We start from the raw sequence: 71897 nt of genomic DNA on the forward strand, positions 1-71897 counted from the left end.
TAAAGCACTACTGACGTACATCCATAGTAAGCAAAACAAACCTTTTATATTAATATTTCGAGTACATTAGAAAGAGAGGTCCTTACAAAAGAATGAAAAAATAGGACGACTCTCATAAAAAAAAAAAAAAGAGAAAAGATTACAAAGATCAAAAGCCTAAAAGGCTAAGCCTTAGCGGAAGGATCTTCTTTATGCTCGGGCTGAGGAGGAGGAACCTCAATGGTAGAGTCTATGGCAGGATCCTTCGCCATATCAGGCACGAGGACGGCATCAGGCACCGCCAGGTCTTGCTCTGAAGCGACTTGGGCTTCATCAGGATTAGCTCGAATCTCCTGAGGATAGAAGATGCTCTCGGGCAGTCTTAGTGCCGAATCCGCAGGAACTCCCGCAGCATCGAGAGCATGAGCCCATGAAATACTGCAGTAATCCCTGCACACCTCGAGGATCTCCTCGGATAGCCTGGCTTCCGTCTCTTCAGCCCCGAGCTGGCGAGCAGCATTCTTCTCGGCCTCAGTAGCCTCTCGGATCAGCTGGGCCTCCTCTTTGGCCTGCCTCAGCTTATCCTCAACTTTTTGCAGGGCAGTCTTGAGATCCTGCACTGCCCGCCTCTCAGTGGCGAGGTTAATCTGTGCCAAGTACAACTCTTTGCGCTGGTCCTCCGCCTGGGTCTCGGCACTCTTTAAACCAGCCTCTGCACTTTTGCGCCGGTTCTCCGACACCTTGAACTCGTCCGTAAGTTTAAGATGCTCGTGCTTGAGGGACCCCAAGGCTTTCTCCATCTCCGCCCGAGCCTAGGTCTCAGCCTCAACCCGACTACGGCTATCACGGCAAAACTCATCAGCCACGAACACCTGCTGAGTAATCTACGAACGAAACAGGATTGTTTTGAAAAAGAAATCTAACAGGGGTAAACAAATTAATAAAACAGTAAAAGGATTACTTACCAGCGCAAGATCCCTTTTTAGGGATAGGAAGAGCTCGGGCTGAGAGAACCGCCTATAGGCTTCCATGTCCCGAGGAAGGAGTAGGGGTTGCTCTAAGGCATCAGCCACGTGCCCTGCCCGGCCTCGGTTATACTCTCGGACCGAAGCATTGGAAAGGATGGCAACCCCATCCAGTTCCAACTTGGGATTCCATGCACGAGGGGAAGCGCGCACTTCAGCAACGTTCTCCTCATCCCGGCTCTCCGAGGAGTTACCCCTTCTGCTCCTTGGCGCCCGTGTGGTCTTTTGCTGCTTGGTCGGCTGGGCAGTCACCTCACCTTCCTCAGGAGTGTCAACCGGCCTCTTCTTCTTCAGGTCCGGATTAACCTTAAGACCAGGGTCCGAGACGCCCTGAGGGACCACAGGGGGAAGGGTTTTGACCTGTGATGGAATTGGTCCCTTCGATGACTGACCCTTCGATGACTGACATTTCCCTCGGGAGGACATCAGCTCCTTTAGAGATTTTCCTTTTCCTGCCATGGGCTCTACCTCTTCGTCCGAAGTATCGTCCGAGCAGATAACGATTGAGGGAATACCAACTGCGGAATGTTGGTCCTGTTCTGCCTCGGGATTAGAAAGCTCCACCAAGGGGTTTGGCTGAATTTCCTCCTCGAAGTAAAACTTATCTATCTCTTCCTCAAGGGAAAGACGAGACGATTCAGCCCCTTCTTCAACCAAAACGGCAGCGCCAGGCTCGTTTACTGGGGGTAGCTGCTCTGCTAAGTAGGGATTTCTGACACCAGGCAACACAACTGGTGGCAGATCGTGGTCAGCTACAAACCCGTCCTTGGACACATCAATTCTAGCCAGCCTCGGACTGCCCGCCCTTATAGCGTGACCAACCGCCTGAAAAGCGCTGCTCAGAGGTTGATAGCCCAGAACCAGATGGGCCGCACGCAACTGTCCGTCCTCGGCGACTTAAATCTCCGACCTAAGGAGATAGTTCAACGCTGGCACGTTCACAAAGTTTATCCGAGGAGCAACGTGAATTTTGTCTACAAACAAACCAGGAAAAGTGAGGTTAGACCATGAAATTTTCCAATTACAAAGAAAGCAAGAAAAATAACCCCTCAACACTAAATCCTTTCCCAAAAAGGACCAATCCTAAAAGCGCCGCACCTGGGTTTCCTGCCCGAGTTGGACAATGAATACCGTCGAACCACTCCCCAGAAGCAATGAGTAAGTCATTCTTCACGGTCTTATTGGATACTGGAAGACAAGAGATCAACCTAACGTCCTCGTTCCGGGATTTAAGATAATACCCATCATCCCCGAGGCGGTGACATTCGTACAGATAAGCCACATCGTGCCAAGTAAGGCCTAGATTCATCCGCTCGTCTAAGACATCTACACAGCCTAATATCTTGAACATATTCGGGGCACACTGGTACGGCGTCAACCTATGGTTGAACATGTATTCCCTTGTGATCCTACGCATGGGAAGTGTCATCCCTCCCTCTATGAAAGCAATCATGGGGATAACGACTTCTCCCTCAACTCTATCTGTCAATACTCCTTCCAGAGGACAGTACCGCAGCCCAACCCCAGGGGGAATGTGGTATTTAGCCCTAAAGGCCTCCATAGCGGCTGGAGTTTTTACTAATTTTTCGAATCTACCCATCTGAACTGAAATGGGGAAATGAAAGTAGAGACCAAGAAGAAAAGTAAATTCCGAGGAGGGAATTGAAACGGCGAAAAGAACGAAATGTACTGGTACCTGCACAGAACGCTCAATGGGACGCCTGGAAATCTCTCTTGGACGAAACGCTTCACAAGGGATGGCTACGGTGGCGCAACGGACGCAAGTGTTCGTATATCTCTGGGATTCGATGGAGTTCTCTGGAGTCCTTTGAGGTTTACGAAATACAGATAAGAATAAGGAACTGAATCTCTCTGACGTCTTATATAGCCAGGAGGAGAGAGAAAAGATCGCTCCTGCCTAAAAATATGAGAAAAAACGAGGGCCGTTCGATCCCCGCCACGCCGTTGGATGAAGGAAACATAACGTCTCCAGAAGTTAATGGCCGCGCCTCGTAAATTGCAGCGCGTCAAAAGTAACCGTCCGCACGCGCGCCACACGATCTCCTTACTTCCATCCTCTCATCAACTCCAAAACCCCGCTTTTCTCCTCGGAATGAGATAAAACCGGAGTTTTGAGGGGCTATTGTGGGGCCCGGCCCAAAAATAATGGGCTATTCCAAATTCAGGCCTGTCCGAGGAGCGTCCTGTTCGAAGGAAAACCACATATGAAGCCCTACTCAATTCCAATAACGTCAGGGAAACCTGTCCGAGGAGTAACTCCTCCTCGGACATCACGAATCCCAGACGAGGAACTCTCTCCAACTATTTCAATTCACTCTCCCAACATATAAAATGAATAAAATCCAAAATATCTCATGGAAAGCTACCACCACATTAATTGCGCCCCAACCACCCCCTTGACCGCATTAATGAGGAAAAGACACCTGAACAGTACCGTCTTGGCCTCTGCAACTCACAAAGGGACTGATGAGGGCGTCTGATGGGACAGGTGTTCAAGTAGATGCTTAGATGATCAACAGGTGTAAGGTTGAGATGAGAGGAAGAGAACTATATAATGTAGTGGAGTCCCTCAAAGGAGGGACGAAGAAATCTGTACTGAAAACTGAAGAAATAGAATCAGAAGAAAAAGATCCATTCTAGTGTTTTTATTTCTCTTTGCAAATTACACTGTCCATGCATTAGACCGAATAGGTTCACTGAAGCTAAGTTCTTTGACCCATCCTCTACAAATATATATTGTGTGTTGCGCTTTGGGCCAAGGCTTAATCAACAGAAATTGGGCCAGAAAAATCGTGCAACTACAGTATAATTAATAGCATGTTTAAGGTAAAATATAACATTTAAACTAAAATTTGTAATGTATGTGACAATATGAGCAACGAAGTCCAGGAGTATAAATCATTAGCAGAAAAAGACAATTAAAAGAAAGAAACATCCTTGCCGAAAAGAAATGAAACTCCTTTTCACTTGAGAATGAAACCAATACTCATTCAACCCAAAAAAGAAAAAAAAAATCAATATTTAATTTTATGTGATTTTTCAGTTTTCCAATTTTCAGGAGTAGAAGTGTGAAATAGATAGAGTCAGCAACTAAATTGTTTAATCCAAATGGATGGTTTTGTGTGTGTGTGTGTATAAATCATAAAAATTAGCCCTTGTTAACTCAAGTTACTCAACACAGTTTGGATTTCAAGCTTCAACCAGATTTTTTAATCAACTTCAAAGCTATCAAGATTCGATTTGTCTTTAGAGTTAGAGAATACTATTAAGTATTACAACATTTACCAGTTTATCAAAAAAAGAGTATTAACATTTACCAAATGTTGCTGACATTCACATGGGTAGGCTCAGAAAGTCAGACCTCACTTGTTTCAAGCAATGAAAATCTGATGTCTATGTTTATGTTCTAAGTTTTCACAATAAATCGAGGTAGGTGTTGGCTCATTCCTTAAGTCACAAACTCACAATACTAATTTATAAATTACACACTATCTTTGTTAAAATTCAATTCAGTCTTATAAATTCTAATGCATTCATTTCAGTGCTATAATTTTGATCTTTATATATTCAATGTAGTCCCTTTTATTACGGTCTATCCAATAAATTGCTCTGTTAAATGCGTTAGAAAAAGTTTTGTTTTCTCAGGGTATAGTGAGAATGAAAATGGAAGGAAAAATGAATTAATTTTCCTTTTTTTTTTAGCCATAAAACAACTAAAAAACTCATTTTTTTGAAATAATTGATTGAATAATATATATTTTTTTATAAAAATATCATAATATATTCTCTCTTTCCTTATTAAACGGCATGGCTATACCAAAGCAACAAAAGACAACAATATTGCAGGAACAGTAAAATGGAGATAAAGTCATAAAATATGCCGTTGAATCCAAACGACATGCATGGACATCAAAACGTACAGCTAAAAAATCAAATATCATTAGTCAATGAGCAGTAGGGGAACAAAATTCACGTTCAATGAACTAGCATAAATTGAGAATCAAATAGCTGTCAGATTCTACTATTCCCTTATTAAAAAATTAACACTTGCCTTAATGTATAACAAAACAAAACAAAACAAATAATTACATAAATGACAATGGTAGATCTCAATTAAAATTGGTGAAAGAAGGATGGTCGGCTTATTCTAACCTTTTCATAGTCAAACATGACCCACACTCTTATATTTGTATAAAAGTTTATGCGCAAAATTTAACGGAAAGAAAGACCATACTAGTTTGGTGTCTCTTCTACTCTTCCTCTCTCCAGATCAATCCAAGCTCCTCTCTCTCACATCTCTCTTTAGTTCACGGTGGTGGCTATATTCTGGTGTGGGCGTATGTTCGGCGTGGATCAGGTGACAACGTGGGTCATGGGTATGGCGGCGTGAGCTAGGTCGTGGGTTTGGCGGCGTGGACGTGGGTCGTGGCAAGGTCGTGCATGGCGAGATGGATTGTGGCGAGGTGTGCAGTGGTGGAGATGGGCGTAGTCATGGACTCACAGCATGGCGAGATTGGGTGGGTCGTGGCAGAGGTGAGTGGGTTTTGATTTTGGGTGGGTTCTGATGGGGTTTGGGGTGGATTCCGATTTTGATGGGGTTTGGATTTTTGTTTTTTGGACTTTGGATTCCGATGGGGTTTGGGTTTAGCACGGATTGGTTGGTTTGGTTTGGCGTGGTGGTGGTGTGGTGGTGGCGTGGTGGTGACTGTGGTGGGTGGTGTTTGGTCGTCGTTGGTCTTGGTGGGTCTGTTATTGTTATGTTCTTTGCTCACTGTGTTGGTTTGATTTAAAATAATTCTTGGTGGTGGGTGGTGTGAATGTTGCTCAGCAGAAGTGGGTGGGTGAGAGAGAATAAGAGAAATAAATTTTTTTTGGTAGAAACCGGATGTGAATGCACTATGATTGCTACTTGCACAACATGTCTAGACTTTCACATTTAAAAAGGCCTTGCAATAAAATGTTTTGTTCCTGTTTTTGCTCACTCTGAATGGCACTAAAATTATAGCCTGTAACTTGTTGAGAGAGATGGCTTTCGGCTGTGAACAGCACGGTTATTATACACATCCTAGAACCACCACTCAGGACTTGACATTGGCAATAGTTTTAAGCAACCTGGTTCTATCTATGAATCTCAAACGATTGGGAAATATAATCTTGACCTTTAATTAATTGTAACAATCCCTTGGCAGCTTTAAGATTTGTAATTGAATTGCGAATTTTCGACAAGAAATAAAAAAGGCACCAATTAGGAAGGAACCCATAAGGTTTAATGGTAAGCTAAGGCTTCTAATTCTTTTTAGTTGCTTCGGTAAGCTAAAGCATTTTAGACAACATTTAATATGTTAAAGAGGCTTGATGTAGCACTGGTAACTTCTCAAGTGAACATACGTGGCACTCAACTCTGCTTTTTTTTTTTTTTTGAATGGGAGGAACTTCACTCATGAAATAAAATTGTTACTATACTTTTCTGCGCATTTGTAAAAGATGAAAGTGCACTTGTTTGTCACAATAGTAATGAAACAGAGTAGGGTTGAAATTTCTGTTTCAAATTATAACCTTAGGCTTTTTAAGTTTTACTCTTATGTTCTATAGAATTTTGCCACTTCCGTGAAGCTATATCATGGCATGAGGCATAAGATGCATAACAATCAAAAAACCAATTGCTTTAACCTCAGATATTGTTTTGGTGCACTTAGTTTATGTTTGAATGTTGGAAATTCTTGTTGCAAATGTAATAATATAAATTTTCTATGATCTTTTCTAGGGACTTAAAAGTTCGTGGTGCTTGCTGAGGTTATGAATTTCTTCGGATCACAGCTGACAGTTATGTTGATCACTACAAATCCTTTGAGTTTCCCTGGAGTCGCTGGAAGTTGATTTCTCTCATCGTTAAAGTATCATTGCTTTGGAAACTGTAAGTTTCGGAATTCTTATTTTAGTATCAATCATTATATTTCTTCAGGAAGAAATTCTCTCTCACTGTTGTTGGGGATTGCAGCTAGGCATGTTGCATGAACAGATGGATTATCATGTTCTTTTTATTCCCATTCATACTGACATATCGAGAAAGAAACAATGGGGAACTGAAATCATTTTGTAGCAGATTAGAGCCTTTTGTAATTGCAATTTTGTTTTGATCGAACTTACTTCACTCTGTTTTTATATATTTATTTATTTATTATTATTATTTTATTTTTAAAATTTTAAGCAGGGTATTAGGTGTTAAATTGTTTACTGCTTATAGACTACAAATACTTACTGCTTTCCTCCTTCTTGCTTATGACCTAAAGTTATGGAGCTGTATTACGGTTTTGTGTAGTTAGATGCTTTGAATAGTCATCGACACCCATAACTTGAGCTTTCGAATCACCTCGTGAAAAAATTTGTCTGTTTTAACATAAAAAGCTATTTTTAAAATTTTTTATTTTACATATTCACTTTTCAAAACATTCCATATCAGATTATCTATTTTACATTAGATTCAATTAAAACATCAATTCTTTCTCAAAAAAAAAAAAAAAAAAAAACATCAAATATTATTGATTTTTTTTAATAGTTTCTCTTTCTTCACACACAACCACTATTCACTATCTTCCTTCATTCTTGAGATACGTAAAAAAAGAATAAACAACTAAATGTAAAATAAATAGTGTCAGCATAAGTTTATACCATTAGTGTAGCAAATGTGTAAATTTAGTCTTCTTTATTTTATAGGTAATAACCAAATTTGTAAATTTACATAATTATACACAAATTGATACAGATCATTTTTAGGTAAACTATGTATATTTTACACATCTTTTTTCTATTATACATGGACTGATGTTAATGTTCTTACTTTGAAGTATTTGTGCCAAAAACAAAAAAAATTAGAGCACAAAAAGAAGAAGCCTAGATAAGAATCTGCTAAAATAATTCATACTTGGAAATAGCTTTTATTTTTTATTTTTTGCTTAATAATACTTGGAAATAGCTTATTGTTAGAGCATTAGTTTGAAGAATCTGCTAAAAGTTCATACTTTCAAATATTGATACAGATTACAAACTAATAGCATCTAAACCTATATTCTGACCAGGTCTGATTGGGACCGGACTAGTTGAGACTGGAGGCCTGTCCAGTTAGGTTTGGTCCAGGGTTTTAACAGACCGAACATTCTAGTCCGATCCTAAAAATGCAAAAGACCAATGCAAATCACAAGTTGGACTAGAATCTTTAAGATTGAGCCATTTCTGAGCCCAAATAAAAAAAGCCCAGTAGTAGTGCATAAACCACTATTTTAAGCCCAATATAATAAACAGTAGTAGGCTATAAAGTAAAAATAAAGAACAAAGTGAACAAACATCATTAATTTTCGCAAAAAATCCAAACCGAATATCAACCGAGTTTTATCGAGTCAACACCGATTCATTCACTTCCAAATTCAATGGCCTCCACAATTCTGAAGCGAACAAGCTTCCTGACTTCCTATGGTGCACCACTTTATTGCCCTTGCCACCATTAAGCACATAGTTAATTTCATATCATTACCTTTAGGCAAGTCGTTTAGACCAAGGCGGCCAAATTACTAGATCCAAAATAGCAGCATTGGTTACATCGAATGGAAAAAGCAACAAATTTCCACTTCGCAAACTTCACACAGCTAGCTAACACATTCTCATGAACAATGCAACGATAAATCACATACAGATCAAAGTCAAACACATCACCACCGTTGCTTTCAATTAGCTTTTCTCACCAACTCCATCATCAATGTCAAACTCCAACTTCTTTCTCCTTCTCCTCCTCCCTCTACTTCTCCTCCTTATTCTCTACCTCCTAGTCCGCCCCTGCTCGATCAAAATCCCAATCAAGAACCGCCACGTGTTCATCACCACTCCCTTTGGCCCACCAGGCCGTGCCGAAGGGCGTGTGCGTCTCCATCCTCTTCCAATCCCCTGACAAGCTCGAGGAGGTGAAGCAGGTGATCTGCCTCTCCACCGGCATCGATGTGGCGGTCTTCGCCGCCGACGTCAGAGACTACGACGTCGTTTCCAAGGCCATCAGCGAGGTCAACCCTATCGACGTGTAGATAGTCAACCAAGGTGTGTTTGTTCCGCAAGAACTAGAGAAGCAAGAATTGGATAAGGTCAGGTTCACGATAGACGTCAATCTCATGGGCAGTTTTCACATGATCAAAGCCGCTTTACCGTCCATCAAAAACAACCATACTGATCGTGGGCCCACCTTAATTGCTCTCATGTCATTTCAAGCCTGTTAGGAACAATAATAATAACTAGCACCATTGCACGCGTTACGCATTTATCAAACTCGAAGTGTATTCGACCATGGAAACGTTTTGATGTGATTAATTTTTCATAAGGATATTGAATAGTTACAGGTAAACGATTTGCATGGGATAGGGCAATCATGAAACTTTGACCAATATATCTTGCAACTAGTACTGTTTGTTGACCATAATCCATAACCCTGGTTACCATAGGGAACATATCGTAAATATTTATGAAAATCTTTATGTTTGTTTCTTTCTCTTGTTTGAGGCAAGCCATAAATATAGAATAAAGTATTCCCTTACAGTGAACTGAGTTGGAAAGAGGTTGTTAATAATAGATTGCCGAGAGAAATAGGTAAAAGAAATTTCCATCTCAGATTTAATAGTTGGTCCATTCTTAGCCTAGGTAAAGTCCATCTTGTTGTGATAGGAATGAACAGGAACAAATAAGTTTTGGCTAATGTAATAAAGATACCAATTGTCATTCCAAAGACCTCATGTGCTTTATTTATTTCAAAAAGCTCAGCAACGAATATGTATGGAATAGAGATATTCCAACCACCCAAGTACAAAATTGTTACAAATAATGAAGAAATTAATAGGTTTAGATAGGAAGCAACATAAAATAAACCAAATTTGATACCCGAATATTCGGTTTGATTACCTGCTACTAATTCTTCTTCTGCTTCCGGTAAATCAAAAGGTAATCTCTCACATTCTGCTAGGGAAGAGATTAGAAAAATGATAAACCCTATAGGTTGACGCCACAAATTCCAACCCCAAAAACCATATTTTGATTGAGCCTCAACAATATCAACTGTACTTAAACTATTAGATAATCATAGTCGGCGATAACTTCACTGTTATCGTCACTATTACAAAACCATACATGAGATTTTTGCTTCATACAGCTCCTTTACGGCCATAAATAAATCTAAGGACCGTGTCCATATTATTTATTTTGATTTATAAGATAAATGGGTTCAAAATTGAGTAAACGACCTTGAATTCGACCACTTAAATTCTATATATTCTATAATAACTAAAAAAACGACGTCTGAATTGATCTTATCCTTTATTTAATTAATAATTAAGAAATAATTATTTGCTGAGTAATAACTTTGAGTCTTTAATAAAATACTGCTTGTAGAAATATCAATAACCTGTCGTTTTCATTTTTGAAAAAAATAAAATAAAATAAGAAATTGTATTTTTTTTTTCGTTCCTATTCTTCTTTCTTTTCTGAAAAAAGGGGGGGGGGGGGGGGCTTACTAAATAAAGGATTATTTCATTTCTGACAGTTATTTATTTAATCGGTGGATAGGAGTATACTTTGGATAGGAATCGTGGGGAGTACGGCTTGATCATTTCTACTAACTTAAAGCCCCAATCCGTATTCTTTTTATATTATGTGTAAATATCCTTGGGGATAAAAGACATAATCTCTATTACTAATCCTTTGCGTAATTTGGCATTTCTAACCATCCACTCATTTTTGCTAACCGCCCGCTTTACGGTAACAAACACTAGTGAAAACGTAATACAGTTGATTCTTTGAACCTGCTTCAAGCTAGGATGACATGACTAATCAACCAATCTTGGGGTAAATGGGTTCTTCTTCTTCTGTTTATTTACGCTCAAACTTTTTTTAATTCTTCTTATACATTGAAGACGAGACTCAAGAATTTTACTGCGAATATATAATATATTATAATTATATAGCTGTTTTCTTTCACTCATATAACTATCTAATTTAATTCTTTAATCTGAATAATGAATAAAAAGATGAGGATATCTATTCAATTCATTCTAACCCTTTTTCTATAAAGACTAGAAAGAAATAAATAGGGAAAAATTTATCTTTCAATGAATCGCATGTAGAGATATTGCTAATACACATAGAGTTAATGGTATTTCATAACTAATCGATTGAGCAGCAACTCGTAGACCACCTAAAAAAGAATATTTATTGTTTGAGCCATATCTTGAGATAAGAAGTCCAATGGGAGCAATACTTGAAACCGCAATCCACAAAAAAACCCCAAAATTGAGATCGGCTAAAACAAGGTGATAGTCAAAAGGAATTACTGAATAACTTAGTAGAATTGCTATAATTGCTATGGATGGTCCGATACTAAATAACTGAGTATCTCCTCTAGATGGAAGAAGATTTTCTTTGAAAAGTAATTTTGTCCCATCTGCTAGAGCTTGAAGAACTCCTAAGGGACCGAAATATTCGGGTCCAATACGTTGTTGTAGCCCTGCGGATATTTCTCTTTCTAACCATACAATTACTAGTACGCCTATTGTGATTCCTAATACAGGAGTCAAAATAGGGACAAGCACCCATATAATTCCATAGACCCCTTTTAAAGATTCCACTTTGTAAAAAGAATTGATATCTTGTACTTCCCTTATATCAATTATCATTTCAACGATCAACTTCTCCCATAATGATATCTATGCTACCTAGTATTGTCATAATATCAGCCAATTTCATTCTTTTAACTAACTGAGGAAGAATTTGCAAATTGATAAAACTAGGTGGTCGAATTTTCCATCTCCAAGGAAAACCACTATGATCCCCTATTAGAAAAATTTCCAATTCCCCTTTAGGGGCTTCGACTCTCACATAAAGTTCTTGTTTTGGCAATTTAAAAGTGGGGGAGGGTTTTTTTACTAATGAATCAATATTCAAAATCATGTCATTCTGGATACCTTTTTCTATCAAAGTATCGTATTTCTAAATTCTCGTAGGGCCCCCCCGGAATTCCTTCCAGCACCTGTTGAATAATTTTGATGGAATCTACCATTTCGCCAATTCGGACTAAATAACGAGCTAATGAATCCCCTTCTTTTTGCCATTGTACTTCCCAATCAAATTCGTCGTAACACTCATAATGATCAATTTTACGAAGATCCCATTGTATTTCGGACACTCGCAGCATTGGTCCTGATAAACCCCAATTTATTACTTCATCTTTACCAATAATGCCTATGCCCTCAACTCGTTCTAAAAAAATAGGATTTCTTGTAATAAGTTTTTGATATTCAGTAGCTCCTGTTAAAAAATAATCGCAGAAATCCAAACATTTATCTCTCCATCCATAAGGTAGATCAATCACCACTTCTTCAATACGGAAATAATTATGCATCATTCTCATGCCCGTAGCAACTTTGAATAGATCATATACTAATTCTCTTTCTCTGAAAATATAGAAGAAAGGAGTTTGTGCACCAATATCTACCATGAAAGGGTCGAGCCATAACAAATGAGAAGCTATATGACTCAATTCCAACATAATTACTCTGATATAACTAGCTCTTTTCGGTACTTGAATATTTCCTAGTCGTTCTGGCCCATTTATAGTTATTGCTTCTGTGAACATAGTAGCTAAATAATTCCAACGGGTTACATAAGGCAGATATTGTATAATAGTTCGGTTTTCCGCAATTTTTTCCATCCCTCTATGTAAATAACCCAATATTGGTTCATAGTCAATAACATCTTCGTCGTCCAGAGTAATGACGAGTCGAAGAACACCATGCATTGACTAGTGGTGGGGGCCCATATTGACTATCATGAGATCCTTTCTTGTAACTAGTATATTCATAAGTTTTTCCCCAATTCGTTCTTCTACGAATTGCATAAAACGAAAAACAGTTTATCAAAATTCAAGATCTAATAAAGCAAATTGATAGGCCTAAAATGAATTGACCCCTTGTGATAAATTAACCAATTAATTTAGCCAATTGAATTAATTAAGTTAATTAACATGCGAACACGTGGTAGCACAAACAAATCACCAAATTACTAAATATGCAATGGAAAATAAATGACACGGTGATTTTTTTACGAATGGGGAAAATCTAACTGCAAAAACCCCACCGGGTGATTTTTAGGTCACCACTCTCGAAATTCCACTATTATCACAACAAGCGGTTACAAGTAAAGGAATCCCAGTACCTTATACCAACCTACAGTTGAACCCTTACCCCAATACCCAATTGGACTTGTTCTATAGTGACAATTTCTCTTTTCGATGCACGGCTCCCAAGTACGTGACTAACTAATGCGCAGATCTCAGTACGCGACTTCAATCACCAACTAGAGAAGGTTGTTGGCTGCAAAGTTCTTCAGTTTATCCCAACGATGAAGATCAAGAAGATGCTTGGTCACAAAACCCTACGGTGCACATACACAGCAACTTCTTCACAAGAATGATGAACTAGGGTAAAACTTTGTCTCTGGTTACAAATTGCTTGAACAAACTTTGCTCAACATTTGTGCAACTTGTATACACTTTGACGGCCTTTAAAATAATCCTTTTATATGTCTAGGGTTAGAAGAAAAGAAGGCCCAAACACATAATCATAGATTAGAGTCAAAACAGAACTGGAATTCGGTTTTTCATAAAGCTCGACAGATAGCTGTCTGTCGAGGTGCTGTCGAGCCACAAGGCTGGAACAGCTTCTTAAGCTCGATGGATAGCTAGCTGTCAAGTTTTAATGAACATCACTTCTTCAGTTTGAATCTTGGACAAACTTGCATGTTTTCAACACTTGATCTTGAAACACAGTTTCTTGAAGTATTAAATACATCCTAGATCTACCCAAATACAAGTAAAGTGCATTTTGTCAAAGGATAAGCCAATTACATAGAATAGTGACATATGTTCCTAACAAGTGAATCACATATGTCCTAACACAAATAGGACGATGGACCTCATATTCAAAACCCTATGTGATCGGGATGCCATGTGTCATGCTAAATCATTGACAAACACAGAGTGGTTCTTAGTGTTCACGTGCTTAGCAATACTTATAGCCCAACTATCAAACCTGAACTCTGTAGCTTGGGTGTCTTTAATTAGGGCTATCATAATCGTTCTATATTCTACTTTGATTTGAGCTCTCTCAATTACCAAAGATAGGCCCATAGGCATATCCTATAGTCAATCTGACAAATTGAAATCTAACATGGAAAAATTCAGTGATGTATTGAATGCGCTTGGAATCATTGCCCTTGCATTCAAACGACATAATGTTATCCTCGAGATACAGGTTAGAATCTCTAACATCCTTTCTACTTTTTTCTTTTCAGGTTCCATTGATAGTTTAATGTTGTTCATGTTAGTGATTTGAACTCTACCTCTTCCTCTCTCAATATTTATCTAAAAAAAAAATCCTTTTACTTTTCAAAAAGTTTAGAATTAAACTTTTTTTTTTTTTTTTTTTTTTTTTAGTTTTAGGGTAAACAATGGTTTACGAATACATTATTCGCATAGAATTCCATAACTAGATGAAAGCCTTACTACGTACTCTCCTCACTTCTAATACATGTTAACTTTCCCCCAAACCATTAATTTTTTGCGTTTGAGAAATTGAGATTAATACATAAATATGAAATTATATACATAGTAGCTCGCATAACTTCACAATCCACATTCATCCCTCCCTTTTTTTCCCCTAAAATTGAATTCAAAATGTTTTACACATGCAATTAGCGTTATTTCATTTCAAAGAAAAATCCTTATTCATATGCAAGTAACCACAAAAATTATAAAATAACATTTAATAATTAAAACACAACTTATATAAATAACAAGACAGAGATTCGAGTTTAGGAATCTAAATTGATTCATCCATAATATCATTATACAAGCCATATTTCCACTATTTAAAATAAATCTACCAACATATTTTCTTCATAACATAATTATCAGTATTATACAGTCGTTGATTACCCACTACGGCAGCATCATAACTCGTCATCATAGAACCTGAAATAAATTAAAACTTATGTTAATAGATAATAAATATATGCACCTTTAAAACAAAATCACAATTCAACTTGTTTACTTCAAATCTCAATAAAATAAATAAATAAATATTGTAAACAAATTTGTTAAAGAGAAAAAAAGATGGACAAGCCTTACCCGATTTTTCTACATAAAATACCTCACTTTTGGGCTTACTTGATTGTATCGGCTAACCTCTATATAGATGTCAATTAAAAAAGTTACTGTGAGTAAATTTTCTTTTTAAGGGTATCAAATAATGAGCATTCACATCCTACCCTTTGTATCATCTTTTAGAGAAATTATTGATTAAACAAATTAAAAACACTATCTAAGTAAAACATCCTTCCCCTCTCTCTCTCTCTCACACAAAACACAACCAGTTAGGGATATTTACTGCTTTCCATCTCAAATCCTCACTCTCCTCTTCAAACATACACAAGAAATTTGTCCGTGTTTTCGAAATAGGATCAATTTACACTCTAATTGTATTTGATGAGACATTGCATAATTGTAGAAAATTGGTTCCTAGACTCAATGGCATATATGTGGTCCAAATATTGATATGCAACAAAAATTGGATTTTTTTCAAATCCCAAAAATATGTTGTGGGGGTATGCCTGTGTTTGCCCCATTTTTTTTTTTTTTAGCATAAGCTGGAATTTTGGAATTGTGGATTTAGCCCAAGCTCAAAAATATTACTGGAAAGACAGATTAAATAAATATTTTAATGAAGTAGAAAAGCATGGATAGTGAGATTTACTCAAAACAATTAAAGCATAGAGAGTGAGATACGAGGTGTATTTTAAAAGGTGGTTAGAGTATTGTATAGTAAGAGGATTAGAAGCAAAAACACAAGCACAGGGGCAAAACCACATTAAAGCATGCCCCCTAACCGCTCCACCAAAAAAAAAAAAAAAAGGAAAAAAAAAAGTTCAAATACAAAAGCAATCAGTTTCTATAATAAGTAATCATTTCTCATAAATAACGCCCTTAAAACAAAACTAAAGAGAAACAAGGAGAAAATACAAAAGCAAAACTTTCTTAAAAAAAAATACAAAAGCAAAATACTTTAATGTAAATTATATAATTTAGAACTCTAACCTCTATGTCATGGCACAACGAAAAACCCAAATGGTTCCTGGATCAGATAATATTCAAAGGTCTTTGGAAGACGAGACCATCTATAGTGGAAGCTTCTAATGATTGCGTCCAACATCTTTGCACAATATCTTGGATACCACGAGTATATGTGTTGATCCGCAACTGCATGACTATAATATCCAGGTCTCTATTATTCAAAACAACAAAATTTAGTGGTTATCAAATCTGTATAATAATAGGCAATTTAAATAAAAAATAAAAATAAAAAAGCAAGTTCATAGAAAAGAAAAAAAAGTTTACCCGTTGTTGCAAAAAATGATGATGGGCAAATCTAATGTAATGGGGTAATCCATTAGCATCGTCAAACCTAGTATGAACCTCAGTCCCATTGGTATAGACCTTATAAAGTGGCCCATAATTAATTCTCTCCCACCATTCTCGAAAACCATAGATTTCACCGCTTCAAGTATAAAATAGGAATAGAAGGCTAACTCTTTTGACGATTTATAGTTTTCCAATGTGTGGATAAATTTAACGCGGGCTTTAGCACTGTAAAATATAGGATGAAAAAATTGAAACACTGAATAACAGCAAGAGTCAACAGTGAAGATGGGAGAAAAGAAAAAAAAAAAAAAGGTTGAAAGGCATCGATAGCAAAGCATCAGCATTTGCGGTTGGAAAGCATCTCATAACTAGCAATGCCACCATTCTCCTAAAATGACTGACATCACATATGATGCCTTCACGTAGCATCTGGGGATTATTGTTGGACTGGATAGGTTCAAAGGGAAATTTTGCCAGGAGTTGGCCACCTGGATTTAGATGAATTTTGACTTGGCCTAGCAGGTCCCCCACAAACCTTTTGCGCAGGTGGTAACTGACAATCGCGCAGGCAAGATCTAAGAACATCCGGCCCACATAGAAACTAAAACCTAAGAGCTGTCCTTGTTCAGTTATTTCCCATAATCCAGCGTTGGAATGGTCCATTTCTAGATACTGGGAAAAAGCCTGAAAAAAAAAAAAAAAAAAAAAAAAAAAAAAAAAATCTACATCAGAGACTAATAATAATTTGTTAAATTAAAACAATTATATTATATCACTTACCCATCCCGCAACATGTACGAGTTTAGAGAATGCATATCGAGAACAAGGTGGGTTTCTACTGAAATCGTTGTTAAATTCTTAGAGTCTGCTCAGGTTCGTCAAAATAGGAATATTAGGTAATCGATTGACTTGCATTGTATTGTATTAGTAAGATCGATTAGTGGGTTTGCTCTTATGGATGCAGTGGGTTGCTCTTGAAAAATTTTGTAAAGCTTGAGCTGAGCACAACAATGGCGGAATAACAAAAATCAAGAAAGAGTGAGAGAAAGAGAGAGACTGAATGAAATTGGTATATTGCTCAACTCACTAATACATTACTCTGTTTGAGTATTTATACACATATTCAAGAAAGGTCCAAACTAATAAAAAATTCATTTTAGTGAACACGACTCCATCAACGTTCACCTTATAGCATCTTGCCTGTGGAGGGACCCACTTAGTGACCTGGTGGGGGTGGGTGTGGTTGTATGGGATGGCGTAGGACAAGTAAACTTTCTTGTATGGCTTGAGGAATGCCCTGGGTGCATTGAACAAGCGTCCATGCATGATATACTATCCACGTCCATTTCTGAATAAAAATATTATGAGCTTTCCTATCAAAAAATAAAAAGTAAAAAATTCATTTTGAAAGACCCAATCAATGTGGTTGGGAGGACTAGTAAAACTCTTTCAATTCCAAGAAGGCAAAGCGGACTGAAGAAAATTAATGTGATCTTCAGAGATAGTGGCTTTAATTGAGAGAATATGGGGCTTGTGAGAAATTTTCAACGATGCATTGATGGCAGAAAAAGTATCTAAAAATGTGAAAAAGCTTTGAAACTCATGTAAAGGGTATTGAATGCCGTATCAAAATGTGAGATCACCCACGACGGAGTTATGTACAGAGAGTGGGAATGTGGATGAGGATGAAAACGAGTGGTTGTGGGAGCCTGGCCTGGTTTAATAATACAACGGAGAAGAAAAGTAGAGATGCTTTGCCAAAAATGTGAAAGGTTTTGAGGAGATGCTTTCTTCAATGAAATGAAAACAGACCCAAAATAATGAAAAAATGCTTTCACGCACTCATTGCCTCTGAAAAACATATCTCTTTTATCTGTACTGCAATATCAAACTATGAATGTAGAGAAATCTCAACCTTGCAAATGCAAAAGAGACAGAATCAATCACATGTCGAAGATGAGTATGAGAGAGAGCTTGCAGAACATGCAGGTGGCGTGTTTCAATGAGTTTGGAGGTACTCAAAAGTAAAGTTGTTAATTTGGGCTGGCTATTATTATTCACGAGGAACATGATACATGGGAAAGATTAACACAGATTAGGTACAAAGCCATGAGAATAATTAGATTTAGTGAAAAAAGTATTATGCTTTGCCCAAGTTTTTAACATCCCTATTTTGTTACCATAGTCATGGGTTAACCAAAAATTGACTTGTTAAGAAGAAGATAACAATTCATCAAAAATATATATAAACGGTGCAGGGGTAGCCCTCGTCATTTTGGGGCCTAAGGCGAGAACTAAAAATGTATGTGTATGTGTATGTGTGTTTATGTATGTGTATGTGTATGTGTATGTGTATATTTATGTGTATGTATATATTTGTTTATGTTTATGTGTATGTGTGTTTATGTTTATATATGTTTATGTATGTGTGTATGTTTATGTATGTATATGTGTATGAGTGTGTATGTGTATGTGTATGTGTATGCTTATGTGTGTTTATATTTGTTTGTTTTTATGTATGTTTGTTTGTGTTTGTGTTCATGTATGTTTATGTGTATGTGTGTTTATGTTTATATTTATGTTTATAAATATAAACATACATAAACATACACACATACATAAACATAAACACACATGCACATACACATAAACATAAACATACACATACACACTCATACACATACACATATATAAACATACACACATACAGAAGACAAGGGATATAGCTTTGTTTTTAAAACGTAGCTATAGACCCTAAAAACGCGGCTATAGACCAAATAACGCGGCTATAGCCCCATTTGGTCTATAGCCGCGTTTTCTATAGCCACGTTTGTACGTGTAGCCTATATGCCGCAACAATTGGTCCTATAGGTCTATAGCCGCGTTTTTAAAAACGCGTCTATAGACGATGTTTTGGTCGCGTTTTAAAAACACGACTATAGGAGACTTTGACCTCGTTTCTAAAATGCGACTATAGACCTATTTTGGTAGCATTCTAAAAACACAACTAAAGCGTCCTATAGTTGCGTTTAGTAAATGCGACTATAGGGGTTTTTTTTTTTTTTTTTTTTTTTTTCCCCTAGCTAAGAAAAAAAATCTATAGCTAGGAAAAGTTGACAAAAGAAAAAGAACCCTATAGCATGTTTGTCAAATGCAACTATAGTACGCTTTAGATGCGTTTTTAAAATATGGCCAAAACAAGACCTATAGCCGCGTTTGGAAAAACGCGACCAGAATTGATTTATAGCCGCATTTTAGAAACACGGCCAAAGCCTCCTATAGTCGCGTTTTTAAAACGCGGCCAAAACATCATTTATAGCCGCATTTTTTATAGACTTACAAGACCTATAGTCGAGGCATATAGGCCGTGCGTACAAACGCGGCTATAAGAAACATGGCTATAGACCAAATGGGGCTATAGCCGCCTTTTTGGGGTCTATAGCTACATTTTAAAAACGCAGTTATAGCCCTTATCTTTTGTAGTGAGAAGTCCAGGCTAATATTTCAGTCTAAGAATTTCAATGTCAACATTAGCTATGCTACCAAAATACCCTTGAAATCAGTTTCCCTTGCCCTCAGAGGAGCTAATGTTGATGTAAATGTAAATGCTAATGCTAATGCTTAGGATGCTTTGAGAATCCTTAATATACTAAGGCAGCAAGCTGCTAATAGGTACCTCTGTCTACTTTTTTTTTGGTAGCATATCTTTTTATTTTATGTTATTTTGGAGCATATTCATATGCCATTATCTTAATTTTCTCTGTAGTCTGGAATTTTTTTTTTTCTTGTTTCCATTGATGTCTTTTTTTTTTTTTTTTTTTTTTTTTGGAGATGGTTGGCCAAAAATAATATTTTGTTCTATTTCTTCCTTGTTCTTTGCCTATTTTTATTTCTTTGCCTTTTCATTCTTCTCCATTGTCTGAATGTAGCATATATATATATATATATATATATAATTTATTTATTAAAATTATGAGCTATGAACTTGTTGACTGTGCTTTTTACTGTAGTATTTTGCTTCTTTAGATGCTTTAAAAAAAAAATGAATAGTATCTCATGTTGTTGATTCATGCCTGTGGTTTAGCTCACTAGCCTTCTAAAATGAGAAAACATTGGGTCAGGCTGTGGCGTAAAACATTGGTTTTATGCCACCCAATAGAATCTTGCCATGTCACCCTTTTGTATTTATCACTTAAGTCCCTAATCAAAACAGGGAAAAAAAAATGCTCACCACCACATAGCTGCTTCCTCAGACTTCTGAAAGCTCCCTCTTCCATCCTTTGCTTGCCCGAACCTCCACCATACCACACATCGAAGTTCATAGCCACATAGGTCGCCAGAGCTGTGCGTGGAGCTTGTAAACATACCGGAGCCGTCGTGAGCCACGATCCAAAGGTTTGTTTTTCATGATTTGCCCTTTTCCCCAATTTGGATTTTGAATTATTGATGGGTTTTTCTGGGTTTATGGGTTTTTTTTGGAGCCTCATGAATTATTTATGGTTTTTTTTTCTTCTGTATTTTGGTATCTTGATGGGTTTTGACTAGTTTCCTAAGTGTTAGGGATCAACCCGTAAATGAATCTAATTGTAGTTCTTGGAGGATTGTAGTTCTTATAATTTCTAATTTAGTTCCAAGAGTATTAGTTGAAATGTATAAGTTCCAAGAGTATAAGTTCTAATTGCAGGAATTTTGTGAATTTAGGCATATGATGTAGGACAAAAGTTGACTTTTTAAAAAGTGATCAACAATTGTAGAATTCGTGATTAAGAAGATGTTGAAGTAATTGAAGTATTACATTCCTTATATCCACTTCATATACCTATTGTGGTGCATTACTTGACGGACAGCTTGTCCTAAAGTATCATACGAAGTAGCTTGGAGATGGGAATGGCTGTGGTGTGCATTAGAGTAATTGGAGAAGGAGAGCATGCATTTAACCTGTATACCGTTGGACGTTACATGCATTCAGCTGCACCTGGATACATGCATGGATTCGCTTTAGGGTAGAAGTTAGGACCATTTTTTAAGCTTTAAGCTTTTCATAGGCTGTACCTGGATTTATACATGGATTTGTTTTTGTTGGGCTATACTTGAAGAGATAATAGTACTGGACAGTAACCTTTGTACTTAGTTTCTAATAAATTGGTCTTCATACAGATATAATTTATTGCAAATGAAATGCATACATGAGATATGCAGAATTGCAATATGAAGTTTTCTACAGAATTGCATGGAATGTTTCTTTACCAAAACCATCAATATACATATGAAATGTTTCTTTTGTTATGAATTCAAATCTTTTTTTGACAACTAATATTTTCTATTCTAGAGTTTATGTAGAATAATGTGAGCACCATATTGTGGTTGAAGGGTTATAATTGGGAGCAGAGCATGAGCATAGGATGAGGATAGCTTAAAGGAGTAGCGTAGTAGATTCATTGACAAAGCCATTTTCGCTTCTATCATAGAAAAATGTTGTCCAATGCATATCCAAGGACCCCATCCGAACGGGAAAAATGAAACTTGACCCCTTGTAGCTTTTGAAACTCCTTCAGCAAACCTATCTGGATTGAAGTCCTTTGCATCATCACCCCAAATTTATGCGTTTTTTAAGCTTTAATGTATTTTATGGTCCTGGATGGCCTTTGCATTGGGTTGAAATCCTTGGTTTTTTATTTGTTAATTATGTATATAATGTGACATGTCTTGTACATTTTTTATATTTGTTAAGCACTATTTTTTATAATGATTGCAATAGCTTATTGTTACGTTTGTGTGAACAGATCTTCAATAATCAAGATGATTTAAATTCATTGTCAATTTTATTTTCAACTAGATAGACTTTGTATCACTAATTGTGCACTTACTGTAACCAAAATTTGCTAAAATAAGCAAAATAAAAGACATTTTAACAATTCTTTTATAGAATCAAAATTTCATGGATACTTGTTTAAATTCATAGATAGGTCATGAATTTTCAAATAATACAAGCCAACTAACACTTCTGTACCATACAAACTAAAATTTGACATAAGAACAAATCAATTTAGAATAAAAACTTAAATAAAACTTGTCACAATTTTATTTAGAATAAAACCTGTCATGATTTAGAATACAAAAAGAGGATCAGAGGATTACACAGACATTTGAAATAAAACTTGTCATAATTTAATTTTTTTTATAAAAGTTTCTAATTGAGAATACATTTCACCTAAAATAAAACCTGTCATAATTTTTTTTTTTTATAAAAGTTTCTAATTGAGAATATATTTACCTGAAATAAAACCAATCACAATTTTTTTATAAGAGTTTCTAATTGAGAATACATTCACCTGAAATAAAACCTATCACAATTTTTTTTATAATATTTTCTAATTGAGAATACATTCACCTGAAATAAAATCTGTTACAATTCAATTTACAAAAAGATCATATGATTGACCATACATCTTGAAATAAAATTTGTCACAATTCTTTTGGGAAATTTCTAATTGAGAATACATTCATCTAGAATAAAACCTATCATAGTTCAATATACAAAAAAGAGGACTGTACCTTGGGAATACAAAAAAGAAGATGGTTCTATCTACCACAATTTAAATATTATATAACCAAAAAATATTTGCTTCCCAATCCATTCTCCAAAACAAACACTATCCCTACCTATCCCAAAACATAGCAAATCTCAAATTAGTTTGGTATCAAAGATTTTGTCCTGCATCAGATGCCTAAATTCACAAAATGGCAAAGGAGGAGAGTCAAGCACCTATAAGGGGGAAAAAAAATCGTAAAATGCTTGACTCCACTACTAAATGCTTGACTGACTTCGTTCCTAATACAACTCGCCTTCCTTTGCATGACTTGTAGATATACTTAGGTTGCGGGGAAAAAAAAATTAACTGGTATTAAATACTTAGAAAAACCATGAACTATTTATCTCTAATATAACAAACTAGTAAAAAAAAAAAAACAATAAGGATATAAATATATAATATAGTAAACTTTGAACCAACCATCATACATAATCAACACAAATGGAGGTGAAGAAACCACTTAATATCAATGCCTAATAAAGTCACTGAGATTCATGTATAGTACACTGGCATCAACTTCACCTGCAGATGAGCCCCACATCAACTTCACCTGCAATTAGCACGTCTAGTCATCCAGTATGAGAAGGCTAAAAAAATTATTTCTAAAATTGTTGATCACTTTTTAAAAAGTCAGATTTTGTCAAATGCCTAAATTCACAAAATTCCTGCAATTAGAACTTATATTCCTGGAACTTATACATTTCAACTAATACTCCTAAAACTAAATTAGAACTTATAAGAACTACAATCCTCCAAAAACTACAATCAGATTCATTTACAAGTTGAACCCTAACACTTAGGAATCTAATCAAAACCCAACAAGATACCAAAAAAAAAAAAAAAACCCATAAATAATTCATGAGGCTCCAGAAAAAACCCATTAATAATTCGAAATCCAAATTGGAGAAAAGGGCAAATCATGAAAAACAAACCTTTGGATCATGGCTCATGGCGGCTCCGGTATGTTTACAAGCTCCACGCACAGCTCCGGCAACCTGTATGGTGGTGAGCTTCGGTGTGTGATGTGGTGGAGGTTCAGGCAATCAAAGGATGGAAAATGGAGCTTTTAGAAGTCTGAGGAAGCAGATGAAGCAGCTGTGTGGTGGTGAGCCTTTTTTTTTCCTTAATTCGTTTTGTTTTGATTAAGGACTTAAGTGATAAGTACAAAAGGGTGACGTGACAAGATTCTATTGGGTGGCGTAAAACACTGGTCTTACGCCACATCCTGACCCAATGTTTTCTCTTCTAAAATATACTTAGTGTGAGTTTGGGTAGCAAACACGGCCGGCGTTTGCGTTTTTCCCTTGGTCCCATGCACTATTCATAGGACCCGCAAGTACGAAATTCAGCAAAAAAAAACTTTAAAACTAGGTCCCGCGGGCACTATTCATAATTTAAAAATTATTTTACTACAGTATTTTTAGTAATAAGCGGTATCCAAATAAACTAAGGGTCTATTTGGTGCTTTATTTATAGGCTGTATTAGATGTAAGCTTAAATCACGGTACATAGAATGTAGTTAAGTGTACTTTAGTGCACTGCTATTCTACCACAGATTGATTATGATACTCTAAACCGTATTCTCATCCAGGTTATAGATTCTCCTTTTTTTTTCTTTTTTTTTATAGTGTAGCATATTTCTTAGTTTTTCTGTTTACTTTCTTTCTAGTGCTAGAAAATGTTTTTCTTGTCTCTATTGTTATTGTTTATCAGGTGGTTGGCTGAAACTAATATTTTATTATTCTTCTTTGTTCTTTTTCTCTTTATTCTGAATGTAGCATATATTTTTTATATTATTATTTTTTAAAATTTTGGGTAATGAACTTGTTGACTATGCGTTTTAGTTTAGTATTTGGCTTTTTAAAAAATATAAAAAATAAAATAAAAATCTTAAATCCCTTTATATGCTCATTAAAAAAAAAAAAAAAAAAAAAAAAAAAAAAAAAAAGGAGAATAGTGTTTCATGTTGATTCATGCCTGTGGTTCAGCTCACTGGCCTTGTAAAATATACTTGATTTATTTGGTACTTTATTTGTAAGTTGAATTGGATGCACGCTTATGTGATCCTCTCAGAGTTTTAATGTTTTAGAATTAACTAATGGTGTAGGAAAAAGATAGGTGCCAATTATGAGCTTATTAATGTTGGGAAAAAAAAGGCACCTATAGAAATGGTTTTATGTGCATGTTGGGTTTTGAATCTTTTGATTTTACAATGCCATCAGATATAGGGTCTTTTGGATCATATACTTTCTGCCAATAGCCCTTGGGGGGCGATTTTGGCCCATTAGCATTTATTTTTAAAATATTTAGGCCCGAAACACTATTTGGGAAATATATAGCAATATACCACTTTTTTAGGTACTCGAGCTTGGCAAGCTCGAGTACCATGTTTTTTTAATCCACTATCGCCCCATATTCAAGGAACCCTATAGTGGCGTTTTTAAGCCCTATAGTGACGATTTCGGACCAAAAAAACGCCACTATAGGGCCCCTTGAACCTGTTATGGGACTTATAAAAAAAATTTGCAGAAAAACGCCGCTATAGGGACCAAAAACGTCACTATAGGGCTTAAAAACGCCACTATAGGGCCCCTTGAACCTGTTATGGCGACTCATAAAAAAAATTTTGCAGGAAAACACCGCTATAGGGACCAAAAACGTCACTATAGGGCTTAAAAACGCCACTATAGGGCCCCTTGAACCTGTTATGGGGACTTAAAAAAAAATTTTGCAGGAAAACGCCGCTATAGGGCCTGAAAACGTCACTATAGGGCTTAAAAACGCCACTATAGGGCTCCTTGAATATGGGGCGATAGTGGATTAAAAAAACATGGTACTCGAGCTTGCCAAGCTCGAGTACCTAAAAAAGTGGTATATTGCTATATATTTCCCAAACAGTGTTTCAAGCCTAAATATTTTAAAAATCAATGCTAATGGGCCAAAATCGCCGCCCTTGGGGGCTCTAAAAATGACCATTGTTATTATGATTTTTCCCCTTTTCACTTGATTGTTATGGTCAACCGGCCTTGGATAAAGGAAGATATATGGTCAATATTAAGAAAAGTAGTGAATGAAGCTGTTGAAATTTGTTATACTGAAAACTCAAACCTTTTCATTTCTTCTTTATTGTGGTCTTTGTTCAGCTAATTATTGTAAGTGCGATTGTTTGAAAGAACATGGAATTTTCTGGTTATAACTGATATTGATTTTTTTTTTTTTGAACTTCGGCTATTGAATGAATGTACAGGGGCCGTCTTTTGGTAAGGCAGCCCGTTCATGACAACCCTTGGGACATCAAAGATGTTAGAGGTGTCATTGGTGTTCATGGCTTCCATTCCAGTTTCTGTGATCTGTCTAACGAAGGGTGGCTTGTCTCTTAATATGGTTATAACTTCTTTTTCTTGGTTATTGTAAGCTTCAAGTTCATATTATTTTGCTATCATGGGTTAAACATTGCTTCCGTTATTTATTTCTGCAGTTGTGTCTACAACTATGATCCAAAAACCTGAACCTGTGATTAATTTTATATTAGCTAACCAGGATATAAGAGCATAAGTGCATTGACTTGGTAAAGGTAAGAATCGGCTAAACGTTGTGCAAAAGATTCCAGCTTTAGTGTTTAATCCAAAATTTCAATCTTTTTGTTCATGTACAGGCTAAGAGAATGCTGAAAAATTTGCAGGATTAAGACAAAGCACCAAAGCATAGAATATAAAATAATTGGCCTGAGTGATTCTCGATGCAAGGACCAGTTGTGTGTGCTTTGTACCGAAAATATTTCCCCATCCTAATGTCCTCAGCCTATTACTACTTGAGACAATATCAGCATTCCTTGATGGAAGGGCAATTCTATATATCACTCAAATGCCCATTGGTTCTCCTTCCGAACCTCTGCTTCTTCTTCTGGAGTGTAATCATTCTTGATGTGGAATGTCTCGCGAATCTCTTCTGGAGTCTTTCCCTTCATCATGTCTGCCACAGTCTTGCAAGTCAAGTCCAACAGCCCCTTAATGTTCAAATAGTTGGCCGCCTAAAAATTGGAACAATAGGAACACCAATCCTCCGAGTAAGACAATGAATACAGAATTAGAAAAAATTATAATAATGTCTTATAAACGAGTGAACGTAAATGAAACCGGTCAATACAACGTCCTACTAAGGGCATGCACACCACAAATACCAAAAGTTGCTAAAGCAAAACCTGCATCACAGCATAAAAAATACAAGAAATTCTAGGTTATAATCCTATAGTAGCCCTTTTTATAAAACCAGGCATCATACATTGCTTGCTCAGTTTTTTACAACATGGATGCATGACTACATAGCAAGTAGCAATGAAAGTAAAGTGTAATCAGTTTAGCTTCAAGGTTCTAAATACAATTTGTCAACAATCAAGAGCTGAGAGAACATATTTTCTCATCATAAAACTAAATTCCTTTGATACCCAAGAAGTAATCATACAAATTAAAAGTTTAAAACCAAAAGCAAATAGCACTGCTTTCACCATCAAACTGCTACCCATTGTAGCAAACAATCTTTTGGATTTAAAATGACATCTAGGAACAACAATTTACAGAACTTCTACCTCTCAATCAATGTTCATTTGATTCACTATTTATAACAAAATAACCATGAGCTGAACAACACCTAAACCAACAAACCCAACTATATTGAATCTTCACAACCAAGCAAACAATTCATGAAACCACCATAACACAACAAAATCATTTACAACAGGACTGACAACATAATCCCATAACATATATATGCAGAACACAACTTAATAACATAGAATAAAGATGGAAGAGGTAGAGGCAGAGCTCAAGATAATCAACGTATCAACAAACAGAACATTCACCTTTTTAACTTGTTTTCTCAGCATCAAAACAGATAAAATAACCCATCTTTTTCCTTCTCACCTCTTATTTTCTCAGCATCAAAACACATTATTAGTGATTAAAAAAAATCTATTACTATAGTAAAAAAAAAAAAAAAAAAAATCCATTCAATGCATAACCCCACAAAAAAAGACACATACTAATCAAAGAAAAACAGTAAAAAAAATTAAGGGCAATATATCAATCAGCCCATTGAAAACCCAAAACAAAAACCCTTTTCATTTGAAAAGTATAACATAACAGGACTCTAATTTCCTGTCTTTTTCTATTTCACCCTCCTGCTTTCTCAGCATCCAAACAGAGATCCGGAACAAAAATCTTTTTTATTTTTTAAACAACAACTAGAACAAAAATTGCTTAACAAGACCAAGGACTAAAGCATAATGAAGGGCAAAAGAAAAATTCTGCTCATTGAAAACCCCAAAACAAAAAACTAAACATATCTGTACTTAAAGTTCCAATCTTTTTTTCTTCCTTGCTGATGGGTAAAAGAGCTAGTAATGGGTAAAGTTCCAATCTTTTTTCCTTGTCACCCTCTTGTTTTCTCAAGATCCAAACCGAAACTCAAAGAAACTTTTTTTAAAAAATATTAAACTATTAACAAACCAAAAAAAAAAAAAATCACAACACAAACAAATCAATGAAAGCAGTAAAATAAAGCAGAAAGAATCGCCAAAAGGGTACTTTGAAAAAGGAACGAAAGGTGTAGGTCGGACCAGAATGAGCTCGAAGAGAGTGTTCTGATCAACCTTGACGAACTCAGTGTCCCATTCAGCGAGTGGGTCGGTGGTACTGTTGGAAGTGTAAGGGGTCACAGAGGGCTCAGACTCGCCAGCAGCCTCTTTGTGCTTCTTGCAGTACTCGATGACCCGTGAAAGAATGCCACTCGTGACGTTTGGCAATGGTATCTCATTGTCGGCGCAGCCATCTTCGATTATGTGCTTTATGGTCTGTGACTCCGTAGCCACGCTCTCGTCCACCTCAAAGGACTCGCCGTCTGAGCTTTTCAGGATCACCTTCTTCGTGTTCTCCTTCTCCTTGTTACTCACCACCACGCTTGTTGAAGACGACGCCATTGTTGTTTTCACACAGAGAGAGAGAGAGACAGCTAGAGAGCTGTAGTGTTGGGATGAGAAGGTGAAAGAGTGAAGGACAGAGTATTTATAAAGGAGGCGTGGGGCTTAAGAAACTGAGGCGGCGTGTTGTTTGCGGTGTACTTCTGTTTTTGAGAAAGGTGTTGTGTAACTTTTTTTTTTTAAGCCAAAGGTGTTGTGAACTCTTTTATTTTATTTTATTTTAGAATAGTGTTAAGTTAATATTAATCCTTTGTCCTCTTGGGTTTGGATTTTTTTTTTCCTTTGTAGCATAGGATTTTTAAAAACTGTATTATTTTAGGGTTCTTAAGGTGAGTTTGGTTCGACTTTTTGAAAAAGTTGTGGTTTTAAAAAGTACTTTATGAAATTGGAATTTTTTTTTTTAAGCATAACATTTAATAAAAACTGGCAAACGGTGCTTTTTGAAAAAATTGAGTATTTGACAATATTTATCAAAATTTTTGCTTGAAGTATAAATTACTAAAAAGGAAAAAATAATTTCACAACATTTTACAATAATTTTTTTTTTTTTGAGAAATAAAAACACACACAAGAGAGAGTGAAAGAAGATTTCACAATAATTTTATAAAAAAATTTTGGATAGCAAGTTGTTATTGGTAGGTGAAAATTTTATGTTAGTAGTAACCTAAATTATAATCAATAATAATTTACCACCTAAAATTTATAGAAAAAATATTGTGAATGTAGCATTATTCAAATATAAATTATTCTATTTTTTAATATATTTATTCACACCCTTGCCCCCACACCCAACCCAACAAGTTGGGTCGGTTTTTAGGGGTGGTGGGTTGGGGTGGGTCGGGTCATGAATTTTTTTACAGTGGGTCAGGTTGGGTTTGGGTCATGAGATTTACAAACCCGCCTAACTTGACCCGACCTACTTATATTTAATATATGTTTAAATATAAAAATATATATTAAAAAATATATTATATAATTTTATTTATTTATTTTTCCCTGTTTCCTAATTAAAACTCAAATCCTAAGTTTTTCTCATATAGTTTGTGTTTGTTTGGCATTATGCTCATGATTATTTGATTATAAATTTGCTTTTACTTGTAGTGGTGTTGTTCTGATTCTCAATTTAATAATAATAATAGTAATTTAAAAAAAAATTGTCTAACCCAACCAAATCCACATATTGAGTTGGGTTGGATTTTTTTTTAACCCACTATGGTAGGTTGGGTTGAAAAAACTTTTCTACCCGACCCATACACACCTCTAATCACAAGAAACAACCCTTCACCTTTTGAGAAGAGTTGTTAATTGTAATTTTCTCTATAAAAATATTACCATACTAAAGAAATTAAAGTGCTAGTTATACCTATATAGTATATACTATTGTGAGAGACCGCGCCCTCGGCCCGTTTTATGGGATGTTAGGCCAAACCCATGTGAATGGGTGGAGTCGTGTTATTACCTCTCAAAATGGAGGTTCGACTAGTTATATTTTTCCCTTTAGATCAAGGTTTTTACAATGGAGTCACCACTTATTTAATTATTGGAAAAATAAGAAAACCATAATTGAAAAATTCATCATTTTATTAATTTGAAATTGAATTTACATTGATCATAGGAAAATCACAAGGCTTTGGTCCTAGATACAATCTAAGATAAAGTACATGGCTTTGTTTCCTAGTTACAATCTAAAAATCAAAAATTACATGGATAAGGATTTGATCTACTAACCCTTGATCTAAACTCGGAGGCTATGTTACAAGGTGGGAAGGTATTAGGCACCCACCTTGCCCGGTGAAACTGGTCTTCTAGACTATGATGGCTAACATTCATATCATATCATCCAATATGTTAATCAATTTATATGTTGAATTTAATGTGTGTGCATGTGATAAACCCTAATTCAATTTATTAAGCATTGCATTTGGATTGAAAAATAAATTCTAGTGAATGTATGTGGATGGTGATAACCTAGATTCAAGGATTTGAAAGAATTATTAAACAAACATATTTTTCATATTTTTGATGTGGATTTAAGATTAAATCTAGTAATATGTATGAACATGTGATGAACAATCAAGAACATGTGAATAACACATAAGAACAATTAAGAACATTTAAACATATTCAAGGGAATTATCATGCTTTAATCTTAAATTCTCATCATAGTAACATAAACAAACAGTTAGGGAAGAGGATTATACCTTCATGCAAGATCCATATGATGGAGGAGGGGACTCTTGATAAAGGTCCTAAGAGTGGGAGGAAAGAAGAGCTAGGAGAGGGAGAGTGAGTCTCACTCAATACCTTGAGTCTCAAGAAGACCAAGATATGATAAGACTACTTAACTTCACTAGAACTCAAGAGAAGAGAAGAGAGGGTTTTTTTTTTTTTTTGGAATGAAGGAGAGGGGGGGTTTATATAATAGTGATGGAGGAAATATGAATGGAAGGCCATTTAATGAGGGTTGACAAAGAATCATGAACCTAGACCTTATTTTAGCCTTTGGGGAAATCTGGTGCATTAAATGTGGAGATTGATGAGAGTGAAGAGCAAGCAAAGTTCGGTTTTCCCATAGCTGCTGTAACAGCCTGTAGAGTCAACTTTGAAAAATCATATCTGTCTCAATTCTGATCGGAATTGTCTCATTCTTGTGCTCAAATTGAAGCTCCGGATGTCTAGTTTCTGGGAAAATTAACCTCATTCACAAATCAGATTCAAAATATTCTAAGAGATATCGATGAAATGGTGAGCAGAGGTCATTTGTTAGAAAATGATTTCAACACAATTAACATTAATAGGTCCCAAATTAGCTCCCAATTAACATTAAATGGCTTTAATCACTCCCATTTCAGACTTAATTGGTTCCAAATTTACTCTAATTAAAAGATAATTACACAAATTACTCATTGAATAATTAATGTTTAACTATCTAGTTAATTAGGTGTATGCAACCCTACCATAAAATGTAGTCCTAACCAATCAAATTATGACACATCATCAATCTCAAATTGATTATACTTATAACCAATTGAAATCAATTGTTCATAATCACATATAGTCGGACTCAAGTTGTGATAGTGCATCTCAGCCATTAAAACTTGATTTGATGATAACTTTCAATCTAATGGTTCGATTAGGGCTCATGACCAGTCAATTTGATCGTTACAACATCAAGATCATTTTGGTGAAATGAGATTAAGGATCTAATGACCAGAATCAAGATGCATATTTTCAATGTGAAATTACCCTTTTATCCTCCATGTGAGGTTAAATACGGGTTGCAAAATATGGTGTCAACAGAATGCCCCTCATTGGCAGAGCTTGAAAAGCGAATGCCAATGTATGAAAGAGACACCTAACTTTGCAATCAGTATTTAACCGTGGTGAATGTATGATGCATGTAAAAAAAATGCAGACGGTCATGTTTTGGATCAAAATGTGGACCGAATCTCGAGGGAGATTGCCTACATACCTCTTAGTGGGAGGATTAAGTCTAAACGTAGTTCATGCATGCAGCCCCCCCCCCCCCCTTTTTTTTTTTTGAAAAAAATGAGTACAAGATATATTTACCAGTGGTCTGATGGATTTGAAGTTTTGGACGTGCTTCCCAGAGGTCCGATTGTTTGAATTTGGACGTGCTTCCCAGAGGTCCAGAGGTCCGATGGATTGAAGTTTTGGACGTGCTTCCTAGAGGTTCGATGGTTTGAAATTTGGACGTGCTTCCTATAGGTCCATTGAAATTGAATTTTGGACGTGCTTCCCAGAGGTCCGATGGATTGAATTTGGACGTGCTTCCTAGAGGTACGATGGATTGAATTTTGGACGTGCTTCCCAGAGGTCCATTGAATTTGAATTTTTGGACGTGCTTCCCAGAGGTTCGATGGTTTGAATTTGGATGTGCTTCCCAGAGGTCCGATGGTTTGAAGTGTGGACGTGCTTCCCAGAGGTCTATTGAAATTGAATTTTGGACGTGCTTCCTAGAGGTCCGATGGATTGAATTTGGACGTGCTTCCCAGAGGTCCAATGGATTGAATTTTGGACGTGCTTCCCATAGGTCCATTGAATTTGAATTTTTGGACGTGCTTCCTAGAGGTCCGATGGTTTAAATTTGGACGTGCTTCCCAGAGGTCCGATGGATTGAAGTTTTGGACGTGCTTCCCAAAGGTCCGATGGTTTGAAGTTTGGACGTGCTTCCCAGAGGTCCATTGAAATTGAATTTTGGACGTGCTTCCCAGAGGTCCGATGGATTGAATTTGGATGTGCTTCCCAGAGGTCCGATGAATTGAATTTTGGACGTGCTTCCCAAAGGTCCATTGAATTTGAATTTTTGGACGTGCTTCCCAGAGGTCTGATGGTTTGAATTTGGACGTGCTTCCTAGAGGTCCGATGGTTTGAATTTGGACATGCTTCCCAAAGGTCCGATGGATTGAAGTTTTGGATGTGCTTCCCAGAGGTCTGATGGTTTGAAGTTTGGACGTGCTTCCCAGAGGTCCATTGCAATTGAATTTTGGACGTGCTTCCCAGAGATTTGATGGATTGAATTTGGACGTGATTCCCAGAGGTCCAATGGATTGAATCTTGGACATGCTTCCTAGAGGTCCATTGAAATTGAATTTTGGACATGCTTCCCAAAGGTCCGATAGAATTGAAAGGTATTATTCATATCGATGTGTGTGGGCCTTTTACCCTAATATCTGCAAAATAAATACTTTCAATTAGTAACAGAGTTATTCATTGAAAAGATTTTGGCATACCTGGCGAATGCCCCTAGTTTGGGACATATTCCATGCTTCGATGAATGCTGAGGGTGGACAATTGACTTGTTGTTGCACCACTGGAGAATATGGAAGAGGGTGATAGTTTTTTGTCCCTGAAGAAGAATTTAATGAGGATTTTTTTTTTAATGAATTTGGAAAACTTGAATTTTTTGAAGGAATTGAAAATTTTAATTGATGATTTTTTTTTTTTTTGGGAAAGCAACCTAAGAAGTATGAGCCCAATGCCCCTAGTCCCAAGGCCCTTTTTGAAAAGTTCCTTCTTTTTTTTTTTTTTTTTGAAATATGAAGAGTTGTTCATTATCAAAAAGTGAAGAAGATGAAGATGAAGATGGAGTAAAAGTGATGAAGATTTATTCATGATTTTTTTTTTTTTTTGAAAAACCTATCATTTGAATGAGAATAATTTTGGCTGGAAGTTGATGCAGATTGCTGGATAAGTCCTTGCTCAATTCCTGTAAAAAGATAATTTCAATTAGCAATGGATTTATTCATTGAAATGAATTGGAAGTACTTACCCAATGCCCCTAGTTTGGGGCATAATCCATGCTTAGATTGAAGTTGAATTCATTTGATGTTGTGACCATTGGGGAACATGAAAGAAGATCATGGTCCACCATCCTTGGTTCCTACAAAAAGGCTTTCTTTCTCTAGCTTGTTAGAAACCAGTTATCATGAAAACATTTTTGGCCATTGCCATTAGTGTAGACATGCTTGCAAAAAATGGATTGATGCCTTAAATGAAAACATGCTTTCATGCGAGAAGAACATATTCGCATACAATAAAAATAGGCCAATGCGCCAAGTTTAAGCATGCTTGATGCAAAACAAATGAGTTTAGCCTAACATGCACCCAAACAATTTTATCACATTATTTTGACTTTGTTCTCCAAGGTTGTTTGAGTGAAAGGGACCGGACCTCTGCAAGGCTGCCTAATTACCTCTGTCACAGAGGATCAGGTCAAGACGTAGTTCAAGAAAACTGGATTTTGATAAAGAATGATTTTTTTTTTTTTTTTTTTTTGGAACTGAGATTTCACTTCTCATATTTTTTTTTTGAAAAGAAAAAAAAACAAATTTCCATTTTTTTTGGAACAAGAGGTGATCCTTTGAACAACCATTTTGGCAAATCAAAGTGTTTAAGAATCAAACAAATCTCTTTGATTAAGAAGGATCAAGATCATTAAACTCATGTAATCAAGTTTGCTTCATCTTTTTGAACATTGTTAGATTAAGTCTCCAAAGGCAATCAAGAAATGAAATGTAATAATATTTATGAATCACATTGTTGGGTGCAAACAAAGAGAGTGTTCCAGGTTTGGAAGTTCTTTTGAGTCATTTTGAGGATTTGAGAATTTGAGAAAATTTGTCCTCGGACATATCATCATGTGGGGTTTGACAATTTTAAGCATTTTTCCTTTTCAAAAGAAAAATATTATTAGAGTTTAAGATGCGCCTACAACTAGCAAGACTTCAAGGAGGTCTTTACTCATGGGTTGTAATGTAGGCTGGGTTTGGGTTATGAAATGAAAGATATAAAAGACTCAAAATTCCCTATGATATTTCCCCCAAGTATGCATTACTCAAAAATCAAGTATTGGAGCAGTTGTCCCATTTCTTCTTTGTCATCTTCTCACTAGTCTTCATTGGTCACTTGTATCAACATTTGTTTTTATGCTCATTCATCTTGAATCATACCTCTAGACTTTCATCTTGTAAAATCCTTTTCTTTTTAGATTACATCTTCAAGTTTCCAATTTGCTAGGATTTTACCCTTTTTTTTTCTTTTCTTTGGCCCTAACTTTTGCCTAGGCCTCCCTTTTGGGTTTTCAGCCTAGCGGGCTTTCTTTTCTTTTCTTTCCTTTTTGGCCCTAACTTTTTCCTAGACCGCCCTTTTGGGTTTTCAGCCTAGCGGGCTTCTTTCCTTTTGTTTTATTTTTTTTTTCTTTCATTCATTTTTTTTTTTTTTTGGTCTTTCATCTTTTGATTGAATGAACTTTTGGGGACCTTTTTCCTTCCTTGTATTTCTCAGCTTAATGATTTTTGGTCATTTTGATGCACTCTCTAGACTTCTTCCTTGCCTCAATGCACTTGCACCTTTCTGTGCTTGATGAATTTTTTCCTTTTTTGATGAACTTTCTTTTGGATGAACCTTCTACTCTTCTTGGCATGATGAATTTTAGGTTCTTCAAACTTGATGCACATTTTGTTTTCTCTCACATTGATAGAATTTCATTTCTCTTTCCTTGATTGAGTGAAAACTCCTTTTACTTTGATGATCTCTTAGCTTAATGAATTCTTTACTTGTCTTTCATGTCTTCTAGGAGAGTTTTATCAATTAGCTTCAAAACTACAAGGTCGACTCCTCCTCAACATGAGATTTAAGCATGCATACTTTGAATTTTCCCACCCTAGGTTTAGATTTTAGTGGGTTCATGCAAAAAAATTGGCTAAGTGTTTAGAGGCTCAAATGGGCTAGCAATGGATAATGATCATTCTAGGTGTTAAGGTATAATCTTGTTTTACCAAAGACGGCTTCCTATCCCTAGTAATGCTTGCTTGTAGGCACAGTGACTTGAGCTCTTTTAATAAATTCCTCTTAAAAGAAAAAGTATGAATGCTCTATTGGAGACACAAAAGTTTTCAGAAATTTGGAATGAATGTATGAGCTTTTTGAATTTTCTGATGGATGGATTCTTTTTGATTGCCTTTTAAGACCATTTCTTCTTATATTCTAAGTCAAGTAGCAAAAGTATTTACATAGATCAAATGAAATTAATCATTCCTTGGTACAAGTTGATTGCTCAAGCCTTTAAACATCAAGATTTAGAAAATGTTTTGTCCAAGGGATCCTCATGTACCATTTTGAAAAGAAGACTAAAATCTTTGAAAGAAAAAAAAGGGCCTTTTTGAAAAAGTCACTAGGAAGTCCAATGCCCATAGTTCAAGGATTTTTTTTTTTTTTTTTTTTTTTTAATGACTTAAGGGCTCAATGCCCCTAGTCCAAAGACTTTTTTCATTTGAAAATTTTTCTCTTTTTTTGGGAAAGATTTGGAAATCTTGATTTTTTTTTTTGATTTTTTTTTTTGAATTTTTTTGTTTTGTTTTTTTTTTTTAATAAATATATATACACAAACAAAGCTCATTAAATGCTACATGAAATTTTTGAATAAAAAGAAAACATAGAAACATGGAATAAACAAACAAACAAACTTTAAGCTTAACCATGATGTTGCAAACCAAATGTGGAGTGAGGCAAAGTTGGGCCACTTGCTTCTTCTTGGTCCATTTAGGATGCTTGAGGCTTGGTGTGCTTGAACCTTGATTATGATGAAATGGCTTGGGCTTGCACTTGGAAGGCTTGAACCATATGATCATTTGGTATTTGCTTGAAATGGCTTGACCTTACACTTGGAAGGCATGTATCTTGTGAACTTTTGGCCCTTGATATTGATCATGTGAATACACCTCTGATGGGCTTAAGTATTGGGCTTAGAATGATTCAAGAAACAATTTTCGGTTTCCATACCAAGTAGAGTTCAATCACAGGCCTTTGGGCTTGAGTTCATTCACAACATACAATGTTCAAACAATTATGATGGGTTCAAGCGTTGGACTTGGGCTCATCATGGTTCAAGCAACAGCCAAACACATGCATAATACAATGCAATTAACTTGGATCAACCTAAAGGTAGGTTCTATGAGTCATTACAACATGGGTAGAAGGTAGGTTAAAGGTCCCCACAAGTTAGGACGTCGTACCTCCCAACTTGTGACGCTAGGAGCGTCGCATTGGTCTGAACGGTACAGTTTGTCCTTATGAACCACCATGGCATAACCATGATGATCCTTGTCGCGGTGGGTGGTAGGTTCACCGCTGGGTATGTGAGTCTTAGGAAGACCACAATCCACGGCTAATACTACCGGGCTTTCGGGCTAGCACACAAATAAAATAAATTTCATTCAAGTAAATGATGCATGACATGCAATATAATGACATATTAGACATATTATATACAAAAAAAAAAAAAACAAATAATGACATAGTTGGCCACCATAACCTAATTGAAACTTAGCCCTCAATATCCTTAGTGGAGTCGCCACTGTGAGAGACCGCGCCCCCGGCCCGTTTTATGGGATGTTAGGCTACACCCATGTGAATGGGTGGAGTCGTGTTATTGCCTCTCAAAATGGAGGTTCAACTAGTTATATTTTTCCCTTTAGATTAAGGGTTTTACAATGGAGTCACTACTTATTTAATTATTGGAAAAATAAGAAAACCATAATTGAAAAATTCCTCATTTTATTAATTAGAAATTGAATTTACATTGATCATAAGAAAATTACATGACTTTGGTCCTAGTTACAATCTAAGATAAAGTACATGGCTTTGTTTCCTAGTTACAATCTAAAAATCAAAAATTACATGGATAAGCATTTGATCTATTAACCCTTGATCTAAGTTCGGAGGCTATGTTACAAGGTGGGAAGGTGTTAGGGACCCACCTTGCCTGGTGAAACCGGTCTTCTAGACTATGGTGGCCAACATTCATATCATATCATCCAATATGTCAGTCAATTTATATGTTGAATTTAATGTGTGTGCATGTGATAAACTCTAATTCAATTTATTAAGCATTGAATTTGGATTGAAAAATAAATTCTAGTGAATGTGTGTGGATGGTGATAACCTAGATTCAAGGATTTGAAAGAATTATTAAATAAATGTATTTTTCATATTTTTGATGTGGATTTAAGATTAAATCTAGTGATATGCATGAACATGTGATGAACAATCAAGAACATGTGAAGAACACATAAGAACAATTAAGAACATTTAAATATATTCAAGGGAATTATCATGCTTTAATCTTAAATTCTTATCATGGTAACATAAACGAACAGTTACGAAAGATAATTATACTTTCATGCAAGATCCATATGATGGAGGAGGGGACTCTTGATAGAGGTCCTAAGGGTGGGGGAAAAGAAGAGTTAGGAGAGGGAGAGTGAGTCTCACTCAATACCTTGAGTCTCAAGAAGACCAAGATATGATAAGACTACTCAATTTCACTAGAACTCAAGAGAAGAGAAGAGAGGGGGGTTTTTTTTTTGGAATGAAGGAGAGGGGGGGTTTACATAGTAGTGGTGGAGGAAATATGAATGGAAGACCATTTAATGAGAGTTGACAAATAATCATGAATCTAGACCTCATTTTAACCTTTGGGGAAATCTGGTGCATTAAATGTGGAGATTGATGAGAGTGAAGAGCAAGCAAAGTTCGGTTTTCCCATAGCTGCTGTAACAGCCTGTAGAGCCAATTTTGAAAAATCATATCTGCCTCAATTCTGATCAGAATTGTCTCATTCTTGTGCTCAAATTGAAGCCCCGGATGTCTAGTTTCTGGAAAAATTAATCTCATTTACAGATTCAAAATATTCTGAGAGATATCGATGAAATGGTGAGCAGAGGTCATTTGTTAGAAAATGGTTTTAGCACAATTAACATTAATAGGTCTCAAATTAGCTCCCAATTAACATTAAATGGCTCCAATCACTCCCATTTCAGACTTAATTAGTTCCAAATTTACTCTAATTAAAAGATAATTGCACAAATTACTCATTGAATAATTAATGTTTAACTATCTAGTTAATTAGGTGTGTGCAATCCTACCATAAAATGTAGTCCTAACCAATCAAATTATGACACATCATTAATCTCAAATTTATTATACTTATAACCAATTGAAATCAATTGTTTATAATCACATATAGTCGGACTCAATTTGTGATAGTGCATCTCAGCCGTTAAAATTTGATTTGATGATAACTTTCAATCTAATGGTCTGATTAGGGCTCATGACCAATCGATTTGATCGTTACAACATCAAGATTATTTTGGTGAAATGAGATTAGGGATCTGATGACCAGAATCAAGATGCATATTTTCAATGTGAAATTACCCTTTTATCCTCCATGTGAGGTTAAATATGGGTTGCAAAATAGGGTGTCAACAACTATAATGAAAAGGTGCTGCGTGTATGATGTATCACACATCTTATTACTTAACAGAAAAACAAATTAGTTGAGGGCCTTGAGGCATTTTATAATTCTAAAATATCAACTGGGCCATTCCAATTTCAGGTTATGACTTGTGATAAAATTAAGTTCACTAAAATTGCAATCACAGTAGTAGTACTCATGCCTTCATACCTTCTTCTTCTTCTTCTTGGGATCAAACATTATCCTTATAATAAATCCACTTTAAGACATTCAACCAAATATTAATAATATGTTTTCCCAGTTTTTTTATTTATTTATTTATATTTTTTATTTTTTTATAATATATAAAGCAACTAGACTAGTCATAAAACTCCATATCTGTTATGAAGATGAGATATGATCTTAGGTCTATAGTATTTTTTTCTTTCACGTAGGTCGCAAGGCAATACAATTGCACGTGCTCTAGCCTAGAGAGCAAAACTTTATTTTTCATTACAAATTTGGTCGGAGTCTATTCCACTGAATATTTTGTCTTTTGTTTTGTCTAATTTTCCTAATTCAGGATTAATAATATATCTGCCAACGGGGGCTTGGCTCAGCTAGGTATGGTTCGTTCGCTCTGCCTAACACGCTCAAGTTTGATTCCCGCTACCAGCAGGAGTCTATTGGTGGGCATCCTTAGTGGGGTAACCCCTCACACGGTCAGGTATGCGTAGCTGATGCCTACGAAAAGGGCCTCAGCTGCTACCTCCGACTGGCGCCCTGTCCGGGGGTGTAATATAACCATAAAGATCCCCATTTTTCTTTCTAAAAAAAAAAAGGATTAATAATATATCACGTGTTTCTTTCTTAAAAAAAAAAAAAAAAAAGAAAAGAAAAGAAAAGAAAAAAAAGGTCTATAGTACAATGTGAAAATTCATTACCTCTCATTTCTTGTCTTTTCTTTTTCTTTGGGTGGGAAACTAAGGTTATGTTTGGTAACTGTTTTTTCCCCTTATTTTCTGTTTTCAAAAACAATTTTCTATTTTTGAGACAAAAAAACTTGTTTGGCAACTCAAAATGGACAGAAAATAAAAACTGTTTTCAAAACTCAATTTGTGAAGGAAACTGAAAACATGCAAAAGGCTGTTTTCAGTTTCTAATTTTCAAAAGTCAATGAAAACACGCATTTAATTTAATGAATCTATCTCATTTAATGAGTTAACATTAATGTTCAAATCCTAATAACAACATATTTTAGTATTTTCTATTTTTTTCTTAAAAACCCATCTTTTTTACCAAACATGTTTTTGATTTCAAAAATACAAGAAAATTGTTTTTTCTTTATATTCCCAAAAACAAGTTTTTGAAAATAGAAAACAAAAACTGTTACCAAACATAATCTTAAAATTCTACCAAATAAGGCAACGAGTTTTGAACTCATTAAAATTTTGGTGGGCTCTGATTGTCCTTGTTTAATCATTGGGCTTATTAAGGCTCAAATATAAAACCCATATTTTGTTTGACAGTTTTCTTTCGTTAAATGAATTTCATTTTTGTCAATTTCCTTTAGTTATAAGTAGAAGTCATGAACCCATTTGAGTATAGTTTTTTTGAGAGAGAGAGAGTTTCAACCTATAGCATCCACTCTTGATGATGCTCTTTATTATCAGACCAAGACACCAATTGGTTTTTGGTGTAGGCGGGGATTGATTCCCAGATCTCTTATTCAACCATCAGAGACTTTACTAGTTGAATTAATTGGAACCCACCTATTTGATTAAAGTTATTTTTACTTTTTTGCATTATTTTTTGGACTAATTTGATAGTTTTCCAAATATTAGTGCACCCCAAGAAACAGTTTTCTTTTGTTTTTACATAAAAATTGTAGCTTGACATTTTAATTGATGAGGAATTAATTAGTACAATGTCCATAGCACTTATCCAATTAGCATATAATGCAATCCTTTGTGCAACTCATGTATAATGCCTGTAACACGTATCTCTTTCATTGATTTTGTTTCTAGTTTCTCTAGTAATTTGAATCTTGTTTCTCATTGAGTTAAGAAAAAAATTGACCCTAGTGAAATGAGAGAGCAAAAAGCCCGGTTTTGAATATGAGACTCGACCCATTTGCGAGACCTTGACCTCATGTAAGTCTTCTTTAAACTTTCAGCTGAGAAAGGCCCACACTAGTCCAGAGCATGTGTGCCAAATAGTGCACTTAGCAATTCAGGTTATTATTCTAGTTTTTTTTTTGAGAAACAGGTTATTATTATTCTAGTTAGCCATAATAATATTTGAGCCACCCGTTTTTATAGTTATTAAGAGCTACAGTGAGCTACACCATGGAATTGGTGCTTTGTTTTGGAATTTGATGTTTGTAAAATCAAGTTCTCACTTAATGAGATTGCAAAGACTAATGGTCTATTTGGATTAAGAAGAGGGAGTGAGAGTAGAGTATAATTGGCAAAAAATTAGTTTATTTTCAACTAACTCTGCTCTACTCTTCTTCACTCCTCCTTCAATCCAAATGATCCCTAATGTGGCTTCCCCACCCCCCCCCCCCCCCCACCCAAAAAAAAATTCAAGTTTTTCTAGTACTATAAACAAATTCACTATTTTTGCCACGATTCTCTTATATAGCAGACTGTGATTGACATTCTGTCATTTTTCTATGGACCACTATTAGAGCCAAGAGCAAAACAAGGCAATTTCCCTTTAACTCGTCCTAAAAATCCTTTAAAGTACTTCTATATGTTAAATTATTTGCCATTTTCTAACATTAGAGCAGAAAAACAAATAAACAATTTCCCCATTTTTACTATAAACAAACCAAAATATAATAAATAAATAAAATCTCCCACTTAAGCAAGTTTAGAGATAACAAAATTTCACAATATTTTCATGCAACTCTTATTTTTAATTGGGGTAGTCAATGAATAATTTATATTGACTTATGACGTGCAAACACCTCAATTTATTGTGATAATATTGTAAGATTTTGTTGTATTACTAAAAATATTCCACGCACTTTAAACAAACCGTGACACCAAAAGAAATGCCACCAAGCTCTCATTCCGCTATTAGCAATTGTTATTTTTTATTTTTTTTAGAATCTACTCTTAACACTTTTAAATTGATATATTTTCTTAATATATTTTAGGAAATCAAATTATATGTCTAAACTTTATCTATATAAACTAATCTTTTAATTGGTTTTTTACAATTGTTTACAATTTTAATAGATTTTGTACAATAATCATTGTTGTTTATAATCAATTAATTATTTTTTTACTTTTATTTTTTTTATCAGGAATTTTTTCTTTTAATTTTGCCAAAATTTGTGTATTTATTTGTGCATAGAAAATTTTAAAAGAACCCGTTTTTATAATATCGAGTTCCGTTGAAAATGCTAGTTCAAAACTCTCCTCTTTTCTCACTCTAGTCTCTCTCTCTCTTGAAGGCACGAGCGTCTCTCGTCTCTTCTCAGTTCTCAGTCTCTCTCTGTAAGTATATGGACTTGAATCGTATTGAGTTTAGATTTATCAGTCTTGATATTTGTGATTGTGAGATTCATTACCTGCTTTATTTTTTATGCTTCTCTATATCTCTTTGAATAGTCCATGCTAAAGTTATGTCCTCTAATTGAAGTATGTACTGAATCTTGCATCATACTGACATGGGTTCTTCATATTTTTCATGAATTTCTCCACAATATTGTTGTTTGGGTAAGTTGGTTAGTTAGTACTGTTAATTTCATTTTGCTTTATATCAATCACTAGGTAACATCTGCATGCTTGGTACAGGTATTTTTCTCAAAATAGTCCTTATCTAATAGAACTAATGCACCCATTTCTTTGGATCTTACATTTCATCCAAACAAAGTCTTAACTATTTGAGTCATTGAGTGTTGTCTATACCATGGGCCTATTTGTTATTTAATAGAATTGGTGATTCAAGATTACCTAGGAGACTATCTATTGTTGAATCATTTTTGTTCGTACAATCATTGATTATCACTTAGGAAGCACGGGCACTTCATTTGGGGTGTCGTACTTGTGTGTTGTACTAGTGTCGTAACCACCGTTTCATGTTATCTTTTTTCAAAAATTGCTTGTGTCACCGTGTCGTACCCATACCAGTACCCGTGTCCATGTCCTTGCTTACTATATTATCACCCTCTAATACTGATTATTTTTGTATGCGCAGTTGTTGGTGCCGTATTGTAAGCAATTGATTCAGTTCGTACACTGCAGGTACATGGTTTTCATCCTTAATTCCTTATACAAATGTCAGACATGGAAATTGACATGTTTGATAAATGCATGATATTTTTCTCATGTTAACTTCAAGGTTCTCAATCAAGATGAAACACCCTTATTTTATAGTAGTGTATTCGGTGAGGGAGTGGTGAATGATGCCGCCTCTATTGTGATTTTCAATGTAGTCCAAGCACTTGACTTCAGCAACATCGATCATCTTATAGCATTAAAGTTGTTGTGGACCTTTCTTTACCCCTTCTTCACTAGTACTGCTTTTGGTATAGCAGTAAGTTGTTTTTGCTTCTTATTATTATTGCTTCTTCTTTTCTGTATGTAGAGCACACAGTAAACAAGCAAACATGACCATCTTTGTGACATAATTTTGTTGTGCTGGATTGTAAAGCATCAAGCTCAAAGGCATGCTACTTAGTGTTATATGTCTATAATCATACGTTGGACTTTCTATTTTTGTTTCACTTGAAAGTTGTTTTTGAAAAAATTATTATTGGCTTGCTAATTTTAATGAACATTTTGTGGGATATTTGGTAGACATTATCATCTAACTTCCTATACTGTAACTTTCATGTGGGTCTTTTAAGTGCGTATATCATAAAGACAATTTACATTGGAAGGTAAAATCAAATGCACTTTGTTTTCAGCTTGAAGTTTTTCGATCTATATATCTGTTGCATTCACATTTAGTACTGTTTGTTCTAGTGCTCCTATAATCGTAAAGGGAGTATGATTTGGAATAAAAATGTTATGAGTTGAGAATATGAGCTCCTCTTTTGTTTGGTGGTGATGCCAAACACCCTTATTTGTTGATGCCTAGAATTCAAGAAAATTCTAGGTGGTGAAGCCTATGTTTGTTCTGTTTATCCTTTTGTTCTTCTTTAATCCTATTGTTCTACATCACTTTCAGTTGGTTCATTGGTAATATTGTTAATGGATCTATGCCCTGCTATGATCATAAATGGTTATCACCCCCTCACATATAGTTGTTGAATTTATAGCCTTATGTTCAGAAGCCTGATGCATTTGCATCACTTTAAAGTATGCATGCCATTCATTATCGGTGCAATTAATATTAATCTGTAACATACTTCTGGTGCTTATATATACATTTACTTGAAGCCAAGTTTGTAATTACAATTATGTACTGAAAACTACATGATTGCACACATTTGAAAGGCATTACGAATTTGGACCTAAACAGAAGTAGAGAGCTAAATGGGAAAGAACAGATGGAACTCAACTAATGAGAAAATTAGTGAACATGATACAAGGAAAAGACGGGGAAAAAGAATGTGGCTTGAGTCAGTGGTAAATGAGAACATTGAAAAAGATTTAGCAGGATCCATGTCTCAAAATTGAGATATGATCACATTTTTTATTTACCATCTTTTGCATACCTAAATGATTAATTATGGCTTATATGTAAGTCTTGTTATATAATTTGACATTGTTAGCTAGTGCAAGCTTCGTTGGAAATTTCCAAAATGTGGAACATAGAGATTGCTTGAGAAGTTGGTTTTAGCTGGGGGGGAATAGATTATGACTTTCTCATTGAATTTTTATGTGCTTTATAGATTCTACTATGTGCACTTTGGTGGCAGAGATTATATTGTTTGAGTAGGTGTGTGACTATGTGTATGCATTATTAGTTTTTTTTGGTTGTGTGGAATATTTTTGTGCAGCATTCATTTGTTACCTTTGTTTGGTCATGTGGAATCTTGTTGTCCTCATTCATGTTGATTTAGGAGTATTAATTGCTGATTTTTTTTTCTGCAATAATATATTGCTCCGTCAGTTGTTAATAGTTGAATCATTTTTGGTCCCATAAGGACTGATTATCATTAGTTTTTGAATAATCTATGTAAGGAATACATTATTCGCATAGAATTTCATAACTAGATGAAAGCCTTACGACGTATTCTCCTCACTTCTAATACATGTTAACTTTCCCCAAACCATTAATTTTTTGTGTTTGAGAAATTGAGAGTAATACATAAATATGAAATTATATACATAGTAGCTCGCATAACTTCGCAATCCACATTCATCCCTCCCTTTTTTTCCCCTAAAATTGAATTCAAAATGTTTTACACATGCAATTAGCGTTATTTCATTTCAAAGAAAAATCCTTATTCACATGCAAGTAACCACAAAAATTATAAAATAACATTTAATAATTAAAACGCAACTTATATAAATTCGAGTTTAGGAATCTAAATTGATTCATCCATAATATCATTATACAAGCCATATGTCCACTATTTAAAATGAATCTACCAACATATTTTCTTCATAACATAATTATCAGTATTATACAGTCGTCGATCACCCACTACGGCAGCATCATAACTCATCATCATAGAACCTGAAATAAATTAAAACTTATGTTAATAGATAATAATATATATATATATATATATATATATGCACCTTTAAAACAAATCACAATTCAACTCGTTTACTTCAAATCTCAATAAAATAAATAAATAAATATTGTTAACAAATTTGTTAAAGAGAAAAAAAGATGGACAAGCCTTACCCAATTTTTCTACATAAAATACCTCACTTTTGGGCTTACTTGATTGTATCAGCTAACCTCTATATAGATGTCAATTAGAAAAGTTACTGTGAGTAAATTTTCTTTTTAAGGGTATCAAATAATGAGCATTCACATCCTACCCTTTGTATCATCTTTTAGACAAATTATTGATTAAACAAATTAAAAAAACTATCTAAGTAAAACATCCTTCCCCTCTCTCTCACACAAAACACAACCAGTTAGGGATATTTACTCCTTTCCATCTCAAATCCTCACTCTCCTCTTCAAACATACACAAGAAATTTGTCCGTGTTTTTGAAATAGGTTCAATTTACACTCTAGTTGTATTTGATGAGACATTGCATAATTGTAGAAAATTGGTTCCTAGACTAATTGTGCATGTTCCTAGACTCAATGGCATATATGTGGTCCAAATATTGATATGCAACAAAAATTGGATTTTTTTCAAATCCCAAAAATATGTTGTGGGGGTATGCCTGTGTTTGCTCCATTTTTTTTTTTTTTTTTTAGCATAAGCTGGAATTTTGGAATTGTGGATTCAGCCCAAGCTCAAAAATATTACTGGAAAGACAGAATAAATAAATATTTTAATGAAGTAGAAAAGCATGGATAGTGAGATTTACTCAAAACAATTAAAGCATAGAGAGTGAGATATGAGGTGTATTTTAAAAGGTGGTTAGAGTATTGTATAGTAAGAGGAATAGAAGCAAAAACATAAGCCTGGCAGAACCACATTAAAGCATGCCCCCTACCCGCTCCACCCAAAAAAAAAAAAAAACTCAAATACAAAAGCAATCAGTTTCTATAATAATTAATCATTTCTCATAAATAACGCCCTTAAAACAAAACTAAAGAGAAACAAGGACAAAATACAAAAGCAAAACTTTCTTAAAAAAAAAAAAATACAAAACCAAAATACTTTAATGTAAATTATATAATTTAGAACTCTAACCTCTATGTCATGGCACAATGAAAAACCCAAATGGTTCTTGGATCAGATAATATTCAAAGGTCTTTGGAAGATGAGACCATCTATAGTGGAAGCTTCTAATGATTGCATCCAACATCTTTGCACAATATCCTGGATACCACAAGTGCATGTGTTGATCCGCAACTGCATGGCTATAATATCCAAGTCTCTATTATTCAAAACATCAAAATTTAGTGGTTATCAAATCTGTATAATAATAGGCAATTTAAATAATAAAAAATAAATAAAAAAGCAAGTTCATAGAAAAGAAAAAAAAAAAGTTTACCCGTTGCTGCAAAAAATGATGATGGGCACATCTAATGTAATGGGGTAATCCATTAGCATCGTCAAACCTAGTATGAACCTCAGTCCCATCAGTATAGACCTTATAAAGTGGCCCATAATTAATTCTCTCCCACCATTCTCGAAAACCATAGATTTCCACCGCTTCAAGTATAAAATAGGAATAGAAGGTTGACTCTTTTGACAATTTATAGTTTTCCAATGTGTGGATAAATTGAACGCGGTCTTTAGTACTGTAAAATATAGGATGAAAAAATTGAAACGCTGAATAACAGCAAGAGTCAATAGTGAAGATGGGAGAAAAAAAAAAGGGTTGAAAGGCATCGATAGCAGAGCATCAGCATTTGCGGTTGGAAAGCATCTCATAACTAGCAATGCCACCATTCTCCTAAAATGACTGACATCACACATGATGCCTTCATGTAGCATTTGGGGATTATTGTTGGACTGGATAGGTTTAAGCACTAAAAGAAAAAAGACTTACTGCAACAAAATAAGTCGTTGCAATAACAACTAATGTCATTGTAATAAGTGTTATTGCAACGATAAACAAGTTGATGCAAGCCGTTGTAATAAACTCTGAGGCAATAGGTTTATGCAACACTAGATTTTCATTGCAATAAGTACCACATATTGCAATGATTTATTTTGAAAATCTCGTTGCAATAGGTGTTATTGCAATGACAAAAAAGTTGATGCAAGCCATTGTAATAAACTTTGAGGCAATAGGTTGAAAAAATTTTATTGCAATAGGTTGAATTTTTTATCAAAAAAATTTAAAAATAAATAAATCATTTTCTTGAATAATAATTTTTTCATTAACCTGTTTTGCAATTCAAAAACCATATCTAGGAACTATACTAACAATATAGTTCGATGTGAAATAAAAGATTACCTATTGCAACAACATATTTCAATGTATAAAAAAAGTTACCTATTACAATAACACATTTCAATGTAACATAATAATTATTACTACAATCTCATATTGATGTAATAAATTTAAGTTATTATTACAACAAAAAACAACCTAGAGATGCAATAGTATATATATTACCTCCATTATTTTTGCAATAGTATTATGTCTTTTTTCTTGTAGTGAAAGGGCAATTCTGCCAGGAGTTGGCCACCTGGATTCAGATGAATTCTAACCTGGCCTAGCAGGTCCCCCACAAACCTTTTGCGCAGGTGGTAACTGACAATCATGCGGGCAAGATCTAAGAACATCCGGCCCGCATAGAAACTAAAACCTAAGAGCTGTCCCTGTTCAGTTATTTCCCATAATCCAATGTTGGAATGGTCCATTTCTAGATACTAGGAGAAAGCCTGGAAAAAAAAATCTACATAAGAGACTAATAATAATTAGTTAAATTAAAACAATTATATTATATCACTTACCCATCCCACAACATGTACGAGTTTAAAGAATGCATATCGAGAACGAGGTGGGTTTCTATTGAAATCGTTGTTAAATTCTTGGAGTCCGCTCAGGTTCATCAAAATAGGAATATTAGGTAATCGATTGACTTGCATTGTATTGTATTAGTGAGATCGATCAGTGGGTTTGCTCTTACAAATTTTGTAAAGCTTGAGTTGAGCACAACAATGGCGGAATAACAGAAATCAAGAAAGAGTGAGAGAAAGAGAGAGACTGAATGAAATTGGTATATTACTCAACTCACTAATACATTACTATGTTTGAGTATTTATAAACGTATTCAAGAAAGGTCCAAACTAATAAAAAATTCATTTTAGTGAACACAGCTCCATCAACGTTCACCTTATAGCATCCTGCCTGTGAAGAGACCCACTTAGTGACCTAGCGAGGGTGGGTGTGGTTGTACGGGATGGCGTAGGATAGGTAAACTTTCTTGTATGGCTTGAGGAATGCCCTGGGTGCATTGAACAAGTGTGCATGCATGATGTACTATCCACGTCCATTTCTGAATAAAAATATTATGAGCTTTCCTATCAAAAAATAAAAAATAAAAAATTTATTTCGAAAGACCCAATCGATGCGGTTGGGAGGACCAGTAAAACTCTTTCAATTCCAAGAAGGCAAAGTTGGACTGAAGAAAATTAATGTGGTCTTCAGAGATAGTGGCTTTAATTGAGAGAATATGGGGTCTGTGAGAAATTTTCAACGATGCGTTGATGGCAGAAAAAGTATCTAAAAATGTGAAAAAGCTTTGAAACTCATGTAAGGGGCATTGAATGCCGTATCAGAATGTGAGATCACCCACGACAGAGTTATGTGCAGAGAGTGGGAATGTGGATGAGGATGAAAACGAGTGGTTGTGGGAGCCTGGCTTGGTTTAATAGTACAACAAAGAAGAAAAGCAGAGATGCTTTGCCAAAAATGTGAAAGGTTTTGGGGAGATGCTTTCTTCAATGAAATGAAAACATACCCAAAATAATGAAAATATGCTTTCACGCACTTATTGCCACTGAAAAACATATCTCTTTTATCTGTACTGCAATATCAAACTATGAATGCAAAGAAATCTCAACCTTGCAAATGCAAAAGAGACAGAATCAATCACATGTCGAAGATGAGTATGAGAGAGAGCTTGCAGAACATGCAGGTGGCATGTTTCAATGAGTTTGGAGGTACTCAAAAGTAAAGTTGTTAATTTGGGCTGGCTATTATTATTCACGAGGAACATGTTACAGGGGAAAGATTAACACAGATTAGGTACAAAGCCATGGGAATAATTAGATTTAGTGAAAAAAGTATTCCGCTTTGCCCAAGTTTTTAACATCCCTATTTTGTTACCATAGTCATGGGCTAACCAAACAATTGACTTGTTAAGAAGATAACAATTCATCAAAAATATATATAAACGGTGCCCCTAATGCACAAAAAATGACTCTTGATTTAATAGAGAAAATAGATTACCTTCGTTTTTCTGCAAGCTTTATACATCAATCTTTATGTAGTGTATTGCAATACTAGATATATTCAAGTAGTTGATGGAGTAGTAGCTTTATACATCAATCTCTCTCTTAGTTAGTATATGTTAACTTGATATTTGATAACACAAAACTAATGAACCTCTTAGAAAGTCGAAATGTGCAGATAAGAGCTCTAGTATGGTTAAATATCTACCTTGCTGCAAGAAATCAAGAGAGTAGACCAAGGCTACAAATTTGTTGCAGATAGATGGAAGTTCTACTAAAATTACATACTTCTCAATGTCCAATTTAAGCAATACATTGATTTTTATTTATTTATTTATTTTAATTTTTATGAATCAGATATTTTATTGATATTGGAACAAGAAATACAATCTATACAGTATACAAAGACCAAAACATGAATAGCTACCAAAACTCCTAAGCCAGAAACCCGTTCCACCAATAAAACCTACCAAAAAGACAAGGTTAACATGTACATTAATAGCACAATACTAGAAGATGGTTTTGAATCATAGATGCACTATCCAGTAAGATATTTTCAGTGATATTTCCAAATAATTTGAAAATCAAAATAATCTATATATATATATATATATAAAAATGAAGCCTCTGCCGCTCCCACAATTTTCCATGTCAGCACAATTTTAAAAAATATATATATTAAAAAAAAAAAAACCTTTTCTGAAACCCAAAAAAAAAAAAGGCAAAAAAAATCTTTTCCAAAACCCTATAAATACAAAACCAGCCTTCTTTTTCCTCCAAAACGCAGACACCCCTGCCGTTCCTCTCTCTTCTCTATTTCTCTACCCTCTCCTTCCCCAAAACCTAACACTAAAAATCAATCTCGCCAAGAAGCCATCCCCACACTGTCAGGTTCGAAATAGAAAGAAGGCATCACTAATCTTTCCATGGTGCTACTCACAAGGACCGATCTCCACCTTTGAGCACTGACTACAGCCATCAAAACTAGGCAGATTGCATCAGATGGTTAAATTAGAACTTTGTTTCAGAAAATTAGGGTTCGTTTTCTTCTTCTCCTTCTTCTTCTTCTTCTTCTTCTTCTATTTCTTATTTTTTGAGATTTTCGAACCCTAGGTTTGATAATCTACCATAGTTGTTTGTCTCCATAACAGAGTCTGAAGGTTGTTAAAACCGCAATTAGAGTCTTCTAAGATTAGGATTTTTAAAAATCCCAACCCAGATTGTGGTTTCTTTTAGAGAAACCTTTAAATTTAACATAGTCCTAAAATAGGGACCCCAATTTGGTAGCATTTTTTTGGACTTCTCTTTTGGGTAGAGGGTGGAGTGGGGGAGAGCAACAACCCAAGTTCCAATTACTGTAAGTCCGTTTGTGTTTTTTTTTTTTTTTTTTTTTTTTTTTTTCTTCTTTTCCATTTGTTGAATAATTGAGGGAAAAGAAAGAAAACACAAAATTTAATTGAATCTGATTTTCTTGTGCTATATATAATCAACTATGGGTTGATTATATATTTCAATTTTGTATGTTCTTTTTTGGGTTAAGAATTATCATACTTGCTAAAATTCTTCACATATTTTATTTCATTACAGCAATTACTACAGTTGTCACAATCTCTGAGATTTTTGAAGAATAATGGACGGGCTACTGAGAAGAGTAAGAATCCCATTGTCCCAATGCTGATAATCATTCCATGTACATGATAATAGTGATGATTTTTGTTTACAGAATTGAACAAAAGTTTTGACATCTACTGTTGGCATGAAAGACGAGAACAAGGGTCATGGTGTTCAAAAGGCCAAGGTGGTTTTTTCTTTTTCTTTGGGGGAAGGGGTGGTGTGCATTTGGGTATCTTGGTTCAGTTTGTTAAATTTGCTTTAAAAAATTATGATCATTTATGATCTCTTTCTTTTGGTTTTTGACTTTCTATTCCCCTGAATTTAGATTGAAATTGTGCTGGGGAAATCTGAGAAATTTGACTCTCTGATGACTACCGCTGTGACTACTGCTGTGACTCCTGCTATGACTCCTGCTACAATTGAGCCTTCAACTACCTATTTTTCTGGGTTTAGGGGGGGGGGTGGTTGGGGAGCTAGAATGATCGCTGTGTTAAGATTTTGTTTTGAGAATCAAATGAAATACAATTTCTGCTCAGCTGCATAGTCTTATGTACATTTGATATATTGCAAATATTTTTGCAATTAATTTCTCTTGGTTTGATACTTTTTTACTTAGTCTTTTAGACATATAATTGATCTTTATAGATTGATTTATATTTGTATGGATGGCTGTCCCTTTGCTGAACTCTAATGCTAACAAGTGCTGGCATGAAACTTGAGAAAGGGGCGAAGTCTTCTTGCCAAAAACTATGTTTTGCTAATTTTGCTAATTTCATTTTCTCTGTTGCTATGAGGTAGGAACGCAAAGTGGAGGTCTCCACAAGCAGTTGTATTACCTAATTTCCATCTTCCAATGTACAGTTTGGAAGTTAAAAATAGGTAAATTATCAAATGACATTTTCTCCATATAGATGCATTTTTCATACCAAATATGTGGGCTGTTGTGTCATCTGTAGTGCCTTGTGTTTAATGTTTTAAATGTCTAGTGTGTGAATGTGTATTGTACTTATAGTTTGTCAGTGCTACAACTGCTAATACTATTGCTACTACTGTTGCTAGAATGCAAGCAAGTGTGTTGTTCATAAATCACTGTTGTTTGGTACCCTTGCAACTTATTGAAGCATACAAATATATATGCATTATTTAATCACACATCCCTACATTGTGCAATGTTGGAATGAATTTTTTAGAAGTTTTCTACTTTTATTTGTTATTGGCCAGAATTTGTGACTTTTTAAAAATAAATGGCAAATATAGTGGGCACCCCCAAGGTTTTTTCCCTTTTAACTCACACCCTTTTAATTTTCATTATTAAATACCCATCTTTTCACATATTATCTGCATCCTTATTTATTTATTTAGGGTTGTTTTTTAGTTTGGAAGACCACACAGATTTTGACTCTTTTTTTTCCCCTTTTGGATTTTTTTTTTTTTTTTTTTTTGGGAAGACTGCACAAATTTTGACAACACTACCAAGCCACAAAGCCTTTGTGAACTACACTCAGGCATGCCTTTAGTTTTGGTTTGGCATAAACTTGAAACAAATGCCATAAATATCTAGATTTGGGACTGTATTTTTAATGTTTGAATAAAACCATATAGTACAATTTAAACATGTTTCACAAAAAGATAATACCTTTTTGTGTGTGAATAATCTATTTTGTTATTTATTTCTGAATTTCATGATGAAAACCAATGGAATACTTATTTTCATGAAGATTGTAGACATATTGAACTTTTTTAATCATTCAATAGTTGGGGTGGGGTTATTATGAAATTTATTGACATTAAGAGTGTTTGGTTATACATTGTAAATCTTTGATGAATTGGTATAATTTGGTGTTATACTTGATACTAATTTGGCGAAAAATTAAGTAGCTTGAAGAAGTTGAGAAAAGAGAAGAGCCTAAGAAAGAGAGGAAATAGATGGTTGAAAAGTATTGGATAAAAGCTTGAAGATGTAAGCACAATTGTATATTTATTCTTTTTACTGGTTCTTTTGTAATACTTCTTAAACCAAATGTAAGAGCACATTATGATTATTGTAATATATTACTTCATAATATTGTATTTATCTCATTTTTAATGATTTTATGTGTAATATTTTGATAGTTTCATCATAATTACACATTTCATCTTCTATTAGAGCCAATTTAGCTTTCAATAATTGAAATTAGAGAAATGTTTAAACCTGAACATGTTAACATTTGATTTAAAACAATCTCGTGCATCGCATGGGTTAGCGATTAGTTGTTATTATTTTATTAGCTAGAGTAAGATAGATATAATATATTTTATTGGTTAATAGGATTTTTTTTTTCCCATTTAAGGGCCATAGGCCATTGCCTAATCTATATATCTATATACTAATATTTAAAAGCTAAAACATAATATTTATGGTTGCTATGCTCCTATTAAGCCATATCACAACAAAATTTCTGTCCAATTCGGTCCAATATAATTAATTCGGTCTATTTCGATCCAGTTTAATTCAATTCAGTCCATTCTGTCAACTTCGGTCCAGTTCAGTCCACTTCAATCTAGTTCAGTCCAATTTGGTCCAGATCGGTCCATTCAGTCCAATTTGGTCCTTTCAGTCCAGTTTAGTCCACTTTGAATAATTTCGGTCTAGTTCAGTCCAATTCGGTTCACTTTGGTTCATTCGGTCCACTTCATTTCATTTGGTCTATTTCGATGCATTCGGTCCAGTCTAATTTAATTCGGTCTATTTCAGTCCAGTTTAATTCAATTTAGTCCATTCGGTCAACTTCGATCCAGTTCAGTCCTTTCAGTTCAGTTCAGTCCAGTTCAGTCCAATTCAGTCCACTTCGGTTTACTTAGATCTACTTCAGTTCATTCGGTCAACTTCAATCTATTTGGCCTATTTCGTTCCATTTGGTCCAATTCGTTCCATTTCCTTGATTCAAGTAGAACTAAATTATTTCTTTGTGGTTTCATGTTGGATTACACTATATATATATGATGAGAGTGGAATTAATCAATGATTTTCCAATACATGGATAAAGATTTTTTTTTTTTTTATTCTTTATTTAGTTACATCATGGATTCTAGAAAAGTTCCTAAAGATATCTATATGGACCACAATATAAATATATATATATATATATATATATATATTTGAGAAACAAACACACACAACAGAGAGAAAAAGGGGTTCTAACACAAAAGTACACTACAACTCCACTCAAAAGTCATGGTAATTTTTAAGGGAGGGTGGGCTAAGTTATATTACACACAACACACTCTCTTAAGCAATATGAAACAATTACCCATTCTTTTTTTGAAAAACAAACATACACACACAAGGGAGAGGGAAAGAGGTATATGGACCACAATAGATTCAACTTTTTGTATATACAAGCTATAAGAAATTACCCTCTAATCTTTATAGGATATGCAGTAATTAAAATTTCGTTTTCTTTTGGAAAATTTAGTTCTTGAAAATTGATATCTATAAAATAAATGAAATTATCTCTTTTAAAATATTGTTAGAGCGCATTATGTGCTAGTTGACTTAATGGTTGAGCTGTTACTTGCAAGTGAATAGGAGATTCCAGATGATGAGGGAGCTATTAATGTCCTCATATGATCACATTACTCCCTTCAACTTGAAAATGAAACCAATATTCATTCAACCAAAAAATATATATAATGTTTTTATTTAATATATGATTTTTTCAGTTTTCCAATTCATTGTTATAGTCCATGAACGAAATCATTAGCGAAAAAGGACAATCAAAAGAAAGAAACATCCATTTTGAATTATCTAAATGGTATAATTAATAGCATGTTTTTGTTTGATGATTGGATAAACCCCTATGCTATCCATAGTTGTATCATGGTATCCTTATCCATTTCATAATCTTTGGGAAACAAAGAGCAAAAAGCAAAACAACTCTTTAAATGTGACGGGAGATTATCATAATTCAACTCTAAAATTGGGAAAATCTCATTTCCTTCAACTACATTTGTTAGTAAATTATTCTTCATGAGTAACCATTCAGATTCTGTTTCCTTACAATATAACACATGTCCTATGGACATTATGGCAAGGGGTACCCCTTGACATATTTTTACAATCTCCCTTCCAATTGTAACTAATGTAAGATTATTGGTGACTTGCCATTTACTAAATGCCACTTGCTCAAATAAAATCCAGGATCGTTCTTCAGAGAGACCTTTGAGAATATATGATGTAAACTGTGTGTGTAATCTTTGCAACCATTCTACTACGAGTGGTTATTATAATCTTACTTCCTTTTGAACCACCCATTAAAATATCTATCAAGTTTAGCCATTTTCCACGGTCTTCATTCCATACATCATCCAATACTAGTAAGTATTTTTTTCGATCAATTTTTTCACGAACTTGCCTTTGCGGTTGATCCATTTCCAGATTTCTAGGTGCATTACCTGTGGCAAATGCTATTATCTTTTCAATAATTATTTTCAACTCGAAGACATCGGAAATGCATACCCACATTTTTTGACTTTCTCATCATTGTACACATATTGAGCAAGTGTGGTCTTCCCTAGTCCCCCTATCACCACAATGGGAATGACCGAAACATTCTCCTCTACATTAGAGTCCAATAATAGCTCTATGATAGCCTTTCTATCATCTTCTCTCCCAATAATTAATAGCATGTTTAAGGTAAAATACAACTATGGATAGCACAGGGGTTTATCCAATCATATATATAGATATATTAGTCAATTTTACTAGTTTTATAAATTTAATATCTATATTTAGGTTTTAATTAATTATTAAATTAATTATGACGTCATCACAGTTCAACCCTGGTTCGATCTCGGTTCGACCTTAAAAACCTTAAACCTCTTTCTTTTACAGTTCAATGAACGGTCCAGGTCTAAAAACCTTGCTCATCATCACAGAACTTGAAATAAATTAAAACTTATGTTAATAGATAATAAATATATGCACCTTTAAAACAAAATCACAATTCAACTCGTTTACTTCAAATCTCAATAAATAAATAAATAAATATTGTAAACAAATTTGTTAAAGAGAAAAAAAGATGGACAAGCCTCACTCGATTTTTTTACATAAAATACCTCACTTTTGGGCTTACTTGATTGTATCGGCTAACCTCTATATAGATGTCAATCAGAAAAGTTACCATGTTTTAGGGTATCAAATAATGAGCATTCACATCCTACCCTTTGTATCATCTTTTAGACAAATTATTGATTAAACAAATTAAAAACACTATCTAAGTAAAACATCCTTACCCTCTCTCTCTCTCACAAAACACAACTAGTTAGGGATATTTACACCTTTCCATCTCAAATCCTCACTCTCCTCTACAAACATGCACAAGAAATTTGTCCGTGTTTTTGAAATAGGTTCAATTTACACTCTAGTTGTATTTGATAAGACATTGCATAATTGTAGAAAATTGGTTCCTAGACTAATTGTGCATGTTCCTAGACTCATTATATCTGGTAGATTTATGTCTTCCACCCTTGAATGGTAGTTTAGGAGAGCAATGAACCAAACCTACAGAAAATATAGGACATCAAAATACACACACAATTCTGAACACATATAAACTATATACAAGATTAACAACCTCTGAGAAAAAGAAACCTGAACAATTTGCTGGCAGCACAGAAACAAACACCTTCTGGATCAACTGATTTGTTAGAGCTGTGTCTACAGAAATGCAAGAAAGAAACTTTTAGCACGGACACGCGAAATTTGGCCAGGTATCCGTGTCCGACTCGGGTGCTGGCGGACCGAGAAGAGAGAGAGAGAGAATCGGTGGCGGTGGTTAATATGTATGAGCGGCGGAGCACAGAGGTCTTAGCCACTTCGGCAGGGTCTTTGGCGAGAGACAGATTAGTCGAGAGAGAGAGAGTTGTAAAGTGGGTCTTTGTGTGGGGATATATTTTTGTAGTGGGCTCGGCTTGAGTTTGGTTAAATTTCAGTCTGGGCTTTAGTGTGAATAGGTTGGGTTGCTGGCTCATGTATATACAGCCCACTTTAGAGCCCCCACCCGCCCAAAAAAAAAACAAAAAAAACTACTATATAAAAATACCCAAACCCAAAATCAAAATTTCCTAACTAATTAAAAAAAAAAAAAAGCCCAGAGCACATATATAATTACAATAGTACCCCCAAACCTCCTTGAAATCTCATAAATAATTAATTTTATGGATTGAGATTATTACATCTAATGCAATTGTTATGAATGGTTGAAATTTAAAGTTGCAAAAAGAAAATTTTAAATCTCAACCATTGAATAAAAAAATAAGAGAAAAAGTAAAAAAAATGTTGTGAGAGGGAGGAGGTTAATTACACGGTATTGCATGTCTAAACTTTATCTATATAAACTAATCTTTTAATTGGTTTTTTACAATTGTTTACAATTTTAATAGATTTTGTACAATAATTATTGTTGTTTATAATTAATTAATTAATTTTTTACTTTAATATTTTTTTTACTTTTAATTTTGCCAAAAGTTGTATATTTATTTGTGCATAGAAAATTTTAAAAGAACCCGTTTTTATAATATCGAGTTCCGTTCAAAACTCTCCTCTTTTCTCACTCTCGTCTCTCTCTCTTGAAGGCACGAGCGTCTCTCGTCTCTTCTCAGTTCTTAGTCTCTCTCTGTAAGTCTATGAACAAATGATTGAATCGTATTGAATTTAGATTTATCAGTCTTGATATTTGTGATTGTGAGATTCATTACCTGCTTAATTTTTTATGCTTCTCTATATTTCTTTGAATATATCATGCTAAAGTTATGTCCTCTAAGTGAAGTATGTACTGAATCTTGCATCGTACTGACATGGGTTCTTCATATTTTTCATGAATTTCACCACAATATTGTTGTGTGGGGTAGTTGGTTAGTTGGTACTGTAATTTCATTTTGCTTTATATCAATCACTAGGTAACATCTGCAAGCTTGGTACAGATGTTTTTCTCAAAATTGTCCTTATCTAATAGAACCAATGCACCCATTTCTTTGGATCTTACATTTCTCCCAAACAAAATCATAACTATTTGAGTGTTGTCTATACCATGGGCCTATTTGTTATTTAATAGAATTGGTGATTCAAGATTACCTAGGAGACTGTCTATTGTTGAATCATTTTTGTTCATACAATCATTGATTATCACTTAAGAAGCACGGGCGCTTCATTTGGGGTGTCGTACCTGTGTGTCGTACTGGTGTCATATCCGTGTCGCACCAGTGTGTAACCACCGTTTCATATTATCATTTTTCAAAAATTGCTCGTGTCACCATGCCGTACCCATACCAGTACCCGTGTCCATGTCCTTGCTTACTAGATTATCACCCTTTAATACTGATAATTTTTGTATGTGCAGCTGTTGGTACCACTACAAGTACATGATTTTCATCCTTAATTCCTTATACAAATGTCAGACATGGAAATTGACATGTTTGATAAATGCATGATATTTTTCTCATGTTAAACTTCAAGTTTCTCAATCAAGATGAAACACCCTTATTTTATAGTAGTGTATTCGGTGAGGGAGTGGTGAATGATGCCGCCTCTATTGTGATTTTCAATGCAGTCCAATCACTTGACTTCAGCAGCATTGATTGTCTTATAGCATTAAAGTTTTTGTGGACCTTTCTTTACCCCTTCTTCACTAGTACTGCTCTTGGTATAGCTGTAAGTTGTTTTTACAGTTGTTTTTTGCTTCTTATTATTATTGCTTCTTCTTTTCTGTATGTAGAGCACACAGTAAACAAGCAAACATGACAATCTTTGTGACATAATTGTGTTGTACTGGATTGTAAAGCATCAAGCTCAAAGGCATGCTACTTAGTGTTATATGTCTATGATCATATGTTGGACTTTCTATTTTTGTTTCACTTAAAAGTTGTTTTTGAAAAAAAATATTATTGGCTTGCTAAATTTTAAAGAACTTTTTGTTGGGAATTTGGTAGACATTATTATCTAACTTCCTATACTGTAACTTTCACGTGGGTCTTATAAGTGTGAATATCATAAAGACACTTTACATTGGAAGGTAAAATCAAATGCACTTTGTTTTCAGCCTTAAGTTGTTCGTTCTATGTATTTGTTGCATTCACTTTTAGTACTGTTTGTTCTAGTGCTCCTGTAATCATAAAGGGAGTATGATTTGGAATAAAAATGTTATGAGTTGAGAATATGAGCTCCTCTTTTGTTTGGTAGTGATGCCAAACACCCTTAAGTGTTGATGCCTAGAATTCAGGAAAATTCTAGGTGGTGAAGCCTATGTTTGTTCTGTTTATCCTTTTGTTCTTCTTTAATCCTATTGTTCTACATCACTTTCAGTTGGTTCATTGGTAATATTGTTAATGGATCCATGCCCTGCTATGATCATAAATGGTTATCACCCCCTCACATATAGTTGTTGAATTTATAGCCTTATGTTCAGAAGTCTGATGCATTTGCATCACTTTAAAGTGTGCATGCCATTCATTATCGGTGCAATTAATATTAATCTGTAACCTAGGAAATCCTTGCAGCTCAATCCTTATGTACTTCTGGTGCTTATATATGCATTTACTTGAAGCCAAGTTTGTAATTACAATTATGTACTGAACACTACATGATTGCACACATTTGAAAGGCATTACAAATTTGGACCTAAACAGAAGCAGAGAGCTAAATGGGAAAGAACAGATGGAACTCAACTAATGAGAAAATTAGTGAACGTGTGATACAAGGAAAAGATGGGGATAAAGAATGTGGCTTGAGTCAGTGGTAAATGAGAACATGGGAAAAGATTTAGCAGGATCCATGTCTCAAAATTGAGATATGATCACATTTTTTATTTACCATCTTTTGCATACCTAAATGATTAATTGTGACTTATATGTAAGTCTTGTTATATAATTTGACATTGTTAGCTAGTGCAAGCTTCATTGGAAATTTCCAAAATGTGGGTCATAGAGATTGCTTGAGAAGTTGGTTTTAGCTGGGGGAATAGATTATTGCTTTCTCATTGAACTTTTATGTGCTTTATAGATTCTACTATGTGCATTTTGGTGGCAGAGATTATATTGTATGAGTAGGTGTGTGACTATGTGTATGCATTATTAGTTTTTTTTGGTCGTGTGGAATATTTTTGTGCAGCATTCATTTGTTACCTTTGCTTGGTCGTGTGGAATCTTGTTGTCCTCATTCATGTTGATTTAGGAGTATTAATTGCTGATTTTTTTTTCTGCAATAATATATTGCTCAGTCAATTGTTAATAGTTGAATCATTTTTGGTCCCATAAGGCCTGATTATCATTAGTTTTTGAATAATCTATGTAAGGAACATATAATATCAATTGCCATAGTGACCATACCAATAACTTGGCTTAATGCTACCTAATAAAGTTAGCATAACTCATGTGATATTCGAATTTGGAAGTTAGTTAAAATACAAAACAACCCAGATAACCAAATTTTTATTTATTTATTTAGTTGTGATTTATAATTGCTTATACGTACCTATGTAGTGATTCACATCACAGGCTTATGATGTCTAGTTTTAAGTTTTAACATTTACTTGATATGTACTTTCATTGAAGTTGAACATCATTTGTAAACTATCAAAAAAAAAAAAAAAAAAAAAAGTTGAACATCATTTGTAGTGGTAGGGTGTGACATCATCACTGGTAGCTTTCACAACATTGTACTTCCTATTTGATCATAAAACCTTCAAATCTGTTCCAGCTCTTCCTTTTTCCCTACTCCTAGAGATATGTATATACACACTTTAAATACATGTTGCTTCAGTTTTAGAGGCAAAAAATATGATTTCCATCCCAATAGCATATACTTAATCCACATCCAGACATCTTAAAATAGACTCAAAAAAGTTTAAATAACCCTAAGAACTGCAGCAGCAAGATGATGATCTCAATATATATATAGCTTAGGGACTTATGCCCAACCCAACACAACCAACCCTTTGCCAGGCCTCTAACAGCCTGTAATAGTATTGAATTTAAAACTGCCATACTTTCCTTAATAATTTGGAATGTGCTGTGTTTTTAAAAATTATTATTATAATGGTATTTTTCTTACAAGAGGTGCTTTTTTTTTTTTTGGTTTGTTTGATATGCAGAAAGAAGAAGATGGAGCTAGAAGTGGTGAACGCAGAGTTAGTGTTGCCAACTCACCTCAGTTTCAAGCAGATTCAAATGTACGAGAAATATCCTAAAGGCCAATCTAGAGGAAGGCACTGGAAACATCTCAAGCAGATCCTTCAGGCTGAGAATTACCAGAATTACCCTCCTGACGAACCCAACTGTAAGTTCTTAGAATGCAAGGAAAAAAGGGGACTTTTTATTGGCATTCCTTTATTTTTGAAAAGCATAATGGATAATATATATTAATTACCTGAATGAATGATGGGACTGTTTTAATGGGAAAATTAAATTTTATGCACTATGCAAGACGCTGTATGACTTATTATGGTGTTGAAAACAATGTTGCAACTTGCAATTGCTAAACTAACCGACAATAAATGGGAATCCTTTTTATTCATTAAATGATGCATGAATTTCCTACATGTACAGAGTTTGATTCTTGAATTTTGATTGAATAAATGCCAAGGTGGGGAAAACATTCTAGAGCTTGGTAGATTCATGGTTTACACAAATCTCTCCTGCTATGTTCTTATTTTACCTTTTTACATTGATTATGAATCTGTAGAATATAGGCATTGAAGTAGTTAATGTGTGTTACTATCCATGGACCCATTTTACTTTAAAAGTAAGAAATCTATGATTGGGAGTCTTGTGAAGCATGATAACGTATGAGGTGGGATGAAGAGTTTACACCTCGCTAAGTTTACATCAAGGATTGATTTTAGGCATTAGAGTGATTGTGCATTATTTGAAAGCTAGTAATCAGGAAAACTGGGGTCAAAAGAACTGTTTGCTGGTATGACTAGAGAGCGTATAAAAGAACTCACTAGTGTTGTAGGAGGATGATTACTGGTCAACCTGATATGATTTAAGTCAAGTAGCTTGAGAAAAACTGGCTTGGATTGGCTGCTTTGCTTAAATGTTCAGTCATATTGTCAGGTTAAGAACGATGGTTTCCTGTTCCAAGTTTAAAATTATATTTTTAAAATTAAGCATTTAAACCACTAAGCTTTTACTCTTTCTTTCTTGTTATAGAGGTTAATCTCAAGTTCCACTGCTAAGTTTTGATCCCTTGATGTCTCCTGTTCTGCAGATGTTAACATTGAGTCACCACCTTCTATGCATCCATGCAAGAGAATTTGTGATATAACAGGATATGAGGTATGTGGCTTTCTTGATAAGATGTGGTACTATAGGCATAATCAACGCATATCTGATTTGAATGTTAATGGTAGATTCATCTGTATGGTTATTTGCATCCAGCTGTTAAAATTTATTTCCTCAAACAAACTCAGTTCAACTCTCTCTCACTCTCTCTCTCTCTCTCTCTCTCTTAGATCAATGCTAAGAGTTGAAGCTGTTGTCCCTCCCACCCATTTTGTTTTAGGACTTGGGGTTATTGTTGGTGCACATTTTGATTTGCCTTAGCTTGTACTCAGCTTGTTAGTTTGCTGAGTTAAACTTGGATGAGTTATGACTTGAGTCCTTGCTCATATAGCCCTCTATATGTTGTTTGTTATTCTACAGGCCCTAATAGTTATTATATTCTTGTTGCCAAATAGACTTTCAGATTCATAGACAACAGGAATAAGTTAATTGCAAATGCTATGTGTAACACTATGGATAATCCATCTGTGACTGAATTCCTTTTCTTTTTTTTTTTGGTTTTGGTATATTACCTACTTTTGTTGTGTATAGTAATTATTTGTGTATTATGCAGGCACCTTACTATGACCCCAGGACCAATCTTCGTTATGCAAATGCTGATGTTTTTAAGCTCGTAAGATCGCTTCCTAAGGAATATGTGCAAAGTTATTTGGCTCTAAGAAACGCAGCAGTGGTTCTCAAGTAACTTTGGACGAATTTGGATCCAACTTTCTAACTGTGTTCCCCCTCAAGAACAATATTGTAGAATATAGATTAATTAAAAAATATATATGAAATTAGTTAGGATAATCCACTTTTTTGTATAATCCACGTTTTTAGGTAGGATAATCCACGTTTTAGTTAGGGTCTGTTTGAATACTGTTTATTGTTAAAAATTGAAAACACTGTAACAAAATAATTGTTAAATGTGTGAATAATGTTGTGAGACCCTGTTTTAAAGTTAAATTTGCATTTTTTCCAAGTTGTAGGTCCCATGAACAGTATTCATGGACTCACAGAAATGAAATGCAGACGCACTAGATAGCGCAAAACACGCTATTCAAACTCACACTTAGTAAAACTTGTTCACATAATCCATTTTTATTTTTTTGTATAATTTATAGGTGTCCATTTGATACCACTCTTGTTTTTTTTTAATAAATGGACTATTTGAAAATTTGTCCCCAGAAATAAATGAATTTAAAAAAAAGCTATACTTCTAAAAAGTACGGTTTCAAAATGGGATGTTAAACAGACACTAGATCTCTTTTGCGATTAGATAAAGACATCATTGATCAAAACGAACAAATTGTAAGTTGTCTTATTATTAGTTCTTTTGTGGCATCTAATGGAGAAACTTCTCCCACCTGGAAGGAGAAAATCATGCTCACAGGCCTACACCATCTCTCACAGAATGGACCGAAACTTCATGCTATTAGTGTTCCCAGGATCATTTTGTGTACAGTAACTAACTTAGCAAAGCAAACTTTTAATGTGCCTGTCAACTATTGTTGGTTTAATCCAACATTTTGTAATGACTCTAATATTGTTTCCTGATTTCCTATGAATGGTATCAAAAAAAAAAAAAAAAAAAGTTATTTTATGGCATCACTTTTTCTTGCTATATTAGTAATTAGGAAAATGTAAAGGTTACTACAAGTTTTACTACATAAGACTTATAAATTGATATGACAATAAGTATGATCGGTGAGCTTTAAGTTCATCTACATATTTTTTTCATTGTTTTGATAAAAGGGTTTATTGTTGTTATTATTATTATTATTTATAACTGACACAAAATTTGTAAGCTCTATATAATAAAATTTATTTGTATTTCTAGCATTAATGCTAGTGAAGATAAGAGTATGGCCCTTTTGGCAAACAACCTAAGAAGAAAGGTTGTAAATATTCTATCATTTAATTTTTTTTTTTCTTTTTTTTTTCTTCTTTTGGTCAAATGGTAAACAACTTCAAGTAAGTTATGGTTGAAAGTTTAGGTTTTTTTTTTAGGTATTTCATTCCAAAAAAAAAACATATTCGGTATATATTTGACATTTCAAACATATTATAAATCTACTTCTTTCTCATTAGTTGGATCGAGCATATTGGAATATAAAATAGTATTATAGAAATCTATTTTTTTAGGAGTGAAGAATTGTGACACCCTAATTTTATTAGAAAAGCCTTATTCTTTGTGTGTAAATAAAATAATTATATACTATCCCATTTAGATACTTATAGTATAAAATCCAAACCTTTCCCACACCTTAATGAATTTAAAAAATTGAATCCAAATCTTCCTAAAACTCATTTAAAAAATATTAAAAAATTCTATAAAAAATGATATAGTAAGAGCGTTCACGAGTCGAGTTAATTTAGGTTTGGGCTTAACTCTAACTCAAACTCGACCTAATGAAATCTCTAATGTGAGAAAATAAAATGAATAAGATATACTAGTTGAATAAATCTTCTTCTTTTTTTGGGGTATATTAGTGTTATATTTCTCACTTAGAATTTGATCGAGTGGAAGGAGGGTTTTAATCTTCATCATAATAATGATAATGTTAGATTTATATTGACACAATTAAAAATATGGAACTATTCAAATATATATATATATATGATTTAATTTATATGAACAAAATTTAGCCTGAATTTTTTTTTTTTTTTTGCAAAAAAAAAAATTAGAAACATTTATTTGTGACTAACTTAACCATGCATATTTCCAACCGATCCCATATAACTGAGAGATCTGAGGTTTGAAGTTAGTTGGTATAAAAAACTCAAAACGGATTTCTCTCTCTCTCTCTCTGTTCAACGCTACGTCTCTGAAGTCTGAACCCCCGAAGAGAAAATTGGACCACGCCGCCACAACTACATTCTCAGCACAGCGATTCTCTGCCGTTCGATTGCTTCGGTAACTCAAACTCGAAATTGGGTCTCCAACAACTCAAGAAACTAGTTTTCCCTGGAGTTTCAGCTCTAGGCCTCGCTCCCTCACCGACCCTCTGCTCTAGCTTCTTATTCAGGTTTCTGTTTCTGGGTTTTTCTTGAAACTTCATGTTATTGTTAGAATTTGGATTTTTTCATCAACTATGTGTATATATGTGTGTATATATTGATACTTGTCAAAAGCAAAATATGAAACTGTATATATATTGATGATATGAATGCTAGGTCTATCTAGAACTATTTAATTTCCTTGGTTTTAGTAATTCCTCACTAGTTTGGAATTGTGCTCAACATGTTTACATTTGGGTCACTGCAAATTTGAAGTTTTTACACCTTTTGAATATTGTCGTCAAACTGTTCGATAAAAGTTCTGAACGAAAACTGAGTGTTCCATATTTTGAATTTCAGATATGGATGTGGAAGTTGATCACTATGTTATTCTTGGGTTGCCTTCTGGTGAGGAAGGTGCTAAGCTGAGTGCGGATGATATTAGAAAGGGGTACAGATCGAAGGCTTTGGAGAAGCACCCGGATAAGAGGCCTGGTGATAAACAAGCCCTTGCTGATTTCCAGAGGCTTCAGTCATCGTATGAGATTCTCAAGGATGAGAAAGCCAGGAAACTGTTTGATGATCTTCTTCGAGTTAAGCGTGAGCAGCAACGTAGGAAGGCAGAGCTTGATTCCAGGCGTGGTTCCAAGCGACAGAAGATGGTTTCGGACCTTGAAGAAAGGGAACGAGCCGCATTTGCTCCTGACCCGGAAGCCAAAGCACGAGAAGATGAGGAGAGAATTGCTAGGAAGTTGAAAGAAGAGATTGCGCGAATACGTGCAATGCATGCAAATAAAGGGGCGAATATGGGATCAAATATTTGGAGGGAGTCAGCAGGAGTTGGAAAGGAGAGTACGAGTAGTGCCGGGGCTTCCACAATGGATAAGGAGAAGATGCTTAAAGTTTCATGGGAGAAGGTTGGGGAAGACTATACGGCCGAGAAGTTGAGAGAGTTGTTTTCAAAGTTTGGAGAGGTGGAAGATGTTGTCATTAAGAGTTCAAAGAAAAAGGGTTCAGCACTTGTGGTGATGGCGGCTAAAGAAGGAGCGGTGAGTTTGTTATGACGAATACTAATACTAAGTTAATCCAGTGCACTTGTAGTATTGCTTTTTTCGTTGTTTTGTTTAATCACTTATTTTGGTTTTTTCTTTTTGGCTAGGTTGCTGCTACGGGAAGTGTATGTGGTCATCTTTCTAATCCATTGCTAGTTTTGCCTCTTCATCCTCCAATGGCTGCAGAGACTCTGAGTTCTCCCCCAAGATCTGTGGAGCCTAAACTAAATAATTTGGTTGGGGCTGGTTATACTGCATTTGAAGATTCTGTTTTAATGAAACTCCGGAAGGTTTGATTTTTGTTTTTTGACTATTTAAGATTCCATATTTTTCTTTTAATGCACTCCATCCAAACTAACTTGCGATGAGCATAATGGACGTCACAAATTTAAATCACCTTGTTTGATTAACTATAGATTGAGTTGTTGGATTGTGGCCTTAAGGATTCTTTTATCTCAAACTTTCATTTTCTCTATATTTCATTCATTATAGACAGTAATGTTTGCCATTAACTTGAATGTGTGGTGAGAACTATTGTAGTCCAATTTCAGATGATCATTTCATCCTACTGTAGGGTTCTTTTTACTAAAAATTATATTAGAATTTCGAATTGGCTTCCAATGGCGCATTTTTAATTTATTGTTATAGATGTTAATATGTAGATATATCCATAATAATGTGATTCAGTTTTAAACTGGTTGTCAACCTACCTCCCTCCTTTTTTCATGCTTGTGACCAGCTGTCATCAAAATACAACGCTACATACATACATAGGCAGAATTTTAGAACTATAAGGCTTGGTTGTTGTTGTTGTTGTTGTAGATGTTAATATAAAACAAATGGCAATATCACATGCAGTGGTCTGATACACCTATTGATAGCATATAATTCTACCTTTTTTTGTAGATACCAACTTCAACTGGCATGATATTGTGATGTAAAAATGTCTCCTGATTTGATTATGTCATTATACCAGTATAGATTAGTTGATGTCAATCAAATGTCTCCTGATTTGATTATGAATTCGTCTTTATAATTTAATAAATGCTTGCTTGAACAAGTGGTGTGAGAGATTGCTGTGGAAAGTATCGTATCTTGTTATGCTTACATTCCATTACTTTGTTCTTTTTTTCTTCTTCTTACTTTGTCAACTTTGGTGATGAACAGGCTGCAGAAAAGCAAAAATAGGAAATGCAGAACATCAAAGGAAGAGGTTCCTGTGACTCATGCTCTCCCTGAATTCTAACACTTACCTGATGTAATAATGTAAGAAGAGATCCATATATTTTCGCAAAAAAAGAAAAAAGATCCATATATTTAAATCTCATTAGTGTCACTTCTATGTCAGTTTTCCCCGTTTTATTTCTTTGTGGAAATACTAGCTCAGCATCTGCTTAAAGCTCTTGACTGGTTTACTGACTCCAATTGGGGGGCACCATATGTATGTTATGGGTGTTGTCCATATGACAAGTACCCTTTATTTTCATCTTACTGGATATGCTTGGCGCTTGCTAAGGGCTTAAAAGGGATTGGGATTTGTATTTCTTTGAACAATATTTATGTTATTTTGTAAATGTTGGAATAGGAAAACTTATTTTGCCAGGCTGATATGTCTTAAGTCTTAAATATGCAGGACACCTTTCTGCAAACTGCTTCATGAAGATTTTGCTGCAGAAAAGTTTCCTTTCTTTTACCCGATCTAATGTTATTGACTGTATTCTTTTGATGTAACGTCAGCATTTTTTAGGGAGAGCACCTCTTAGTACTACGTAGGGACGGTAGTGCTCAGGTTTAAACTGTATATTAACATGTAACAATCAAAGGTTCGAATAAAAAAAAATATAAGGTTTTTGGAAATCATTTTATATTGTATCAAAAGAGAAAAGTGGAAATTACTAATTTAGTCTTCGTGTATTTGTGTTACGAGTCTCTTTGACTGAATTAAGTTCTCAAGACAGTGATTTTCAATTCCAGTGAAAAATCTAAACTGCAATGACTTCGTTCATAATCCTCTTTTTCTTCAATCACTCTTGACTTTGAGCAGCCTCTTATAAATTATAATCATTTTCCATGGTTTCCAAGGCATGATTTGAAGTGCAATGGAACCCACAAAGAGTACTTTAAGTTTAATGGGTGGTAACATGTAGAAGAGCGTTATTGAGATTCGATATGGTGTTTTTCAAAGCTTTAAAACTTATATTTTTGAAGTGACTAATTGGTATAGTTGCAAATGGCGTACAAATTTTTGCTAGCATTGATTTGCTGTGCAGTAATGATATATAGGACTTGTCTTTGAAGTCTCAGATATTTATTACTTACTGCTTGTTTAGCTCGACTCCAATCTCGATTACTATGATCTTTACTCTGGCATCAACTTTGAGTAAAACCACACTCCTGTGACCGCAATACTACTTCTATTGTCACCAAGAGACGACAACATTAAAACTATGATATTAGCAGTTGCTGTGATTAGTTACAACCCACAATTCAATTCTGGATGTTGCCTCTACCACTCACCATCCATTCATTACTACAATTAACTATCGACATTGCTACTATTGCCATCATTGTCATTTAGAGTTCCATTCACTGCCACCATAGCTCCCATCAGTTATGCATGTTTTCCATAATGTCTCTACCATTCACCGCCAGTTCTTAGTCACTATCAACTACTGCCAGTTTGTCACCACCAATGATCACATCTTTTATACCTTTACTTCACTTCAGTACATTTTATCACCACCGGTTATCTTTTCAACCACTGTTATATTGCTACACTATCACCATCAGTTAATTGTTTTTGCCACCATTAACACTTATGCCATCCTACAATTTCATATGACATTTTAGCCATTTATCCAATAAAATGACCAAAATATATGCATCCCTCCTGGGCGAAAAAAGAGGTTCCTTTTTTTCCCCTTACTCTAGAGTTGCTAATAAAACAAAAGAATGGTGAATGTTATGCCGAGATAAAAAGGGTATGCATGGAGAAACATTGAGTAAAATTGAGCATAGAATGGAGATTTTACTGAAATTGGTTCACAAATAAGAGACTTTCAGTTTGAACATCATCCTTCAAAATTTCAACCACGAGCTCAGATGGTAATACATAGTTTACTTTTCTTTGAATAATTTTTACACCAAAAGAGAGAAGATTAAAGAAAAGAGGAGCAACATTAAGAATTCTATTCTGGAGTATACATCTTCATTTAATAGTTAACAGCAACTGTTTTGACAAGAAGTTTCCGAAGAGAGCTCAGCTTTCCCATCTTTCCAAAGGCAAACAGATTTCTTCTCAAAATGCTTTTCTTTTACTTCTTACAATGCTAGGGACATGACATCAACAGATGAGCATCTGCAAGTTTGAGCTGGACCATGCATTGAAAATAAACACTTCTAGGTACATCATTTAATTATGGGGTTCTCCTGAGAATCAAAGCTAACATATAGCAAAGGGCAGAGTCAACCGTTGATAGTGCAACGATGAGCACTGCAACGAGAGCAAGAGTGAGAGTAGCAGTCTTCAGCTGCAGAACAGCAAGAGAAAACCTCAGCTATATGCAGCATCATATGACATCAAACTAAACTAAAATAAATTTTTTGACAACCACTGCAAGTCTGTAACATGGTTGTACACTTCTAAACATCCAAGTGAACCATAAAAACTTTACATACCGTGCTCTGGAAACCTGGCCACTCTATGTACTTCAGCTGACTAGGTTGCTCAGCAAGAAATACAAACAAAGATTTCAAACCCCTGAAAAAGAATATACAAAACAATACTTAATTCATAAAAGCTAGTTTAACAATGTGTTCAATCATCAATGTATTACAAGAGAGTATAACAAAGAGCTGTAAGCACAATACCAAAAAGCATCCTTAATCCAACTGAGCCAAAAGGGCTCCTCAGACAAGTCATCATCATCATCAAAACTCAACTGATGATGATGGTTTCTTCTTCCAACAGACACCACATATCTGACACCAAAATGCTGCTTTGGATGAGAACATTGAATCCTTGCTCTATGAATCTGCCAGGTAAATTTCCCAGTGTTCAAAGATGAGATGT

General features: G+C 34.7%; 5 protein-coding genes, 1 long non-coding RNA gene and 2 pseudogenes across 14 annotated transcripts in view; 4 read left to right on the plus strand and 4 right to left on the minus strand.

Annotated features, from left to right (window-relative positions):
* The first annotated feature begins 5192 nt into the window (after positions 1-5192).
* On the plus strand, positions 5193-7169 carry LOC126707059 (uncharacterized). The gene is made up of 2 exons (XR_007648796.1): positions 5193-5558; positions 6790-7169. It is a non-coding gene; the product is annotated as an uncharacterized LOC126707059 (long non-coding RNA).
* A 1231-nt stretch (positions 7170-8400) lies between these two features.
* LOC126705225 (3-dehydrosphinganine reductase TSC10A-like) lies at positions 8401-9283 on the plus strand (annotated as a pseudogene).
* Positions 9284-9594: 311 nt separating this feature from the next.
* On the minus strand, positions 9595-11725 carry LOC126707052 (NAD(P)H-quinone oxidoreductase subunit 1, chloroplastic). The gene is made up of 2 exons (XM_050406639.1): positions 11175-11725; positions 9595-10135 (listed from the first exon to the last, which is right to left on the minus strand). The coding sequence occupies exons 1-2, from the start codon at positions 11723-11725 to the stop codon at positions 9595-9597; spliced, it is 1092 nt and encodes a 363-aa protein (XP_050262596.1).
* Position 11726: 1 nt separating this feature from the next.
* Positions 11727-12909, minus strand: LOC126707051 (NAD(P)H-quinone oxidoreductase subunit H, chloroplastic-like; annotated as a pseudogene).
* A 13809-nt stretch (positions 12910-26718) lies between these two features.
* LOC126707055 (SKP1-like protein 1A) lies at positions 26719-29146 on the minus strand. Its single transcript, XM_050406643.1, has 2 exons — positions 28765-29146; positions 26719-27147 (listed from the first exon to the last, which is right to left on the minus strand). The coding sequence occupies exons 1-2, from the start codon at positions 29089-29091 to the stop codon at positions 26974-26976; spliced, it is 501 nt and encodes a 166-aa protein (XP_050262600.1). The 5' UTR covers positions 29092-29146; the 3' UTR covers positions 26719-26973.
* A 14125-nt stretch (positions 29147-43271) lies between these two features.
* On the plus strand, positions 43272-64627 carry LOC126707057 (protein EIN6 ENHANCER-like). 5 transcript variants are annotated; one of them, XM_050406647.1, is made up of 5 exons: positions 43272-43356; positions 60065-60165; positions 62603-62787; positions 63721-63788; positions 64348-64626. In XM_050406647.1, exons 3-5 carry the CDS (start codon positions 62613-62615, stop codon positions 64477-64479), a joined length of 375 nt encoding a protein of 124 aa, XP_050262604.1. In that variant the 5' UTR covers positions 43272-43356; positions 60065-60165; positions 62603-62612; the 3' UTR covers positions 64480-64626. The 5 variants fall into 5 exon arrangements, with proteins under 5 accessions (XP_050262604.1, XP_050262608.1, XP_050262605.1 ...); XM_050406648.1 differs by lacking the exon at positions 43272-43356 and adding an exon at positions 59035-59133; XM_050406651.1 differs by lacking the exon at positions 60065-60165 and having other exon boundaries at positions 64348-64627.
* Positions 64628-66527: 1900 nt separating this feature from the next.
* Positions 66528-70018, plus strand: LOC126707053 (uncharacterized). 4 transcript variants are annotated; one of them, XR_007648794.1, is made up of 5 exons: positions 66528-66802; positions 67134-67822; positions 67933-68115; positions 68993-69091; positions 69908-70018. XR_007648794.1 is itself a non-coding variant. In XM_050406640.1 (4 exons), the coding sequence occupies exons 2-4, from the start codon at positions 67136-67138 to the stop codon at positions 69011-69013; spliced, it is 891 nt and encodes a 296-aa protein (XP_050262597.1). In that variant the 5' UTR covers positions 66528-66802; positions 67134-67135; the 3' UTR covers positions 69014-69431. The 4 variants fall into 4 exon arrangements, 1 of the variants encoding a protein (XP_050262597.1); XR_007648795.1 differs by lacking the exon at positions 69908-70018 and adding an exon at positions 69445-69685; XR_007648793.1 differs by lacking the exon at positions 69908-70018 and adding an exon at positions 69459-69685.
* An 811-nt stretch (positions 70019-70829) lies between these two features.
* Positions 70830-71897, minus strand: part of LOC126707056 (uncharacterized) — a 1594-nt gene continuing 526 nt past the window's right edge. Inside the window, exons 3-5 of one of the 2 annotated variants that reach the window (XM_050406644.1) lie at positions 71696-71859; positions 71504-71585; positions 70830-71355 (exon numbers count right to left, since the gene is read on the minus strand). In XM_050406644.1, coding sequence (XP_050262601.1) covers positions 71242-71355; positions 71504-71585; positions 71696-71859 — 360 coding nt within the window. In that variant the 3' untranslated portion in view covers positions 70830-71241. The remainder of the gene's footprint in view (positions 71356-71503; positions 71586-71695; positions 71860-71897) is intronic. The other variant, XM_050406645.1, reaches the window with a different exon arrangement.

The sequence above is a fragment of the Quercus robur genome, chromosome 11 (assembly GCF_932294415.1).
Source record: "Quercus robur chromosome 11, dhQueRobu3.1, whole genome shotgun sequence".
Lineage (NCBI taxonomy): Eukaryota > Viridiplantae > Streptophyta > Magnoliopsida > Fagales > Fagaceae > Quercus > Quercus robur.

Coding starts and splice junctions, on each gene's coding strand:
- LOC126707057 (XM_050406646.1), top strand. CDS start 62,421: ATGCCCAACCCAACACAACCAACCCTTTGCCAGGCCTCTAACAGCCT. Junction 62,788..63,720: donor CCCTCCTGACGAACCCAACT/GTAAGTTCTTAG, acceptor CCTGTTCTGCAG/ATGTTAACATTGAGTCACCA. Junction 63,789..64,347: donor GTGATATAACAGGATATGAG/GTATGTGGCTTT, acceptor TGTATTATGCAG/GCACCTTACTATGACCCCAG.
- LOC126707053 (XM_050406640.1), top strand. CDS start 67,136: ATGGATGTGGAAGTTGATCACTATGTTATTCTTGGGTTGCCTTCTGGT. Junction 67,823..67,932: donor TGGCGGCTAAAGAAGGAGCG/GTGAGTTTGTTA, acceptor CTTTTTGGCTAG/GTTGCTGCTACGGGAAGTGT. Junction 68,116..68,992: donor TTTTAATGAAACTCCGGAAG/GTTTGATTTTTG, acceptor GGTGATGAACAG/GCTGCAGAAAAGCAAAAATA.
- LOC126707055 (XM_050406643.1), bottom strand. CDS start 29,091: ATGGCGTCGTCTTCAACAAGCGTGGTGGTGAGTAACAAGGAGAAGGAG. Junction 27,148..28,764: donor GGGACACTGAGTTCGTCAAG/GTTGATCAGAAC, acceptor TCCAATTTTTAG/GCGGCCAACTATTTGAACAT.
- LOC126707052 (XM_050406639.1), bottom strand. CDS start 11,725: ATGATAATTGATATAAGGGAAGTACAAGATATCAATTCTTTTTACAAA. Junction 10,136..11,174: donor TGTGTATTAGCAATATCTCT/ACATGCGATTCA, acceptor TCGCCGACTATG/ATTATCTAATAGTTTAAGTA.